The sequence below is a fragment of the Tenrec ecaudatus genome, chromosome 2 (assembly GCF_050624435.1).
Source record: "Tenrec ecaudatus isolate mTenEca1 chromosome 2, mTenEca1.hap1, whole genome shotgun sequence".
Taxonomy (NCBI): Eukaryota; Metazoa; Chordata; class Mammalia; order Afrosoricida; family Tenrecidae; genus Tenrec; species Tenrec ecaudatus.
Window position 1 is genome coordinate 2,951,406 of NC_134531.1, and position 59,429 is coordinate 3,010,834.

Genomic DNA, 59,429 nt, shown 5'->3' on the forward strand with positions numbered 1-59,429 from the left:
GGTCCTTCTGGCTGCAGGTTGGGCTTTATTGACGTCTGTTAACAAACTTTCTCTGAAATGCTTTTCAGCCTTCTCACCAAACTTAGCCAACAGCTTCTCCAGGCTGGGAAGCATCCAGCCGTCGGACACCAAAAGTCCAAGCAAAACAGGGAGACTGCTCAGGTTCCCAGGCCACTGTCTTGCCAGCATCCCCCCACCTCAACACTTACTTTCAGAAAGCAACCCAGAAAACGACTGTTGTTGAATTGTAGTCCCCTTATCTTCACATCAGAGGCATTAGCCATCAGGGGCATCTTATGGCCAGCAGAGACCAGGTCAGATACCAAAAACTAATGAACAGGAGCAGAACGTTGCCAGAGGCCGTGCGTGGAGCTGGTACCACCTTGTCTGCCAGTTTGTCGCACTGTGGGGACTTGCTGTGATGCTGGGAGCTGTGTCCTTGGTATGCCACAAACCAGCCAAGAACAACTAGGAAGGAGTAGGCTGGGCACTCCTGAAGGAAGACTCCTTGAAAACCTGATGAACAGAGACCGTGCCAGCAGGTGGGAAGGCATTTAAAATGTGGCTGAAGAAGAGCTGCCTTCTCAAAGTGGAGCCGGCCATAAAGGCAGGGATGGAGCAAAGCTTCTGCGCCCTTATTGCTGAGAGGGGGTGGGGGGGGGCATGCCTCCACATGAGAAGAAACAGCTGCAAAGAGCTATTAATACTTGGAACCTGGAATGTACGAAGTATGAATCTAGGAACATTGGAAGTTGTCAAGAATGGACTGGATGCATGAAGACTGACGTTCTGGGTGTGGACTCACTGCCATCAAGCCGATGGTGACTCATAGTGACCCTACAAGGACAGGGTGGAACTGGTCCTGTGACTTTCCTGATCGATAACTGCCTGCCAGAGTAGAAAGCCCCGTCTTTCTCCTGAGAAGCGGCTGGTGGGTTAGAACTGCAGAGCTTGTGGACCACAGCCCAACATGTAACCACCACACTACCAGGGCCCTTCACCAGTCTAGGTGTTAGGAACGTTTGAATCAGAAAGCATATGGTTTGTTATGCCAGGCATAACACCATTGAGAAGGACAGCCTTGCATTCATCACCAGAACGGACATTGCAAGCTCAGTCCTGAAGTATCATGCTGTCTGTGATAGGTTTACATTAGTCCCCATAGATAAGGAAATCCACTCCGTGTAACTATTTTCAAGTTTATGCACTAACCACTAAAGCTAGTCATGTGGAAGTTGAAGAATCCTAACTATCGTCTCCAGGCTGAAACTGATCAAACACACAGTCAAGATGCATTGATAATTGTCAGGTGGTGAGAATGCAAACGTTGGGGTCAAAGAAGAGGCCACAGTACTTGGAAATGTGGCCTTGGTGACAGACACAAAGCTGGGCATGGCATGGCAAACTTTGCCAGACCAACAACCTGTTCGTAGTGCATGCCTTTTTTCAACAACATGAGCAGTGACTGTACACGTGGACTCCTCAAAGGGAAAACACAGCAACCAGGTTGATTACATCAGTGGGAAGAGGTGCCGGCAAAGCTCAGTATAAGGCCAGGGCTGACTGTGAAACAGACCATCATTTGCTCATATGTAAGTTCAGCAGTTGAGAAAATTCAAACAAGTCCATGAAAGCCAAAATAAGACCTTGAATGTTGAGACCACGTCAAGCACACTAATGACAGAAGACCCGGTGAGCCGTGGGAGGACAGCAAGGGCATCATTCACAAAGAAAGCAAAAGGTCGTTCAAAAGAGAGGGAAAAAAGAAAAGATCAAAATTAATTTCAGAAGAGACTCTGAAACTTGCTCCTAGTCATAGCATAGCAAAAGCCAATGGAAGAAAGGATGAAGTCAAAGAGCTGAACAGAAAATATCAGAGGGCAGCTCAAGAAGACAAAGTAAAATATTATAAGGAGATGTGCAAAGAGCAAGAGTACGAAAACCCAAAGGGAAGGGCCACTCTCAGCATATCTGAAACGGAAACCACTCAAGAAAACATTCAAGGCTCGAGTTGCAATATTGAAAGATTCTCTGGACCAAACAGTGAGCGCTGCAGTGAGCTTCCAAAGAAGATGGAAAGATCACAAGTCACTTTACCAAAAATAAGGCGTCGGCGTTCAACCACTCAGCCATTTTTGGAGGCAGCATGTGATGAAGAGCCAGGAGCACCGAAAAAAGTCCAAGCTGCCTCGAAGGCATCAGCCAAAAACAAGGCTCCAGGAATTGATGGAACACCCATGGAAATGTTTCCACAAGCCGATGAAACAATGGAAGCACTCGTGCATGTATGCCAAGATATTTGGAAGACAGCTACCTGGACAATTTGGCTGGAAGAGACCCGGAGTTGTGCCCATTCCAAAGAAGAGTGACCCAGCAGAATACTCACACGAGAGAACAGGATCATTGCTATCCTAGGTGAATCAATCATCCAACAGGGTTGCAGCAGCACATTGACAGGGGATGCCCAGAAGTTCAGGTCGGATTCAGAAGAGGACGGGGGCCAAGGGATGTCACTGCTGATGTCACACGGGTCTTGGATGAAAGCAGAGAACACCAGAAAGACGTTTACTTGTGCTTTCGGTGATTACACAAAGGCCTTCAACTGTGTGGGCCATAACAAACTAGGGGAAACCATGAGAAGAACGGGGATTCTAGACCACTGAGTTGTACTCATGCAGAACCTGCGCCTGGAACTCAAGAAAGGTGTGCATCAGGGCTGTGTTTTCGCATCGTCCTACTGTAGTCTGTGTGCTGAGCACATCAGCAGAGAGATTAGACTAGTTGAAAAAGAATAGGACATTAGGGTGAAGGAAGGGCTGTGCTTGTGGTTGCTTGAGGAGGCCCTTCTGTCTGCACTCTGGCTCTGCACTTCTGCCAGGGCACAGCCGCCACCCCCCCTCACCCCCCCACATCCTCTCCATCGCTGGTTTTTGCCCGTGGTTTTGAATTTTCTGGTGGGAGCTGCTATCTCGCTTTTTAAATTTGTATTTCCCTTAAAGCTAAGGATGGTGAGCAATTTTTGATATGATGGAAGGCCACCGGGATGCATCGTTAGTAAATTGTCTATTCAGGTGTTGTGACCATTTTTTAATTGGGTTACTTGTAGCATCTTATTTAGGTGTTGTAGTAGTTTTCTCTAGATTTAAAAAGTTATCTTTCCCGATGGGATGCCTTCACGTGCCATAGGGCCCCGCATGCAGGGGCAGCCCAGAGAGTCCCCTCCTGGGGACCTGGGGGACCACGAGTGAGCCAGAAGTGCTGCGGGAGCAGCCAATCCACCGCCAGGCCCGAGTGAGGGACGCTGACCAGTGCCCCTGGCCATAGCCCCTCGTAGCTGCCATTTGGCCAGAGTCCTCCTGGTGCGCAGAGGCCAGCAGAGACAGAGAGAAGTTCGTGAGGCTGCGCCTCTTCGTGGCAGGGAGCTGTCTCTGATCTTTGGAGAGACGCAATGAAGGGCTGACGGGGTGGACGCTTCTCTGCGGTCATCGCCGGCAGATGTGTCCAGAGCAGTGGTTCTCAGCCTTCCTAATGTTGCGGCCCTTTCATGCAGTTCCTCATGTGGTGGTGACCCCTCTAACCATAAAATTGCTTTTGTTGCTACTTCATCACTGTCATTTTGCTGTTATGAATCAGGCGGCCCCTGTGAAAGGATATTTCGAACCCCAAAGGGGTTGCGACTTACAGGTTGAGAAGTGCTGTCCTAGGTGGTAGGTAACCTGGTGAGTAGATGGTGTGACTGCCTGTGCCTGAATATGGACTTCCACAGGAGGAAGAAGGCAGGTCAGGGCTGAGAGTCAGGCTCCAGGTCAAGGAAGAGCAAGTTGACACAGACCCTGACCACCACGGTGCACTGTGTCCAGTTATGGGGACAGCATGGAGGAGAGGTAGGCATTCAGAGTCTAGAAGGGAGCCTGGTGATTCCACTGGTGGACCTGGTCAGGAGTCCTTTCTGCTGGCCTCTCAGCAGCGCAGCAGTGAGCTCCTTCTTGGTGTCCTAACATGGGGATTCCCCCACTCAGGACAGACCCCAGGACAGAGACTGCTGGGGGCCAGGACAAGCATATTTAAAGTTCAGTTGGCCAGAGCCAGACCTTTCTCCAAAAGAGCTCAGCCAGTGACCAGGCCCCCAGCAGTCTGTGACGGTGGCCTCATGTCTCCACCTAGTGGGTGTTCTCCTTCCTGGATTTCTGCCAACCTGGCACCACAGTGTCCCTGTCACTTACAATTGGCCTCAAGATGCTGAGTCCCTGGGAGGGAAGGGGGTGTAGAAAGGGAGAACCAATCTCAGGGATCTACATGTAACCTCCTCTCTGGGGGATGGACAACAGGAAGGTGGGTGAGGGGAGACGCTGGGCAGTGTAAGATAAGATGAAATAATTTATAAATGATTAAGGGTTCATGAGGGAGGGGTGATCGGGGAGGGGAGGGATAAAGGAAAATGAGCTAATTCCAGGAACCCAAGTGGAAGGCAAATTTTGAGAATGATGAGGGCAACGAATGTATAAGGGTGCTTTACTCAATTGATGTATGTATGGATTGTATTAAGAGTTGTATGAGCCCAATAAAATGATTTATTAAAAAAAGAAAACAAAAGATGCTGAGTCTCTCATTCCCTCATTGACAACCATGGGGTCTGGCCCCTCTGGGTCCTGTGGGGTGTTTCTCCCTCCTGGGACCGCTATGTGTTCACTAACAGCTGGACCATGGAGCATCTCCTGGAAACCCCATTTAAGGCGAGGGAAGGAACATGCCTGTCTTGCTTTGCCATCAAATGAATGTTGGTGGGGTGGGGTGTCCCTGCTCTGTGCCCTTTCTTCATCACGGGAGGAAAGGAGCCTTCCCCTGACCCTTCCTCTCTGTGGGAGGGGCACCTCACAGCCCTGGGGGTGCCCGGTTTGGGCTATGACTGTGCGAAGCTGAGTAGAAGCCTGTCTTCTCAGCTCTAGATGAGGCCGTGCGGACCCCAGGAGGACTCTGCTCTTAACAAGGAGAAGCTGCTCCTCCTTGTTGTGGTCATTACATCATCTGTTGTCAACTTGAGACTAATGAGTGAAGGGGTGGAGTCTAGCCTGTCAATCAGGTCGCAGCTTGATGACCTCATTTGGAGCTGCTAAGTAGATAAAGAGTTCATGGGAGGCCAGACACACTCTGTCCCTGAAAGACACTTCTGTTGACAAGCCACATGGAACACACTGCTGGAGACAGAGTCCTGGAGCTGGAGGAGCCACCTGGAGACCCTCGACAGTACAGAGATGCTTCCACCCACCCCCCACTGGATCCACAAGATTTTCCACCCCTGTCTGTGATCTTCTTTCTTTCAGCGTCATTGCATGTGCAGCATGAGTCTGAAGAGGAATTTATAGATTGGTATTGGACATACGGGCTAATATCACACTTATGGACTTGATCTGGACTGGGCTGGGATGTTTTCTTGATATAAAGCTCTCGTATACACATGAGTCTATGAATTTGTTTCTCCAGTCAACCCTGAATAACACACTTGTTGAACAAAATGTCTTCAGCGTCCTGAGAAGCGGCAGCATAGCCCACCCCAGATTCTGCTCTGGAAGCTGAGAACCATGGGGTGCTGCCCCTGTGTGACAGCAGAGAGGTCCTTGGGGGGCTCCTCAGATGCCATCTGGCTAGAAGCAGGTTTCCACAGCTGTGTCCCAAGGGCTCAGTAGGTGGCCCCTCTGTCCAATCTTTGGTATTTCCAATAATATGTTCCCAGGGGGCTTCTTGATAAGCATGTACTTAAGAGATACTCACCCTCAGTGTGGACTTTTCTAAGAACCCACTGTCATGCCGGGAACACAGCCAGCAAATACCTGTCCTCCTGGGCCTGCAGTCTAGCCAAGCGTCAGACAGGAGCAGTGGACAGGGAAGTGGGCAGTGTCCAACCCACATGGCATGTGATGCCCACCTGCCTCCTCCTCCAGGTATGGCTGCATCCTCCCCTGGCAAAAGGGATAGAGTCCAGGACCAACTGAAAGAGTGGTGGGCTTCGGTGGAGAGGAAGGGGCTCTTGGGTCCATGGGAGGTGTGGGGCTGGGAGAGGGACAGTTGATTGGTGGGCAGGTCCAGTCCAAGCTTCCACACATGGAATCTCCCTGAGGAGGTAATTCAGGCCTCTTGGGGCAGGAACACAGAAGGCAGAGGGGGCTTGGATGGAGCCAGGATGACCTGGGAGCAGATGGGAGCTGGGGTTAAGAACCACCCCAGAGGGAGCCGTCCCCACAGAGGACCCTCCAGGTTCCCAGGTCCCAAATCGGCCTGATGAGACCCGTGGGCATTTCCCTGCCTGTGGGGCTGGGGTGACTGGGTCCTTCCCTTGAGAGAGCAGTGTCCTTGGGAAGAAGAGGCCCGCATGCCCTCAAAAACAAGGCTGCAGGCAGGGGCTCAAGGTCCCACCTGAGGAGCCCCGAAGGCAGAGCCAGGCTGGGCCAGGAGGACAGGGCCCGATTGTCTCAAGTTACAAGGTATCCACAGAGCACTCACTGTGCCAGCCCTGCTGTGAACACACACACAACCTGCCGCTGCCCCCGTCGGTTTTCTGCTCAGGCAGAGGGGAGGGGAGATAGGGAAGTCATGGCCTTCGGCAAACCATTGAAAGCAAGGTCTTTGGATTGAAGCTATCTGCCAGCCTGTGGCCAGGACAGCCAGAGAAAGGTGGGCTAGGTGAGTGGTAGCAATCTAGAGGTAAGGGGTGGGTGGTGAGGTCCTGCTTTGCAGGGATGCAGTGGGTGGGCATTGTGGAGGGAAGGCCAGACCCCTCATGCTGCTGGCTCTCTCCCACCTCAGCATCATCACCTACATCCTGACCCTCTGGTTAGAGAAGTACTGGGAGGATTTCCAGGAGCCTCCAGACTTCCTCCGCCTGAAAACGCTGACCACGTATGCTCAGCTGAACATGCCGGGCTCACACCTAGCAAGCCAAGCCCAGCAGCCCCTCTCCCAGCTGGAGAACCCAGAGCCCACGGCGCCAGACCCAGAGGGTGAGGAGGACAGGAGTGGGCACATGGGGGGCACGTCTGCGAGGCATGGGTCCGGGCTGCACAGGGACCATCCCAAAAAGCTGGTGTGGGGCCTGAGCTGGAGGAACTGCAGACAACACACACACACACACACACACACCACACACAGCGCACCCCCTCCACCCCCACCCCCACCCCCTGGTGGGCTGCAGTCTGGGGAAACATCCAGGAGAGAAGTGGTCGGGGCTGGGCTTCTTCATGGCAGAGAGTCACCAGGAAAGGCCCTTGTGTGAGTGGACTCTTCTTGCTTCCCCAGCCCAAACACCTCAGGACCCCTTTCCAGACCCCGCTGGAGACCTCCCTGCACAACCCACTCCTGATCCATGCTCAGACATGCGCCAACCAGCACATCTGGAATCCACCTGTGATCTCCGGCATCCCTCAGCTCAGGAAGAGGGCCCTACTCCTCCTTCAGGACCTTCTCCAGATCCACCTCCATCCTCCCCTGCAGAACCCCCTCTGGAGGCAGCACCGCCTTGCAGCTCCTCCCTCAGTAGGAGGGGCACAACGGCATCTCCCTGCCCCTCGTGGGGGAGGGAATCTGAAACCCTGGTCATTTCTTTCTTGTGCAACATTTACTTTCTTATGTACATACTTTTCAATGTTAGGTTTAACACGCAGTCCCATCTTCTAAGTTCTATTGAACCCGGATGTATCCTCTGCTCAGATCCTGCCTCCTGTGGCCCTTTGTCCACTGTTTGAGGTTCGTCCCAGGGGGCCCAGTTGGCAGTGTGAATTTCTTTTTAGGGCAGAAGCTGATCTCCTGGGAAGGGTGGACCACATCTGGGTATGCATGGCTTTGTGTGTGACATCTGGGTTGGTTCCACTGTGACTCGCAATGAAGGCCAGGTGTGGAAAGAGATGGCTGGAAGGGTAGATGTCCCAGGTGTGTTGAGTACAGGTTAGGTGAGATGGAGCGGCACCTGAGTCAGGGCAGAGGAGGACAGGGAGAGGCCCAGAGACCTCCGGGGGTGGGCTCCAAGCAGACAGCAGGGGTCGGGAGGCCGCACTTGGGTGGTGACTGAGGAGGAGTGAGTGAGTTGTAGACGGAGGGGACCATGAGCGTGGCCACACGCCCTCCCCAGGGCTGGGTAAGGTTGAGTTGCATGAACAGGATGTGGGGACGGAGGAGGACAGACCACAGGCAGGCCCAGGTGTGGGAGGGGCTAGAGGGGGGAGCATTCCAGTGAATCCACAAGGGGGGACCCAGGGGAGGAGCCAAGGCCCAGGAGGTTGCCCACATGAGAAAAATGGGGCAGCAGGTGGGTGCCAAAGCAGGCAGAGATGTAGACAGTCAGCAAAAAGGGAGGGCCAAGTGGCTCCCCCTGAGGGGGGAGGCGGTCGGATCCCTGTGGCAGGTCCCAGGGCTGCCCGTGGGACTCCTCTGATGTCTAGAGACTTGGACACAAGAATACCCAGGAGGCCGCCTGAAGAACTGGTGGCCCCATGGTTGTTCACTGTGCTGCTAACCACAGGGACAGCAGCTCAAAACCACCAGCTGCTTTGCAGGAGAAAGGTGATCCCACTCTTGTGGCAAAAAGGCTGATTAAGAACCAGAGCTTTGCGGATGATACCACCTTGCCTGCTGAAAGCAGGAGGACTTGAAGCCTTTGCTGATGGAGATTGGAGATTGCAGCCTTCGATGTGGATCTCAACTCAATGCAGAGGACCAACATCCTCACCACCGGACCGTTAGGAAACTGGGACTGAGGGAGAGAATGCCGGCGTTATCGAGGATTTCGTCTTGCTTGGATCCAGTCAACGCCTGTGGAATCGCAGTCAAGAGATGGAAAGATGTGTTGCCGTTAAGTAAATCTGCTGCAGAAGACCTCTTTAGGGCGTTGAAGAGCAAGAAAGATGTTAGCGGCCTCCCGCAGCAGATGTACCTAATGAAACAGGCTCTCGGTCATTTGGCTGCTCTTTCCTTGAGCACCGATTGTGGATCCGGACAAGAAAAACCCTTGACAATTTCAATCTTTCCTCCACTTATCGTGATGTTACCTTTCGGCCCAGTTGTGAGGGTTCTGGTCTCTCCGTTTTACAAAAAAAACGGTTCTAACTGTGGATGGGATGAGGTTTCGAATCACCGTTCCTCTGTGAGACTGTCAGGTGGTGAGACACCAGCGTCTGGGTAATGGCCAATCACAAACCACCCGCACCACCCAGAGACCGTGGATCACAGGCGTTGTCTCCACCTGAATGTGTGTCCTTTCTCTACCCATGGTCTCTACCCAGGACAGCCAGAATGCTCCTTAGAGAGAGTGGCGGGTCATGCTCTGCACTCATCCTCAGGAGGCTCTGGGGACTTTGTGAAGCAGAGGGACCGTGGCAGAGGAGACCCTCCCTGAGCTGGGTTACCGTATCAGCTGCACCCACGGGCTCAGACAAGACCCCGACTGATTGTGCGGATGCCTCAGGATTGGACCGCACTCTCTGTTTCCGGACAGACCCATCTCGCAGCAGCAGACCTACCCCCTTATAGTCCTCGTGCTCAGGAGTCAGAATGAACGTGATGGGCTCAAACGACATCACGAGGAAGAAGGGGGCTCTGCTTCCTCCCACGGGAGGAAGATTGACTTTTCATGGCCATGAGAAGACAGTCCTCTTAAGCCAACGGTCACTTCAGCATGCAAGCAGGAGCGCATCCCAGGTTTCAAGATCAGCGTGAATGGTCTTTCTGAGTATGACCAGAGTTGTTACGGTTGATAAATATCTTTTTTTTAAGGGGCTTGGATTTGGATTTCTGGGGTGATGCACAGGCAATCTGAACTTTTAACTTTGGCTAGTGGACCTCCACAAAGGTGTGTCCTGCTCCCCAGATCAACAGACCCTGTGGGTGAGCTGGCTGGCTCCTTGCACCCGGCTAGTTCAGCCTCCAGTTCTTTGCTGTCAGGCAGCAGCCTGCCACTGGTGTGCAGAGATTCTGAGAGTGCTCAGTGGTCTACCAACCTGTGTGACTCCCCAGCCTTGGGCCCCTCCCCCTCTGCTGGCACCGCCTGCTGTCTTGGGGCCGTGCTGGTCAGGAGAACCCTACAGGCTAGCGTGGGAACCACAGACTTGGAGCTTAACTCCTCCCAGTGGGCGAGTCCCTTCGAGAGCCATGTCCTCTCACCTCACAGAGAGCTAAGGGTCCGTGCCTTTGCTTCTCTGGAGAAGTCAGACCTTCCGCCCATGAGCTGACAGTGCCAGGTGGATCAGCAATGGATGTGCCAGTGATTGAAATGGGTAAAGAACGGTTTGCAGTGGAAAACACCAGTGGCCGTCACCTGCCTGCCTATCTGAGCCCAATTTTCTGAGAAACCCTAGACAACTGTGCTTGGGACAAAGAAATAAACTTCAAATGGAATATTATGTTTCCATCCTCCTTTCTCCTCGGGCAATATCAGGTCTCACACTATCAAAGGGCATTGAAATCGTGAAACAATACGTCATTCAATGCACACAATTTAATAATAATTCGTACTCTAAGTCCCCGTGAACCAGTCATCACAGAAGACTCCTGGGGCCTTCCCTGCTACTCATCAGACCACTCAGCTGCACCTGTCAGCTCTCCCCGGTGACAGTGAGCCTAGCCCGAGAGACAGCGAATGACCCCACGGTTCTTCAGTGCAAAGCTTCCAAAATAGATCCACACAACCATCATCCGACTACAACCCACCAACCGTCAACACTGAGAGCAACGTGGAAGTTTGCGGGCTCTTTCCCGAGCACCACATTGGCTTGTTCCTTGGAGTTTCCCACGGTGGCCAATCAGACCTCTTGGTCGCGGCTTCTCATCCTGGAGTAACACCACTTGTTTTTTCAGACAATGAGCCAGAGGGCGGGAGAGCCAAGAGAACCCAGCAGCGGTTAGTTTCACGGCTACCAAATCTACAGGAGGTCATTCGGGTACAAATCCTGCCAAGGGGAATAAAACACCAACAATAGGGTATTTCCAGCATAGCGTATTGTCTGTCCCCCACCCCCGGGGTCAGAGTGGCATCGCTCATGTTGCGGTCTCACTGACTTCCCGGAGAGCCTCACGGATAGACGACGGTCATGGGAGTGCCGAAGTCAGCCTCTCTTGGCTCCTCTGGACAGAAGAAGGCACACAAGGGCTCCTCGCCTGTGTGGATGTCCTCCTCGTGGTGGATGAGGGCTTTATGGGTGGCATCGAAGAAGACGACGCTTTCCTTGTTCACGTGCAGGAAAATGCCCACGCGGCGAAGGCCAGGCCAGGCAGGGATTTCCCGGTCTGGGAAGGAGCTGCTGTAGATGCCCCCTGACCTCATGCTGATGACCCAGAAGCCAACGTCCTCGGAAGTGCTGGTCCCATTTCTGTCCACAGACTCCATGCAGACACCCACAGACCACTCCCTGCTCTCTCCCACTTCCACCTCCCAGTAATGGGGGCCGTGAAGGAAGGGAGGGGTGCTGAGGACGCAGGGTATCTCGGTGAACCTTCCGGGATCGTCTGCGGGGTGGTTGAAGACCTTCCCGCAGCAGACGCTCATGAGGTCACGGGAGACGACCAGGAGGGAGTGGGCAGTGGCTGCATCCAGGGTCACACCCTCTCGGAACCTCATGGACTCCTCAAGGGCAAAAGGTCTTTCCTCCAGGGAAGGATCCTGGGGCAGGCCGGGAGCATCCACTGCCATCCCTTGTGAGCCCTGGAAAGGGTTTGTCTGGGTGACTGCTCTGCACACAGGGCAGACCCACACCAGTTCCCCTCTTGGGGACAGGGAAGTTTGAATGCAGCGCTGGCAGAAAGAGTGTAGGCAGGGCAGAAGGTAAGTGTTAGCGAAGAAGTCCAGGCACCTCGGACAGGTGGCCTCTGGCTGCAGGTTCATGGCCATCACTCTTGGGAGGTGAGCAGCCCACAGGGAACACGGATCACCCTGTGCCTGAAATCACATGGAATAAGACCTCTGGTGAGCTTAGAGCGGACAGGTGATGGTAGTGAGAACTTCCACAAAGGAAATGTGCCTTGGCAGCTGACCTGATCTGGACATCCAGGTGAGAGTCAGCGAGAGGAGCGGCTGGCAGGCTGGATCTGCACAAGGAGTCACGGTCTCCCTTTGCTGTCACCTGCAGACAGAGAATCAGGGGTATCCACGTCTGAAGCCGTCAATCCCAGGCTGCTCCCTACTTAAAAGTGACTCTATGGGACCTACAGACTCTGAAAAAAATCATCACCTGACAAGAACTAGCAAAACCCGCAGCAAGACCAATGAGCTTGGCCCCTATAGGATCATAGAATTTCTCAGGATGAAATATTGTTCTAAAGGATTGTTAGAGAGCCAAGCCAGGCTGGGGTTAGTGTGGATTAACTATCACGGGCATTCACGTCCTGAGGTGGTGTGTATTTAATGTCATTGGCCTGAACCCTCAAACCCGATGGGCGTGTCAGCTCGCCCAAAGCCAAAACGGTGGCCCACGACAGGGGTCGTGCAGGATATTCATGCCAGCTGCTTCTGGAGCCACTGTGTACTACCTGGGGGGGGGGGCGGGGGGGACTGCCTGACATGGGGCTCCGCAAGCCTGACAGGTCGAACACTGCTGTGTGACTCGGGGCAGCTCGAGATCCAGAGACCTTTCTGTAAGTCTGGTCAGGAACCACTAGTGGCATGAAACAGGCTTTTTCTTTTTTCCTAGAGAGAGAGAGAAAAAAGAACAATCCCTATCAACTAACTAAAGAAATACTAGAAAATGCTGTCTGTCAGTCCGTCCTACTGGGGTGCCTGCGTGTGGCTGTGATGCTGGGTCACCCAAAGAGAAAGGTTTCAGGCAGAGCTTCCAGACTAAGGACGGGCTGTCAAGAGGGAATCAGCTGGCTACCTTGGAGGTAGCCTTGTGCACAGCATGGGGCATTGCCAGTCCAGAGGGCTGATGATGGAGGCAGAGCCTTGTCAGAGAGAGTGCCAGAGATGGGGCCCCGGGGGCCCAGGGCACTGGGAATGTGACCGAGGAGGAGCCACCTGCTCCGGGTGGAGCCGACCAGACTCGCAGTGGAGGCTTCGAGGTGTTCACCTGCTGATGGGGCACAACTCGGGGTAAGAAGAAATGGCGGCCAAACGTGCTAATGATCAGAACTTGGCCCGGGTGACAGATGAGCCCATTGGATGTGGTTAAAATGCAACGAAGCCCTAGGCACTACGAGCTGACACGGCCTGGTGTGGCCATTTGGAGCCATACAACCACCTGACTGGCGATGCCGGAAGGATCCCATCTAGAGGCGTGGGGGTGCACTCAGGGCCAGCAAGGCCATTTCACGGACTATCTCGAAGCACAGTGCTGTGACTGCGTTCCCCTGAAGGCGATCGCTATCACCCTATCAGCGCAACCCTTAATCAAAAGCTAGTGCGGAAGAAAGGGCATTCCACCAATGTCGTCAATCTGAAATTGATTAAGCAATCAATTCAGATGCATTGGTCGTTCTCAGCGATTGGAATACCAAAGTTGGAAACACAAAGGAAGAACCGTGGTTGGAAAATACAGATTTGGTGACAGAAATGCAGCTGGAGATCCGGTGATGGAACAACGGCGTCCTTGCCAATGCTTTTCCTTCCTTCCTACGGCACGAAGGGGACTCTGCACCCGGCTCCTCCAGACGGAGTACGCAGGATCAGGTGGACGGCATCTGTGGGCGGACAATGGGGAAGCAGCTCGCGCCAGGCCTGGGCCCACTGTGGAACAGACCACCAGGGCTTGCCCGCAAGTTCAGGTTAAAGTTGAAGATGACTAAAAGCAGGGCATTTCCTCTCATGGGAGCCCAGGCTGTCGAGCTCTCTGTACCCCATTTTCTCAGCTTCATGCTTCATACTTCATTCGCTCCAAGATTCGATCCTTCGCAGCTGTTCCTTCTCACCGTGAGTCGTGCCCCATCGGCAAACGAAGAACCTGAAGAGCCCACGCCCACACACTCCCTTCACGTCACCTGCGTCTGCTCCACTTCAAGGAAGCAGACCCCTGGGTCACACGTGGAGGGCCCTCCACCCCGGGGCTCTGTCCTCCAGCACTCTCTCAGGCAAGGTTTCTTCCTCATCGGGCTTTCCGTCAGATTCCCAGCAGCTCCTTCCTCCGAAGTGGGCAGCCGACTCCTGTCTCGTCCGTTTCCTATCTGGGGGCTCCACCTAAGCCTGTTCACTGTGGGCAACCCTGCTGGCACGTAGAATCCCAGCGAGGAAGCTCCCAGCTCCCAGCACCCAGCACCCAGCCACGACCGACAGGCAGAGGACTGGAGCAGCGAGCCTCATCTTCTGGGTGGTTAGCTGCCCAAGCCATAGCCCGGGCCACCAGCTTGTGTTCAAATGCCAACCCCAAGGGGTTCGTCTAGAGTGGGGGTGAAGAAAGCTCCGCCCTAGGACAAGAGGGGCTCTCTTCCGACCTCCTCCGGGAGGGACCATGCGGCAAAGAGAGGTTGTCTTCAGAGACAGAGAGGGACGGGGAGCCCCCACTGCGGGGCCATCTTACCTTGACACGGAAGCCCACAGCAAGTGCGGCAGGGCAGGGGCTGGGCTGTCACCGACCAGGTCACCTACCTCAGGAGTGACTTCCAGTGCCGACACGGCCGCCTTTGCTAGCCTCTGGACCACAGAATCCGCCCTCCATCAGGCACGCAGGCTCTGACTCAAGGATACAATCATTCAGACCCCACCCTACTCCCACTGCAAAGAGGTCAAGGAGCAGGTGTCCCCACTGTAAGGGCAGCAAACCCTTAAAGGGGCTCTTCTAGCCAGTCTGCCACTCCCACCCAAGTACCTTTCCACGTGGGTCGGGGAAGAAGGTGTGTTTGGGGGCGGGAGATACTGATAGGATTCACCTGGGACTAACTGCCAACAGGAATCCCTGCAGTGCATCCTACTGGGTCTAAAGGAGCCCTGTGAGAAGCAGGAGGAGGGATCTCATGACCAGCAAGAGCCAGGAGGGGAGTACCTCCTTAGACAGAGACCCCTGCACAGTGGACCTCCTGGCCCTAGACGAGAGCTGTGCCAGCAGACGAGTGGCAGCAGAACCAGGGGCCAGAGCATGGAGCACAGTGAGGGACTTCCCAACACACAGCAAATGCAGTGTGGAGAGCAGGAGGCTGGTTTGTGGAGTGGGTGCCTCCGAGCACCTAATTGGAGAAGCTGGACTTGCTGACACCAGGAAGCGGCACTGAGCGCCTCCAGGCTGAGGCTTACTGGAGTGGGCCGCTCTGGGGTTTCCTGACCCTGTGGAGCTTGAGCCGCTTGGGCTATGGCCCTGCGAAGCTGAGTTGAAGTCTCTGTCTTCCGGGCTGCAGACGAGGGCGTGCGGACCGGGGGGTGGTCTGCTCTTCACAAGGAGAGGCTGTGACTCCTTGTTGAACGGAACATCGCCTTCAGCGTCCTGAGAAGCGGCAGCCTGGCCCGCCCCAGATTCTGCCCTGGAAGCTGAGAACCACGGGGTACTGCCCATGTGTGACAGCAGAGAAGTCCCCGGGGTTGGGGGGGGGGGGAGGCTCCCCAGCTGCCATCATGCTAGAAGCAGGTTTCCAGTCTGTGTCCCAAGGACTCACTAGGTGGCCCCTCTGTCTAATCCTTGGTGTTTCCAATAAAATGCTCCCATGAGGGCTGCTTGATAAACATGCACCTAAGGGATACATGTCCTCAGTGTGGACTTTTCTAAGAACCCACTGTCATGCCTGGAACACAGCAGGCAAGTCCCTGCCCTCCTGGGCCTGCAGTCTAGCCAAGCAGGCTGACAGGAGCAGCGGACAGGGCAGTGGACAGTGTCCACCCCGCATGGCATGTGATGCCCACCTGCCTCACAGCTCCCACATTCAGACGGGACCCAAAGCTGGTGAGTTCACAGCCTGAGTCTCCCTGCCCCTTATGAGAGAGGGAATCTCCTAGTAATCTTGGTCATTTCTCTCTTGTCCAACACCTATTTATGTACATAAGTTTGAATGTTAGCTTTAACGTGGCATAAGGTCCCATCTTCTAAGTTCTACTGAACCTGATGTGTCCTCTGCTCACATCCTACCTCCTGTGGCCCTTTGTCCTCTGTTTGAGGTTTGTCCCAGGTGGCCCAGGTGTCAGTGTGAACTCCTTTTTAGGGCTGAAGATGATCCCCTGGGAAGGGTGGACCACATCTGGGTATCCGTGGCTTCGTGTGTGACGTCTGGCTTGGTTCCACTGCGACTCATGTGAGCGGTGCTGTGGAGAGTGTGCATGTAAGTCTATGTTGGCCTCACAATGAAGGCCAGGTGTGGGTAGAGATGGGTGGAAGGGTAGATGTCCCAGGTGTGTTGAGTGCGGGTTAGGTGAGATGGAGCGGCACCTAAGTCAGGAAAGAGGAGGACAGAGAAAGGCCCAGAGACCTCCGGGGGTGGGTTCCAAGCAAACAGCAGGGGTCGGGAGGCCGCACTTGGGTGGTGACTGAGGAGGTGGGAGGAGTGAGTGAGTGTGTTGTAGACTGAGGGGACCATGAGAGTGGCCACACACACTCACCAGAGCTGGGTAAGAATGAGTTGCTTGAAGAGGATGTGGGGACGGAGGAGGACAGACCAAAGGCAGTCACAGGTGTGGGAGGGGCTAGAGGGGTGCGTTTCAGTGAATCCACAGGTGGGGATCAAGGGGAGGAGCCAAGGGCCAGGAGGTCTCCCACATGAGAAGACCGAGGCAGTAGGTGGGGGCCAAAGCAGGCAGAGATGTAGACAGTCAGCAAGGGGAGGGTCATGTGGCTGCCCAGAGTTGGGGAAGGAGGGACTGGGCCCAGTGGCTGCCACAGAGCTCCTGCTCTATCTATGGACAAAAGAAGACTCACCAGGAGGAGGAGCCACCTGGCCAGGGTAGTCAGAGCCGCTCTCAATAAAAATGTTTGCATTGGTGCAAAGACTTTTACAGCCTGTGGTCCAGAATCCCATCTGAGAAAAGCAAACAATTGCTGTCATCGCAGGCAGACTGACAAAAAGACACACACACAAACACACACACAGAGCACCCCCACCACAGTGGGTTCTGTTCCACCCTGGGAGGATGCTGCCAGGGTACCACTCCCTCCAGACCAGAGTGGTGCATGCAGAACACAGGATCATGCTCCTGCCCCTGATCAACTGCTCTCTGAGCAATACTGGTGAGAGGTTGAGTGGGATGCATGGGCCCTGAGTAGTAGCTCACTGCGTATTATCCTGGTTGGAGAGACGGGAGTCTCCACTAGCTCCCTGCCTCTGACTGGACTTTTTCTTGGGGGGATTATGGCAGAGTGTCTCTGGGTCATTAGGAGGTCTGACCACCTCCAAAGTTGGCACAGAATCAAGAGGGCACATATTAGGCAGCAGTAGTGAGTGAATGCTTCTCCTCAGGGCCAGGACTCAAAGTGCTGACACCTGCCCGCCCACCTGCCCAGCCCTCTTAGTAGCTGGATTCAGCACCGACACACAGGCCCCTCCTGAGGGGCTTTGTGAAAACGGTGCTTGTTAGCCCTTCTCTCCCTCACTGCACTGGCTTGATCAGCAACGGCCAGGTATCACCTGGGGACTTGGGAACCAGCTTCGCACCAGGACTTGGATGGAGACTATATTTAATTGTCTGCTGACTTTGACCCTGTTCTCGGTCTAGGCTGGCGCGGAGTTCCCTGGCGACGCTTGACTAACCAGGTTCCACAGCGGTGTGTCAGGATACCTCTGTACTCAGAGTGAAACATTAAAAACAACAACAACAACAACAAAAACCACACCTTAATTAATGATAAAACTCTGTCTGAGAAGAGCAGTCTGTCTCTGCACATTGCAGAAACAGAAGAAAGCAGCATAAGCAGCAGCCCCTCCCCCACACACACAGGTGGACCAGGAGGAGCTTCTGCAGGAGCAGATAGCAGCGATGGTGTCCGGGTAAGTTAAGCAATGTCAGGAAACTTGGACTGAGAGAGAAGCTGTAATCCAAGAACCCAGGAGTGCCCAGTGGGAATAAGCTGACAAAGACGAATGGAAAGTTAGAAAAGACACAACAACTTCCAACACAGACAAGAGGCAAACAGCAGAACCTCAGAGCTGGGCAACACTGTGAAAGAGCGAAACAGAAAGATAGAAACACTGAAGCAAGCATCGGAGATCTGGAAGATGAATCTCTTAAGGACAAAATACAAGGAGACCGGGCTATAAAAACCACCGTAGAAGTGGAGATAGGAGGGGTACCTAAGAGCAAATCAAAACAAAAAACAGGAACATTTTCTTCAAACTATGTTTTTTAAAAAAACAAAACAAAACAAAACAACTGTATCACCTTCAAAGTACTCTTCATTACACCTAATACATTTGTTGAATCTGCGATGCCATTCTTGGAAACATTTTTCAAACTCATTTGTTTGGGTGGCTGACAGCACCTCCCTCATTTTTCTCTTCACCTCCTCTATTTGTCAAATCACCGTCCTTTCACATCCCTCTTCATTCATGGAAACAAGTGATATATTCAAAATTCCAAAAGGAAAAAAAATGACAACCAAGAATCTTATATCCAGCAAAGTTATCCTTCAAATAAGAGGGAGAAATAAAAACTCAGATAAGGAAAAATTAAAGGAACTTACACAAACACAACCACCTTTACAAAGAATATTAAAAGGAATTCTATAGACAGAATCTATAAGAACAACAGACAGACACCAATTTTTAAAAAAATAAATCACTATGAAGAAACCATTCTACTTACACAATGCTCAAAGTGAAATGGAACTAAGTAAATCACAGCAAGAAATCATAGAGAACACGAGGAAGACAAAAACAAAGAAGCACACAGGAGGAGAGGGGACAGAACAGACAATAACTACTTGAATGGAGGAGATCGCAAACTGCTCACACAATTTTTGAAATTGCAAAGAACAAAGACAACCTATAAAGAAAAAAAATGGAACTTCAAGAAAATAAACAGGATGAAAACCTTACAGAAAAGACAAAATATGAACAAGAAAAGCAAAGAGGGTGTCCAGATGATAAGCAAGAAAAAAGAGGAATAACGTGAAAAACCATCATGAAAATTGAAAGCCGTAAAACCATTAAAAATTAAAAATGGTATTAATGAAACCAGATTTTCGAATAACAAAACAGAATGTAAATAGTGAATAAAAGACAGTGAAAAGACAAAAACTAGCAGAATGGATAAAAATACACGAGTCTTTAATATACTGCTTATAAGAAATGCATCTTTGGTATAAAGATAAACAAACAAAATCAAAGGGTGGAAAAATATATAAAATTAACAGCAGTCAAAAGAAAGCTAAAGTAGCCATATTAATCGCCTGGAAACGTAGACATCAAAGTTAATGACATAATGAGAGACAAAAGGATCACTATATAATTATGAAACATTTAATTGAACAAAGAACAATCATAGATACACATCAAATTAAAGAACACCAAAATGCATAACTCAAATTATTACATAAATGAACAAATAGGTCACACTATGATAATAGTAGACTTTAATCTTTTAACTAAAGATTGATCAATTAGATAGAAAATCAACAAAGATATAAAAAAATTAAATAAGACAACTTAATCTAACAAATACACATAGAGCACTTCATCCAACAAACATTGTTTCACTTTTTTCTGTAGTGTTCATGGTAGCTATTCCAGAATAGATTGTATTTTAGGTCATGAAGCATTCATCAATAAATTTAAAACCATTGAGATAATACAATTTTTCAGGTCATAATGTTGTACAATTAGAAATAAACCCTTGAGCTATCAACTAAAAAAAATCAAATACGTAGAAATTGAACAAGACGTAGAACTACTGTGTAACTGAAGAAACAAAGAACACAATCAAAAGATTCTTGAAACATATGAGAACAACAAAACATATAAAACTTTTGGGACACAGCAAAAGTAGTACTTGGAGGGCAGTTTATACCAATAACTCTGCACAGATCAATAAGACAGAAAGAATTATAATAAACACCTTAACAGATCAACTACAGCAACTAGGAAAAATGCAGCAAAACAAATAATAAACAGATACTAGAGGAAAATAAATAAGGATTGGGCAGAAATAAATTAACTAGAAAAATTAAAAAAACTATAAAATAATCAATAAGTTGGATCTTCAAAAAGATTCACAAAATTGCTAAATAACTGGCAAACCTAACAAAATAAAAGAATGAGGAAAAGTATTCTACAATAAGAAATGAAACGGATGATATTACAATAGAACCAAATGGTTTTAAAAAGCCATACAGGATTATGAAAAATTGCACTCCAACAAATGTGAAGATTTAGAAGTTGGATACATTTCTAGAAATACATTATTTACCTAAATTGTCACAGAGCAGCATAGAAAATCTCACTAAGCCTGTAACCCGAGAAGGAATCAACCTAGCTGTAAAAAACTTCAACATCAAAAAGCCCCAGTCCGATGGTCTCAATGGGGAATTCTCTCGACCACTCAGAGAAGACTTCACACCAATTTTACACAAACTATTCCATTTGGGAAACCTTGTCTTGTCCCCTGAGAGGCGTGTTGGATGCAGAGACGGAGTAAGCCTTGAGTGAGTAACGGTTTGCGTGTTCCAGGAACTTGCTACAAACACCGAGTGATCAGGAAATTCCTTGACACAGGTAAAAAGGACTCCATTGGGCCAACGTGTGCTTGTGTGCCAGAATGTTTGCTAATTACGAATCATGAAAACATCTTGAGCCTGAAGCCCTTGCGCCCTAGAATTGCCCCTGCATTTGCACTTTTGTAACCTGTCCTCTGTGCTGTGCCAATAACCCGGGGAGTGGAGAAGCCCGGAGCACTGCTCTCTCCTGAGTCCCTCTCCATTTCCCTCATGACTCAATCTTGAGTCTCGAGTAGTTATTCCATGCATCTCAGGTCGCTCCAGCTGGCTGCAACTCCACAATATACAAATAGATAAGAGACTACCCGACTAATTTCATGAGGCAACTATAACTTTGATACCTAAACCAGGCAAAGCCATCACCAGAATTGGAAAGTCTAGACCAACCTCTGTAATGAACATAGGCACCTAGCTCTTCAGTAAAATCCTAGCCAACAGACTTCAACAAAGCATTAAAAAAACGAATACGTCATGGTCAAGTGGGATTTATAGCAAACATGCAAAGATGGTTTGATATTAGAAAAGCCATCAGTGTAATTCACCGCAGTAAAAAAATAAAAGAACTCACCCCCTACCCTTACTGCAATACTACATACAATATTATTATAGTTTCACAGGTGGGAAAACTGAATTCTGAAGAAGGTGTCAACTGGGGACAGAGAGTTTAAAGTTCAAAGGATTTCGTTTCCCCCCACGCTGTTTAACTAGATACTCTTTGGTTCAATCCCAGGTCTTCTGGGCTCAAGTTCCCCCTTCCCTTTTCTATTTTGAAACGTTGTTGTGGTTCAGGTGAAAGCTTACAAAACAAACTCATTTCCCATTCAAAAACAAAACCGAAAAGAGTCATATGATACAAAAGAAAGAAAAAGAGTCAAATGATTATATCAATTGATGCAGAAAAGTCATCTTCTAAAATTTAGCATTGATTCCTGAGAAAAACACTCAATAAAATAGATAAAGAAGGGACATTTATCAACATAATAAAAACCAGATATTAAAAACTAATGACCTGCATCTCACTTAATGGAGGGAAGTTGAAAACATTCCCTCTTCAAAAGGGAACTAGACAAGACTGCCCTTGATCATGACTTACCATATATACTCGATTATAAGCCGACCCGAGTATAAGCTGAGGTACCTAATTATTACCTGGGAAACCAGAAAAACTGATTGACTCGAGTGTAAGCCTAGGGTGGGAAATGCAGGATGTGAATTAACACAGAGACCAGAGGGGAGAGACTGAGCACAGCCACAGACACATCCTTACTAGTTCAGCTGCCGGCGTAAGTGAATCACTGTGGGTGCTTCTGCGAATTGGAGCCGTCCACGTCATAGGACGGCTCTGATTGGTTAGATGTGAGTAAACAAACATTCAAAGCAATGCAGTGTCAGCGGGGCTTTGAATGAACAGTGGAGGAACGGCAATCACCCTCGAGATGTTACACCTCGCTGGGGTACCACTGACACGTGTATAAGCTGAACCCCAGTTTTTCAGCACATTTTTTGCCTGAAAAACTCGGCTTATACACGAGTATATACGGTCTTTAATATAGTCCTAGAAATCTTAGCTAGTGCCATGAGACATCAAAAAGATGTTAAAGGTATCCACATAGGTACAGAAGAAATAAAAATATCTTGATTTGGAGGTGAGATAATTTTATATATATATAGAGAAAAATTCCAAAGATTTGATTAATTATTACTCAAACTAATAAAAAGAATTGGCATCATGGCAAACTATAAGCTCAAAATACAGAAATCATTGGGTTGAATAGTAAATCTGATGATACCAGAAAAAATATTAAGAGAACAATAGCATTTCCAATAACAATACAAAAATAGTTGTGAATAAATCTGATCACAGAAATAAAAGACTTAAGACGAAGGAAACTACAAAACACTCCTACAAGAAACTGGAAGGACCTTCCACAAAAGGAAGAACCTACCATGTGCGTGGACAGGCAAACTAAACCTTGTAAAAACGTCAATATCACCAAAAATGCTGTTCAGATACAATGCACTGCCAATCCAAATCCCACCACAATTCTTCAAAGACAGGGAAAAATTAACCACCAACTTCACATGGAAAGGAAAAATCCCAGGATAAATAAAACACAAAAGTGGGTGAACAAGTAAATGTGGTGAAGAAAGCTGATGGTGCCCGGCTATCAAAAGAGATAGTGACTGGGGTCTTAAAGGCTTGAAGATAAACAAGCGGCCATCTAGCTCAGAAGCAACAAAGTCCACATGGAAGAACACACCAGCCTGTGTGATCGAGTGGTCCCAAAGGGATCAGTTACCAGGCATCAAAGAACAAAAAATCATATCATTGACTGCACACCTCCATGATAGGATCGCTGAAGACAAATGGGTGCAAAAGCAAATGTGGTGAAGAAAGCTGATGGTGCCCGGCTATCAAAAGAGATAGTGTCTGGGGTCTTAAAGGCTTGAAGGTGAACAAGCGGCCATCTAGCTCAGAAGCAAATAAGCCCACATGGAAGAAGCACACCGGCCAGTGCGATCACGAGGTGCCCAAGGGACCAGGTATAAGGCATCATGCAAAAAAAAAAAAGATATAAGTGTGTGTATGTATGTGCATATATGTGTATATGTATATATGTATGTGTATATATATATATATCATATTAAATGAAGGGGGAAGTGCAGAGTGGAGACCCAAGGCCCAAGTGTCGGCCAATGGAGATCCCCTCATAGAGGGGTTTAGGAGAGGAGATGGGTTAATTAGGGTGTGAGGTAGTATCGATGAAGAACACAGCTTTCACCCAGATCCTGGATGCTTCCTCCCCCCCACTACCATGATCCGAATTCTACCTTGCAGGGCTGGATAGGACAGAGGCTGTACACTGGTACATATGAGGGTTGGAGATACAGGGAATCCAGGGCGGATGATACCTTCAGGACCAAGGGTGTGAGGGACGATGCTGGGAGAGTGGAGGGTGAGTGGGTTGGAAAGGGGGAACTGATTACAAGGATCCACATGTGACCTCTTCCCTGGGAGAGGGACAGCAGAGAAGGGGGGAAGGGAGACTCCGGATAGGGCAAGATATGACAAAATAACGATGTATAAATTACCAAGGGCATATGAGGGAGGAGGGAATGGGGAGGGAGGGGGGAAAAAAAAAAGAGGACCTGATGCAAGGGGCTTAAGTGGAGAGCAAAAGCCTTGAGAATGATTGGGGCAGGGAATGTATGGATGTGCTTTATACAATTGATGTATGTATATGTATGGATTGTGGTAAGAGTTGTTGGAGTCCCTAATAAAATGTAAAAGAAGAAAAGAGAAAAAAATGATTAGGGCAAAGACTGTACAGATGTGCTTTATACAATTGATGTATGTATATGTATGAACTGTGAAAAGAATTGTATCAGCCCCAATAAATTGTTAAAATAAAGAAATTAATTAAAAAAATAAAAAAAATAAAAGCGAAGTAGGATGCCTATCACTCTCAGACAACAATAATCAAAACAGCTTGGTACGGTACAGCCATAGATATGAAGACCAATGGATTATAACTGAGATCCCAGCAATGCAACTAAGTACCTACGACACCTGATCTTTGACAGAAAACTAAAACACATCACACAGGGAAGACAGAGGACCAGGAGGTCTCCCACGCGAGAAGAGCAGGGCAGTAGTTGGGGGACAAAGAAGGCAGAGATATAGACCAGTAGTTCTCAACCTATGGGTTGTGACCCCCTATGGGGGTCCCACGACTCTTTCACCAGGGTCACCCGATTCATAACAGTAACAACTTACATGATGAAGTAGCAACAAATATAATTTTATGGTTGGGGGTCCCCACAACATGAGGAACGGTATTAAAGGGTCGCAGCATTAGGAAGGTTCAGAACCACTGGGAGCCAAGTGGCTGCCCCTGAGGGGGGAGGAGTCCGATTCCTGTAACAGGTCCCAGGGCTGCCCGTGGGCTCCTGTTACATCAGACAGTTGGACACCGGAATCTCCAGGAAGCTGTCCAGGGCCACTGCAGCCAGCCTCGGCTGCCATTGTCCTTCCAGCCCTGGGTCTGGTCCGTGCTCCCGTGGAGAAAACAGACAACCCAAGAGCTTGGTGTTGCTGCAGACGTAGTCACAGCGTGGTCAGGACAGAGTTGGAGAGGCCTGTGCCTGCTTCCAACTGCCACCGAAGCCCGTGTCCAGGGCACTTTTCCTGGGCTCCACCCACTGGGCAGAAATCGCTCCGATGGCCAATCACTGCTTTTTATGACACTTTCAGGTTCAGGTGGGGCCTGTGTGGGTGGTTACACCGTGGGCCACGATCCGCATGGTGGGCAGTTCGAAACCACCAGCAGCTCTGAGGGAGGAAGACTGGGCCTTGAGATCATCCTTTCCTGGGAGATCCCCATCCCATCGTGAGGATCCAGACCAAGCAGAGGGTGACCCGGACAGAGAGCAGAAAATGCTGTGCCCGTCCAACTGCCACCTGTGTCCTGTGTACAGGGGACCTCAGGCCCCTTCTCTGGGCCTCCTTGACCTTGACAGAAGTCCTTGTTGCGATGAGTGCACGCATCCTGGGGCACTCTCAGGTTGAGGGGGGGCTGGAGCTCCAGGTGAGGGTGAGATCGTCTGTATTTGAGAACATTCTGCTCCCAGGATATACCCATTCCACAGAGCAGACCACTGACCCCTCTGCCCTCACCTTGAACTCTCTCCGCACGGCCCTGATTCTTCACCTCCCTCTGCTCCAAGTCATTGTCTCCCCGCCTCTCAACCTTAAAACAAGGGCTGAGTGCCGCCAAGAGCTTCATCCTTCCACAAGCAATAGGAGAGGGAACCGCCCTCGTTCTACGTCATAAACACAGACACTGAAGCTCAGAAACGTGCTCACTAGGTCAAGGTCCCCAAGACAGACGGCGATTACGGCCAGGATATGAATTTGTGATTGTTAGACTCATAGCGACCCCGTGCCCAACAGAACTAAACACTGCACGGTCCTGCACCATCTTCACCACTGTTCCCATGCCTGAGGCCTTCCTCTCTCTCAACGCCCTTCCAATGTACCAAACATGATGTCCTTCTCCAGGGGACTCGTCCCTCCCCACAATATGTCCAAAGGATGTGAGACAAATTCTCACCATCTGGCCTCTAAGGAGGACGCTGGCCTTACTTCTTTCAACACAGATGGGTTTGTCCTTTGAGCAGTCCATGGTACTTTCAGTAGTCTTCTCCCGCCCCACAGTTCACATGCATCGAATCTTCTTCTGTCTCCCTTAGTCAATGTCCAACTCTTACATGCGGATGACAATGGAGAACACCCTGGCTCGAGTCAAGAGCACTTTAGTCCGCCACGTAACATCCTTGCTCTTCAGTACTCTAAAGAGGTCTTGTACAGCAGGTGTACCCAATGCAGTGCGTCATTTGATCTCTTGACTGCTGCTTCCATGAACATTGGTTGTGGCTCCAAGTAAGACAAATCCTTGATGATTCCCACCCTGTCTCCATTGATTGTGAGGATGTTGGTCTTCTGTACACTGAGTTGTAATGCACACTGAAGGCTGCAATCCCTGATCTCCATCAGTCAGTAAGTGCGTTAAGTCCTCCTCACATTCGGTGAACAAGGTGGTGGCATCTGCAGACTGCAGGTTGTTAATAAGCCTTCCTCCCATCCTGATGCCGCACTCTTCTTCATATCGTCCAGAGTCTTGGATGATGTGCTCAGTACACCAATTGAACTAGTGATAGGTTACACTCCTGACACACACATTTCCTGATTTTAATCAACATAGCATTCCCTTGTTCTGTTCACAAAACTGCCTTTGGATCCACGTCCAAGTTGCTCAGGAGCACAGGGAAGTGCTCCAGAATTCCCATGACCCACAGTTTGCTATGGTTCCCACGGCGGCATGCCTTTGCACCGTCCACGAGACACCAGTAACCATCCTCCTGGGGTTCCTGGCTCTGAGCCCAGCTCCACCAGCGATGACAGCCCTTGCCCCACGCCCTCTTCTGGAGCGGGCTGACTACATCAATGTGCAGCCGTGACTGTTGCTTCCAGTTCACAGCAACACACAGGCCACCACAGGGCGACAAAGCAGCAGACAGTGTTTAGCTCTTTACAGAGTAGAGGGCCCTTTTGTTCTTGCTTGGAGCTTGGGTAAGGAGGGGAACAGGAGACCGGCAGACGCCATCACGGGGGGGGAGGGGCAGGTCATTGTGAGTGTAGAGGTTGTTGGGATGGGGCAGGAGGGCAGATCACAGGGAGGCACAGGTCGGGGCAGAACTAGAAGGGAGTGTCTGTGAATACCATTTAGGGAAGAGAGGAGAGGCCATGGACCAGAAAGTTCCCCCATGAGAAGAGTGAGGCACTAGGTGGGAGCTAAGCAAGGCACAGGTGTAGGGAGTCAGGAAGTGGGAGAGTCACGTGGCTGCCCATAGGTGGGGAGGGTGTGTGCTTCTGTGACTGGTACCCAGGATGCCATGGGGATCCTTTTGTATCTAGAAACCTGGACACAAGAATATCTACGAGGCCTGAAGACCTGGTGGCACCGTGGTTTTGCGCTGGGCTGCCAATCACAAGGTCAGCAGTTCAAAATCACCAGCTGCTTAGCAGGCGAAAGAAAAGGCTTTTCTATTCCCATAATGAGAGGGCTTATTTATTAACAACCTGTGGTACGCAGATGGCACAACCTTGCTGGCTGAAAGTGAGGAGGACTTGAAGCCCTTGCCAACGACGATCAAGGGCTGCAGCCGTCAGTGTGGATTATGCCTCAATGTAAGGATGACCAAGATCCCCACGACTGGACAATAGGAACATCGTGATCAGTGGAGAAAAAGTTGAAGTTGTCAAGGATTTTGCTTGCTTGAATCCACAATCAATGCTCGTGGAAGCAACGGTGAAGAGCTCAAAAGACAGGCTGCATTGGGTGATTCTGTCACACAAGACCTCTTTGGAGCATTGAAAACCAAGGACGTGGCTTTGAAGAGTAAGGTGCACCTGACCTGAGCGATGGCGTTTTCAATCACTTCCTATGTGTGTGAAAGTTGGAGATTGAATAAGGATGACCATAGAAGAATGGATGCACCTGGATTGTGGTGCTGGAGAAGAACATTGAAAGTCCCATGGACTGCAGAAAGGACACACCAACCTATCTTGGAAGAAGTAAGGCCAGAGTGTTCCTTAGAGGCAAGGATGGAGAAACTTCAAGACTTCGTCTTACACACTTTGGACATAAAGGAGAGACCAGTCCCTGGAGAAGGACATTGTGTTTGCGGGGGGAAAAAGAGGAAGGTCCTTTTGGCGGTTACATAATCTGTTGTCAGTTTGAAATTTAAGAGTGGAAGGGTGGAGTTTAGCTTGCGAATCAGGTCGCAGTTTGATGACCTCATTTGGAGCTGCTAAGGAGATAAATAGCACTCATTCACTCCCAGCAAGACATTCCTGTTGACAAGCCACATGGAGACAGGCTGATGGCAGCCAGAGCCTCGGAGCTGGAGGAGCCACATGGAGACCCATGCCAGTGCTGAGATGCTTTCACCACCACTGGGTCCACAAGACTTTCCACCACTGGGCTGTGATCTTCCGGCATTCGGTGTCATTGCCTGGCTGTGTGAGTCTGACGAGGAATTTATGGACTAGTATGGACATATGGGGTAATATCAGACTTAGGGACTTGATCTGGACTGGGCTGGAGTGTTTTCTCAATATTCAATTGCTCTCGTATACAAAGCTCTTTCTTACACACACGAGTCTCCCTGGCTTTGTTTCTCCAAACCACCTGGACTAACACAGTCCTCTAGGAGATGGGCGGACACAGTGGCTGCAGCACTGGGTGCAGGCACAGGAACCATTGTGAACCCCGTGCAGGGAAGGGCACTGTTTCATTCTATTGGGCCCGGGGTTGCTGTGGGTGGGAGCCGACCCCACAGCACCTACTTAGAGAACCTATGTAGGGTCAGCATCGACCTGATGGCAGTGGGTTTGGTTTCTGGGTTTTCCCCCTTAGTGAACTGTGAAAACAGCCCAGTGGGTGGGACCGCCAGCATTCCATGTAAGTGAATTCCTGCAGGAGGGAAGAGCATTATATAGATCGTCTAGGGGAGAGAACCCATTCAGTTACATGCACCGGCAGGCTCTCGCCACGAGGGGAGAAGGTTGAAGCCCTAGACTGTCATACTCAGCAGTGTCCAGGCACATTCAACCCAACAGGTTCAGAATCGGACCTGGAGTCAGACTTCCACGTCTTCCCGGAGACGCAGCTCGCAGACCTTCACATGGGCCAGAATCAGTGGTAGCCTCTGCACAGCCCGTCTGGGACCCACTGGAAGAGCCGTTACCAGAACCCAGGGATGGGAAGGCCTCGAGGGGGCTGTGCTGAGGACGTGGGGAGCAGATGCCACTGGGCTCCGGGCCGGAGCTGGCCTTCTCCAGGCCTCGGGGCGGTCCTGGCTGAGGGGCGTGCACCACAGTCGGCACTACCCTGGGTAAGGGTGGATTTGAGGGCGAGCTCTCTCTACCAGTGCTTAGTCCAAGAACACATAGTGTGGGCTTTTTACGAACACATCTCCAGGGTTTGTTCCCGCTTTTATGTCTCTAGGAACTGATTTTTTAAAATTGGGGGCTCTTACAACTCTTATAACTCAAACATCAATTGTATCAGGCATATTTGTACATACATTGCCATCATGTTTTCTAAACATTTCCTTTTTACTTGAGCCCTTGGTGTCAGCTCTTCTTCCTTCCCTAACTCCCCCCTCGCCACCCCTTGACAAATTATAAATTATTTTCATATCTTAACACTATCCACTGTCTCCCCCCCCCAGTTTCTGTTGTTTGTCCCTGTGTGTGTGTGTGTGTGTGTGTGTGCAAAATGTATTGATCATTGCAATTGGTTCCCCCTTCCTCCTCTTCCCCCTACCGTCTCCCTACTCTCCTGGTATTGCTACTCCCATTTATGTTCTGGAGGGGTTTACCTGATGTGGATTCTGTGTGTCGTGAGCTCTTATCTCTTACCTGTACCCGTGCACATGCTCCAATCTAGCCAGAACTGAAAGGAAGGACTGGGGTCATGACAGTGGGGGGTGAAGAAGCCTCAAGGAACCAGAGGAATATTGCATTTCATCAGTGCTGTACTGCCCCCTGGACTCATCCCTTCCTTGTGACCCTTCTGTGAGGGGATGTCCTACTGTCTACAGATGGGCTTAGGGTCTCTGCTCCGACCCACCTCGTTCTCAACCATAGGGTTTTGCTTATTAAGGGTCTTTTGATGCCTTTTACCTGGTACTGATGACACCTTCTACTTGCTTTACCACCACTGGGATCGCTATGTCCTCCTCGTTTTTAATTTCTAGGATCTGAACATAAATGTTGCATAAATGTTGGTGTATGACTGATGGGAAATTTAAAGCATCAATGAGCCATTTGCACAGACCATCTGAGAAGACTGCGTGCAGAGAAGGGGGAAAAAAGCCAGTCCGTGACAGCCTCCAGGGGAAGCCCCTGAACCCTGGGCTGGCCCCAGGTGAGCAGAGGCCGCCCTGGGCAGGTTGGCTGTTCTGTCTTTCAGCTTCAGCTCTGAGGACTCAAGACGAAGTGTAGACTCTCGGATGCACTGGTGACAGCCGCCCATCTGGACACAGGGGCTGAGGCAGAGATCACTGAGTGGCCTGGGCCTGCACTGGGTGGATCAGGGAGATGCAAAAGCACAGGCCTAGGGTGGAGCTGTGTGTGCACATGTGCATGCATGTGTAAGGGTGTGCGTATGTGAGGGAATGCATGTAGTATGCAAACATGCGTGGGGTATGGTATGCATGAGCTGTGCATGGTGTGGCCTGTGTACGGTGCATGTGCATATATGTGTGGTATGCGCAATGTTTACCCATGTGTGCGCAGTGTGTGGATGTGGATGCCTGTGTTGAGTGGTGTGGGTGCAGCGTGTGTTCATGTGTGTATGGGGGCAGGGTCCATACACGCGTCATGTGTGGATGTGGATACACGTGGCTTGAGTATGTGTGTACTGTCATTCTTGTGAGCTCCCTCTGGCCATCTATGTTACCCAAGGGCGGGCACTGTGAACCAGTGTCCCCTTGGTCCCCCTGAGAAGACACAAGCTGTCCTCACGGAGGGGCCCCTAGCCACTGACCTCAGAACCTCTTGTCCCTGCCAGGGCTGAGGCAGGCTCCACTTGGGGCCGGCAGGGGACACCCTGCAGGCATGGGCAATTCCAGTCTTGGGGTGTCAGAGGCATAGCCCTGCTCCTGGGGTGGGCCAGTTGGCGACATCTGTTCCTGTCACAGGTCTTCCTGTCCTCCTGTGACCCACCTCAGTCCGCTGCAGCATTCCTAGAGAGGGGTGCCCAGCGCTCTGCTAACCATTAGCCTCCCCGGCTAAGCTTGGTATCACTGTCCTGGCTGTCATCACATCTTCTGCTCTTGCACCTGCATCTGTACCCACAGCGCTTGCAGGGCCCACGAGGAGGCACCACTGCACCATCTATCTGCCTCGTTCTGGACCAGGTCCGGGGCCATGTGTTTGCCTGGCATTGGTGACACATGGGCCAGGCCCCTCCAGGTGTGTGGTGGCACTGACAGGACAGCCTCCCACACACTGAATGGATGGGCGGGCGGGCACCACAGCTCTGCAGTGTCTGCCAGGGTGTCATCCAGCTGGGGTCTGCCGTCTGGTCCCCCCGTCCGTTCTCACCCTGAGCAGCTTGGAGGCTCAGTGTAGAAGTCAGGACAGCATTTCCTGGGGTCAAGTACACGGCATCTCGTGTTGGTGAGATGGTCGGAATGGCAATTCCCACTCAAGAGCATCCGTGTCCTCAGGGCAGGCACACCAATACTGACACCAAACCCACCCACTGCCACCGAGCCAGTTCGATCACCCCTCCAGACTGATGCACAGCAGGAGTGCGGGGCCGGCAGGTGTCTTCCCTCGTCCTGCACCTGGAGCCTCAGCCTGGGGACAAACCAGGCCTCCCTCCCCAGTCCCCCGCACGGCGGCCACACCACCCATGCAGGCCAGAATGTGACCTCGTTTAGAAAACCGATCCACAGGGGTCAGAAGCTCCCTGGGGAAGGAATGCTTTCCTTCAAGCAGAGACTTGAGGTTGGTTTCCAAAGTTTATTAAAAATCAAAGAATAGAAAACCTTTACATAAAAATATCTTCATTTTCATGCCCATATGTCGTGTCCCCCCCCCCCCAATGGAAACATGATCTCTCAAGCTAAGCCTGCAGCACATGCCCAGTGTTGGCCACCCCCTAGTGCACGGGCCCTGGGTGGCCTCCGGCTGTGGCTGCAGACACGCACCGAGGAGGACAGGCTGACAGTCAGTGTGAATAAACACGTCTGTACCGACAGGCTTGCCAGATAAATACTTCAAATGCCCCAAGGCTGCAGCAGAAGGCGCACCTGACCCCGCCTACCTGTATTTCCAGCACCTGGAACCCTTAGCCTGCGAGAAGTGACCGGCCCCGGGAGCTCGGTGCGTTCCAGGAACACGCTCGTCAGAGGGGCACGAGGACCTGGTGGCCATGGCAGCACAGGCCTGCGGAGTCTGCCAGCACGCGCCCGCTGACCACGGGCCTCGGCCGCCGTATGGTTGCTCTTAACAGAACAGATGCACACTGCTAACCGATTCCTCAAGGAATCAATGTAACTCCTTCCTCCACATTCCTAAAACTGGGCACTGACTTCCAAAATGGCCTTCGCCAGCCCCACCCTGGAGCCTTTGGCTGGCTTCCTGGTGGCAGTCTCTCCGGGTAGAGGGCCCACAGCTCTTCAGACGCTGGGCTGGCTGTCCACTGACAAGTCGTCTGAGGCGTGTGCGTGCTGCCAGCACAGGCTTGGAGGCCCCTGCACCTGGTCCCGGTGAATGGCCACAAGGAGGCCCTGTCCCCCCCACCCCGGGGGGTGAGGGGGGTGGGTGACGCTGCTCCTCAGACCACCAGTGACATGATGAACCCAACTTAGAAAATGTAGCTGGGAAAGGACCCAGGCTTGTTTAAAATCCCCTCTCCCTTAGATATAACTTACGTGAAAATATGAAATTAAATAAAAATATCTGAGTTATTGCACAAATCATAAGTGTTCGATATTTACATAGAAAAGCAGTCCTGGAATCTCAAACGAAACACGAGGGCAGTAAGACAAAGGCGGCCCCGCCTCGTCCCGTCCACGGAGGAGCCCCCTCCCACTGCAGCGCCGCTGGGAACGGGAACGGGAACGAGGCTGAACCGCAAACCGTGCCGCGGTCCACCGTGGGGACAGGCGCTATCTGCTGAGGCTGACGGGCAGGCTGTCGCGTGTGTGTGTGTGCTTCCTCCTCCTCCAGCCGGGCCGGTTGTACTGCTGGGGGCCTCGGTTTCCCACGGGGGGCCGGACGCCGGTGCCGGCACCGCCCACCGAGCTGTGACCACTGCCCTGGCCGTGTGTACCCTTCACCGACAGCTTCGCGGCCCCATGCTGCTGGGGCAGAGGGAGGTCAGCGTGGTGTCCCCAGGGTGTCCCCCAAGCCCCCCTACCCACCCTAGCCCTGTGGATGGGGCTGGTGGCGACCAGGCCCAGACATACCTTGTGGTACAAGTGTGGACTGGGCAGCACGTGGGGTGTGGCCGGGGGCAGTGGGGACGACACATGGTGGGCGGCTTTCAGGGACGGGGTGCCTTCCAGGCCCACCTGTCTGCAGGGAAGAGGGGCCACGCCCAGGGTTGGGGGAGGTATCGTGAACCTGGTCTGGAGAGAAACAGAGGGGCCATGAGGCAGCTGGACACCCATACCACGGGACACGTGCCTAGCTTTGCCCCAGGAGGCGTCCGCAGAGGTGGCCCAAGGAGCTGTGCTACATTGGCCTGCATTGCATGTGGAGGTGGGAGCATTCGTGGCCCGGAGACACTGACCCACCTCAAGTCACCGAAACCACAGCCACCAGAGTATAAACTGTGGGCACGTGGCCTGAGATGCCCTTCTGTTGGTCTCCCTGTCTGAATGCACTCGTCCGCTGAGGTTGACCCTGCCTATCTGGCTGTGTCCCCCACAGCCTCTGGGAGTGGACATGGCCCTCAAGGGGTGGGACATGCTGTCTCCAAAGACATCTCTGCAGGGGGCACACACCCACACCACTGTGGGGCCTACCGGGCTGAACGCTGAGCCTGCACCAGGGCCTAGGGCCTTGGGCCTCCTGGGCCCGGCCAGACAACAGGATATGCAGCTTCCAGGGACCTGCAGAGCTGCCAGCCTCGTGGACTGCTGCAAGAATGACATGAGCCCTTGGCCAGTGGTGGGATTTGGGCGGGGATGGAAACAAAGGCCAGGCTACAGGCCCCATTTCTACCTGAGGTCAGGGGTCTAGGATGGGATTGTCAGGGCACCCCCAGAGCAAGTCAGGGGGGTTAGACCTAACTTTGGTAGAACCACCCTCCATATCCCTGGGGACCCCAGTTTCAGTGTGGGAGCCCTCGTACCTGCCCTCCACTACAGGGCACCTTAGCTTCAGGTGGTGGGTCTGAGATCCACAATCTCCCTTGGTGGACCTCAGGCTCAGGGTAAGCCCCCCTAAAACCTGCTTTGTCCCAGTGAACCTGGGTCTCAGGGAAGGCCCCCCGCAGCACACACCTGGTTGTTTGCCGTCATGATCAACGTTCGAGAGGCGGTGGTCTGGGGTTTGCTGCTGGGCACTGGCAGGGCAGTGGGCAGAGCAGCCATCAGTGGTGGGGCCTGGAGGCTGAGCTGGTAAACGCTGGGTGTGGTGCAGGGTGGTGTGTCTGAGTCCTGTGCCCACAAACAGGGAGCGGGTCACGGGGTGGGTTAAGGGCGCCCCCCTCTCCTGGCTGGACAAGGACAGGGCCTTGGTGGCAGGCACTCACGATGTCGCTGCCTGAGAGTGAGGACACAGAGGAGGCGGAGGAGCCGGAGGAGAGGAGCCGCGGGCTGGACAGGGACAGGGTCAGTCGCTGGCTGTAGGGGGAGCCCAGGTCTCGCTCCTGGCCCTGCTCCCCACTGTACACGACCAGCCGCTCCTTCATCTTCAGCCTGTTGTCTGTGGGGAAAGGCACCGCTCTGACACCGTGGAAGGGAGCATATGCGTGTGCATGGCCACACGGACCCGGCCCTTAACCAAATGCAAACCCACGGCCAGCACGTTGTTTCCGACTCACGGTGACCCTACAGGACAGGGTAGAACTGCCCTGTGGGTCTCCGGGAGAAGACAGCCTCCTCTTTCCCCTGAAGAGGGGCTGGTGGGTGTGCACTGAAGGCCCTGTGGTGAGCAGTGGCACAGCCTAAACCCACCACGTTTGACCTGAAGACGACGGGGAGCGTCAGCGTGCTGGGAGCAACCCACTGAGCACGCACAGACTTTGCGCCACAACGAAGCTGTATACGCTCTCAGTGGGAGCTTCTCTCGGTGACGCGTGTCCACAGGCTGCTCTGCACTTGCCAGGGGAACTCGGCAGGTGATAACATGCACCTCACCTGTTCGCCGTTCCTGTTTTACACAGAGCAGTGATGATGTCCAAGTGTCTCCCCATGGAATGAAAAGACACGGGCCCCCTGGAAGCCTCAGGAGCTCCTCCTGGACCATGCCGGGGACTGAAATCGGGTCTCTGCCTGCACTTTGCCTCACCCGGGAACCGCGTAGCCGGAGTGCTCACCGAGCTCGGGTGTCGGGCTGGCTCTGCCCCACTTCTCCTTGATCCAGCGCCTGTAGTCGATAACCTCCTGTGTGACCTTGATGATGCGTCCTAGCGTGCTGCGGGGCAGGGGACATGAGCAGTCAGCTATGGCACAGGGGACACGATTGCCTGGCCAACAGCCGGTCATGCCTGACCACACAACCCTGCGGCTACAGCCCTAGGCTTCCGAGCCTCATCTTGCCACCTGTCTAATTGCATCCCCAACGTGAGGAAAGAGCTGCTGGTCCGAGGGTTATCCAGGTCCGCCCCCACTCCCCCCAGGATACAACGCCCCATCACCCCAGACAGTCCCCAGGGCTGGGCCAGAACGACTCTGATCAGCCCATCCTCGGAAAGCCCTCCTCTCCTGAGGCCCTTGGAGACCACAGATGCAGTAAGACCAGGAGCGAGCAGAGCTGCCACTGCAGGGTGGGTGTCCACGCCGGACGAGGCCATGGGCCTCAGAGCAGGGCTGGGCCCCAGAAGGTCCTGGCCGAGTCACACGCAGTACGTGGCAGCCTGCGCACTCACCTCTCGGCGTGTCTGTTGGGGTAGGAGCTGGCGAGTGGCGACACCGCGTGGCTCAGCACGATGTAGGCGTAGTCGAACACCTGTTTCACCTGCATGGCCCCATAAGAGCTCCGGCCCACGTCGTTGCCTGCAGCAGGGCGGCCACATTGGCCAATGTCTCAGAGCCCCCAAAGCCACCCCCAGGCCTGCCAGCAGGGCCCCTCCCCTGCAACCACAGTCAAGAGGGGCTTCTGTGGGGGTGTGTCCCCAAGGCCTGAGGACATTCACTGGGGGCCACCCACCCTTCAGACAGGCCCCCGCGCCACCCCACACAGCCTGTGCTCCCCCGCACCAGGCAGCAGGGGGTCCTCGATGCACAGCATAGACGGCCGGTAGCCACTGGGCATGGCTTTCATGATCTCTTCTTTGGCAATATAGGCGCCACCTTCCTTTATCCGGATGCCCGTCTTCAAGTAGTTAAAATTCCTGCCGTAGAGCTCAAAAAACTCCACCAGCAGCATCCCCAGGTTCTCGTCCGCCCTCCGAGCATCGATCCGTGGATGCAGCTGCAAGAGCAATCCGGGTGTGGGCATGGGCTCAGGGTCCCCAGCCCCCACCGCCTGCCCTCTCCTGCTGCACCCCACCTGCAGGAAGCTGATGGCCATCAGAATGAGGCTGTAAGAGCTGATGCCGCCCGTGAAGACCTCGTTCAGGTCCCGCTGGAGGAGGAACTGCTTCAGCACGAGGATCAGGTAGGGCAGCAGCGAGTACCTCTGCAGACCCAGGAGAGGGTGGTGACCAGGGCTCCGGCCGTGGGCAAGGGGAGGCTGGCCATCAGTCTCGCCCGCCATTTGAGAAGCAAAGGAGGGGGCGGGGCAAGCAGGCGTGCAGACACTGAGGTGTGGGGAGCTCCCAGGGAGGCACCAGGTCGGCGGAGGCTGGAGGTGGTGGCCTCGCCCCGACTCTTGCAGGGATACCCCCCGTGCACGGAGCAAGGCTGACTGCACGGCAGTGTTTCGCTGTCATTCCTAGGCTGGGCACCTCCCCCAGGGTCTGCCACCAGGCAGTCACACAGGAGCAGGGCTGGAAACGTCGGTGGGAACAAGATGCCTACCCTGCACCCATCACTCCCATTGCCAACTGGCCGACTCTGACGCAGCAGCCCCTGATGGAGCAGACAGCCTCACCGTCCTCCCGGGGAGCTTCCAGGGGGCTCGGACTGACCACTGGCCATGTGTCCTGTCGGCAGCCTAGTGCTGCTCCTAGGGCCCGTGGCAGCAGCAGGGGAAGGGACACACCTTCACGTAGCTCTTGACGAGTTCGGCGGCCCGGACCCCGGTCTCCACATTGAAGCTGATGTCCACTTTCACCTCCGTCTCCTGGTCGGTGAGCTTGATTATCGGGACCTGCAAGGACGGCCGGAGAGGGAGGGTCAGCCGGCAAAGGGTCTGTGATCACGCCCAGCCCAATGGCGGATCCTGACCCCCAGCTATGCTTGGGCCAACTCCGGTCCAGAGGCACCAGGCAGGGTGAGGGTGGGGGGGTGTCAGGCTCTGGGAAGTTTCTGACAACAGGCTTAACCTTACGGCCCCGTAAAACGTCCTGCACTGAAACTGTGTGGCCAAACAACTCTGCTGCGGTCTCCTCCACTTACAGCCACCCATCCAAAGGGACTCACAAAATGTTCTCTGACACCCAGAAACTACCAGGAGAACCCTCCAACGGCCAAGAATCACCCCCCAAGGGCACCCACGGAGGCTGCTCAGACACGCACGTGCACAGGGTCACTGCGCCGCGCCCCACGTCCCAGCCACGTGCTCCCGGGGAAAAGCAGGGGGCCTTTCGGTCCAGACTCGGACAGCAGGGGGCATCCCTCCCCAACACTGCCAAGTCAGCGCTTCTGGAGCCCAGGAGCCTGAGGCAGTGGGCTGGGATGTGAGCCAGGGGTGCCCTGCCAAGGCACAGGCTGTGGGCTCTGCAGCCCATGGGACGGTCCTCGCCCAGCCACACACTAGTGGCCGGCCTCCTGGGATGCGGGCGTGGGCCCTGGGGAGCCCATTTCACACTTTCCCGAGATGCCACTGCTGCGAGTGGGGTCAGCAGTGTGTGCCCTCCTCAGTAGCTCTCAACTGAACCCTCCTTGCCACCAAGCGGGCTCGGCCCCGGGCCTGTAAGGCAGGGCAGCACTGCCCCTATGGGTTGCCTGAGACGGAAGCGCTTCACGGGGATAGAATGCCCCGTCTCTCCCGAGGAGCAGCTGGGTTCAAACCGGAGACACGTCATCACTATGCCCACACGGCTCTGGATGATCCAAGCCCCACGGAGCTGTGGTGGGTTTGCGTTTCACAGTCCCATGCCTCACCCACAGGCCCCCAGCGCTGCCCGAGGACACCATCCACTGGTGGCTGTCTGAACCACACACGAAGCTCCCCCTGCTGCGGTGCAGGGCCGTGCTGAGGAGCCACTGGGGCGGGCAGTGGTCCTGGGCTCTTCAGCTGAGGGAGCTGCTGGAGGGGCTTGGAGTCTGAGCAGGGCCAGCGGGCACAACTGCCACCCCCAGGCTTCCTGGGGTGAAGCTCCTGAAGGAGCAGGGGCTGGTCTCTCGGGATGCCACACAGGGCCTTGGTGGCTCGGGCTGTGTCGAGATGGGAGGCCATGGTGGGTACAGGACTGGTAAGCTAGGCTGTAAGCTGTGTTGGGTGTGCGGCTGTGGTGTGAGACTGTGGTGGATGTGAGGCTGCGGTGGGCGCAGGCCCGTGATAGGCGGGAGGAAGGTGGTGGTCAGCGGGGCTCTGGGCGCTATGATGGGCAGAGACTTGGGGTTCCTTCTGGCGGGCGCGGGTGCACTCACCGTGGCCTTGTCCAGGACTTTGATGGAGCACGGCTCGGCCACGCTGTGCTTCCGCAGTGCCTGCTCCAGCAGCTGCAGAGGCGGCCGCTCCCACTTTCCAAAGACCACCAGGTCTATGTCGCTGGAGAGAAGGTGGAGGGTCCTGAGTCCCTGCCCCTCCCCTGCTGCAGGGACCCCCACCCCCACTGCTTGGCCTCTCTCGGAGGCGATCTGCTCACCTGGTTGGGAGATAAAGGCCTGTACTGAAGCTGCCGAAGATCCGCACCTGCAAGAGGGAGCCTGGCTCAGTCCACCGCCACTATTGGCTGGCTGGCCCCTAGCCCTGAAGACCCACCCCCGAGCCCAGTGTTCCCACTCAACGCCCACAGCCTGGTGTGACTGGTGCCTGGTGTCCCCAGTGAGTAGAGTGACGGTCTCTGCTGTGCCTGGGGTGCTGGGCAACGGGGGCCGAGGGAGGCTCTGTGAGCCTGCACCAGTGGCCTCAGCTCAGTGCGCATGGCTCGGGAGAGGGAGGGGACTGTGTCCAGGAACATGGGCCACACCACTGCACTACACTGTCGTGGGGAGGGGCCAGCACTGTGGGGAGCCAACACCCAGAGCAGGGTGGCTCTGGGACTGCTGCCTCAGCTGGACGCAGCCTTCCAGCATGGTCCAGGACAGAGCTGCTACCCAGGCCACCCTCAGGGTCACGCGGGCTGTGTGTGTGATGGTAACACTCCCGGGCGGGAGAGACAGAGACTCTTGGGAGATACCCACGTCGGCACTCGGCCATAGGTCTTTGATGACGGTTTCGATCCGTTTAACGACTTCTCTGCGCATTGCTGCTTCCTCCGGGCACGGGGACATGAAGTTATAGAAGTCGACAATCTCCTCATGCAGGCTAGTGGGCGAGAGAGAGCAGCCCACAGTGACCATCTCAGCGAGCACCCCAGGCCTGGCCTCGTGCAGCATGAGGTCACCCCCGTGGGCACTTCTTGTATGCTCTGTGGGGGCACCAGATACTGCAGTGGAAGCCGTGGCCATCCCGAGAGTATCGTCCCCACAAATGCCCAGTGTGGGCTCTGATTTATGTGATCGGCCGACCCCTAGGGAGTCCCAGAGCCCACGTCACCAGGGAGGAGACCGTCCCCCAGGATGAGGGCGCTCGGACAAGGCTGTCCACATGCAACCACAGAGAACTGTGGACCTCACTTGTGTCCTCCACCTCTGAACAGAAAGATGACTGCACCTGCAGGCTGACCCCAGGAAAGCCGCTCCCAACCTCTATCGCCGGCCCACCTGATGGCCAGGGTGACCAGGACGTGGCCGGCTCTGCAAGGGGCCGGGAAGGAAGGGACGCATGTCCTGGCCTGTGCACTCAGGCGGATCTGACACCAGTCACCTGACACCGAGAGGGTGAGCCACTGGGCGCCTCTCTGTAGAACCCACAGGTAGGGAGAGGACCTGCCTGCCCTCAGGAGCCCCTGGGACTGTGGTGTGTGCCCCAGTCCACCAGAACCCACCTCTGGGAAGAGTCCCCAGAGCCCCTAAAATGTGTGGTTTAAAGGAGACACGGCATTCAAGAGTAGCGGGGGGCCCCCGCAAGAGTGGGGGGACTAAGTCCCACCCAAGTACCCTGTGATGGCCAGCCCCCACCTGTCACGACAGCCCCCACAGGTTGGTGAGCCCCCGACCTGGCTGGCACACTTACTGCTGGGCCTTAGTTTTATGTGGTTGTGATTTACATCAAATACATGAAAGCATCCCCTCTCCCGACATGGCCTCCCTCTGACGACAAGCCACGACTGTGTGGCCGCAAACGGGTGAGACCATGCCCCAACGCTGAAACGCCCAGCTGAGCCCCGGCAAGGTGGGCAGGTGCCGAGCTCCAGCCTCGCTTGGGCAGCGCCTGCTGGGCCCAGACATGGTGGCTCTGGATGAGGCGTCACCTACCATCTTTCACGGTATGAGTTTGGACGTGTCGTCAGGAGGGGCCAGACCTTGGAGAAGGACATCACGCTTGGTGACAGAGAGGGGCAACGGGCAGGAGGAAGGCCTGAGATGAGGTGCCCAACAGATGCTGCGGCTGCAGCAATGGGCTCAAGCATGGCAGAGCAGGCAGGCGGGTAGGCGAGAGGGTCTCTGCGTGTGAGGAAGTGCGTGTGTGCGTGCGTGCAGCACAACAGCGGCTCATGCCAGCATAGGCCTGCAGGGCTGAGGCTTGTCTCAGGCGGGGCACACTGCACCATGTGACAAGGTGCCACCTGCTTCTGTCAAGCCAACGGCCTGGGGACAGGTATGTGAGGGAGAGTGGTGGCGTGCCCCCGGGAATGCATAGGCTTGACAGAGGATATCTGCGGGTCTTTAGTTCTGGACGGCTCACTGCAAGGTCAGCGGTTCAAATGCAGCAGCAGCTCTAAAGGAGAAAGACGAGGCGTCTGCTCCTGTAAAGATTACAGCCTGAGACCCTGCCTAGGGTGGCTGTGAGTTCACAAGTACTCTTGCTGCAAGTCTGTCACGGACTGTGGTAAAACACAGGAGGGACAAAGTGATGAAAACTTCCCAGACATAACCCAACACCCCGAGAATGAGCCACTGGACTTGGGGGCCCAGGGCCCAGGTCTCGGGGTCACTGAGGTCCTCCACTGGTCTAACAGTTCACCCAGACAAGGTTTCACAACCTACTTGGGTGGTTTGCAACTGGCCCCCTGAAAGCTCACGAGCAGTCAGCTCTGGTGCAGTTCAGGGCTGTCCCCATCCAGGAGAGGGACGAGACTCGAAAGACTAATTCCCCACCCCCACCCCACCGCCGTCCCCACACCCTGAGACCAGAAGAACCAGATGGGTGCCCGGCCACCACCACCAACTACTCAGGGAGGGACCGCTCAGAAGGTCCCGAACAGAGGGAGAAACACGTGGAACAGAGCTCAGGATCATCCAAGAGACCAGGTCCTCCAGACCAGGGCCCTCGGTCACCCTTTATGGGAAACTAACACAAGAGGGAAATATGATGAGGGTCTATTCCCTAACCTATCACAGAGGGAATCTGGAAAGCTGGTACTCCGTGGCAGAAAAGCCTCCGCTTTGGTAAGTGAGAGATAAAGTTCAAGTAAAGGGAGCACTAGGCTGTGGTCTGAGTTGCGGGGGTGGGGTGTGCGAGCTCCCCACCACTAATCACGGGTTCAGTAAGCATAATTGTACGGTTGAGATATATAAGTATTATACTAAAGTCATAGAGAGCATGAGAGATAGAAGAGATATTACAATAATGCAGTCAGACACATTTCATGGTAGCATTGCTCACCTCAGCCTGGCTTGGTGGTCCACGTGGAGAGAGGGGGAAGGGAAGGAGGACAAGGGAAAGGGAAACGGAGGACGACGGGAGAGGAGAGAAAGAGAGAGAGGGAGGAGAGGTCTCTATTGCTAACCCAGGCCTATATACCTTTTGGGGGCATGCAAGCCCACTAATTACAGGTAAAGATATGTCACAGGAAGGGGTTGTACTACAGGTTATACAGCAATGAGAGGGGGTGGTCTAGAGACATACACGCAATAAGAAGAGGAGGGATTGGGGGTTTACATGTGACAAGATGGGCGGATCCTAGATTTAGGATGGCAGCTTAACTTTGGATGTCATAGCTGGTTTGGCCTGTCCCCTGGCTCAACTGATAGAGACCATTATCAGTAGGGTGTGACCTCCACCTACAGGAACCAAATAGATGACTGCAGGCCTGTCCATGGTCCTTAACAGCAGGGAGTGGGGCCCACTGCAGTCTGGCACCCTCAGAGGATGCCTGAGCATCTGACCTCCCCCCACACTAGGTTGACTTTATCTCCCCGCAGAAGCAGACATCCCTCTCTGCTCTCTTGTCCCTCATGTCACCCAACCCCTCATGCCTTCCCCCAATAGTGGATGGGCTGGGGAAAACTTTACCCCCAAGCCTGGCTTCAAAATATTGGTCATAGCTAAAATTATTGGCTTGGTCACATTAACATTGTCATTGATTTTGCCTTGACAGATTTCAATGTATAGAAAACTATGTTGCCCCTGTGGCTCTTTTGAATTTAATACATAAAACAGAAGGGGAATTGTGGAATACAGAAAGGTTTCCCCCAGGTTGTTCCCCAAATATATGCCAAACCTAGAATGCTGCTTGCAACACAGGGTACATGACCGCACACTTGGAAGGAAGTTGCTGACAAATTTTCTCCCTGAGGGTATCAGCCATTTAGAGCAACCAGACCCTATTGTCTGTCCCATAATAGGTGGGGCTGCTCCCTGCTCGTAAGGATAGTAAATTGTTTCCCTGAAGGAGAGCTCAGAGACAAGGTCAAGCCAACTCAAGGATGACCAAAGTTAGGCTGCCATCTTGAATCTAGGATCTGCCCATCTTGTCACATGCATATCCCTAGTCCCTCCCCTTCCTATTTTGTGTATACCCTTAGCTCATCCCCTTCCTGTCTGGTGTATGCCTATTGTACAGCCCCTTCCCATTGTGGTTACCTGTAAACTGGGCGGCTTGCATGCCCCTAAGCGTATACGAGCCTTGGTTAGAATTACACTCTCTCTGCGTGGACCTGACTGCTGAGATCATGGCCATTCTAGAGGTGAGCATGCTACCATGAAATGGGTCTAACTCCTTTATTTTATCTCTCTCCTATCTTCTATGACTTCACAATGATTATTTATTTTATTTAATGATCTTTATACATTATAACTGTACAATTGTGCCTACAGACCCCTTGGTTGTCAGAGGTTGGTTTACTCTGACAAAGTTGGACACGGTAGGAAAAGAACTCTTTTGAGTTATACCCTGTGTAACCATTGTAAGGCCCCACCCCACTGTATAGTAGAGTGAATCCATTTGTTAAGTGAGGATCCCCTTGGGGGATTAGCACATAAGTAGGAATAAGAACAGTAGTATTTAAAGAGAACAATGGGGCAAGCCGGAAGTAAACCTAAGACTTACTCTATTACTCTCACACATTGACTGAGAAAACAGAAGGTAGCAGTAACAAAGATGCAAGGTTTTCTATAAGTAGTAGAAAGAAATCCATGGTTCCCAGAAGAAGGAACATTAGATCTAGGAACTTGGGAGGAAGTAGGTATGAACGTAAAAGAAAGCACACAGAGAGGGGCACAGAATCCCCCTGGAGACATGGTCTCTGTGGGCACAACTTAAAGATGGTTTTAGAACCTCTGCAGGAGAGGAAAGAGGAACATCATTGTAAGGCAAGACCTGAAATAAACTATCGAATATTACGGAAGCAGGCAAAAGTGATCTAAAAGGAGTATCAGGTAGATGAGAAGCTTTTAGATAGAGCTGAGGAAACTAAGCCTGAGTCAGAGGGGGGCATGAGAGCAGAAACATCTGCTCCCTGCTGGCATTTAGTGTCCCAAAGTGTGGGAAACAGTTTTCTCCCAAGTCGTCACCCCCAAATATGTTAGATTTAGGACACTGCTTGCAGCTAATGATAAAAATTATTTCCCTAGGCAATCGCTGCCAGACTGCTGTCTCCTCCCACCACAGGGGTGGGCCTGCTCCCTGTTGCTGGGGACAATGGACTACTTCTCCCTGAGGCTTGCAACCATTAGCTTGGTTCCTGTAGGTGGGGTTTACACCCTACTGATAATGGTTCTTATGGAGATCCAGAGAGCAGATCAAACTCACTCCAGGACATCCAAATTAGGCTGCCATATGACTCTAGGATCCGCCCATCTTGTCACATGTGTACCCCCAATCCCTCCTCTTCCTATTGCATGTATGTCCCTAGACCAACCTCTCTCATTGTGGTATTACCTATAGCACAAGCCCTTCCTATGACGTATGTCTTCACCTGTAATTAAGGGGCTTGCATGTCCCCAGAGAGTATAAAAGCCTTGGTCAGCATTAAAGATCTCTCTCTCTCTCCACGTAGACCACCAAGAGGGGCTGAGGTGAGCATGCTACTATGAAATGTGTCTGACTCCATTATTTCAGTCTCTCTCTCTTTTATCTCTCATGCTTTCTATGACTTTACTATAATCTTTACTTATTATAGCTGTGCAATTGAGCCTACCAGACTGTGATGATGTGTTAGGGGATGGCTTCCCCTGGCAGAAAAGACTGGAGATCGTGAAACAATAAAGCAAGCCAGGGCAAGATGCAAAGATGAGGAGATTAGCCCCAAGGAAATGCAACCTGAGCGAGCCCACACGAAAGATGAGGTTTGGGAAGTGGAGTTTAGCAATCTGTCAGTCGAGAAAAACAGCGCAGAAAATAGAAGCAAAGAGGCAAAGTGTTGAAAAGCACCTTTACTTTCAAAGGTAGAAAGAGGGACTGCCGAAGGAGATTTAGAAATTAGGACAGCTTTTCCAGTTTGCATTATTAACAGAGCCTGCTGGGCAATGGCACCTTCCCTTGAGTTGCTAAAAGATCTCAAGCAAGCAGTGGCCCAGAGTCTCCTTTTGTCAGGAGCATGATAGAGTCTTTGGCAGAGTCTGACCGCTGGATCCCTGCTGACTGAGGAGCTTTGACTACAGCATGCCTCTCTCCTTCAGAATGTTTGCAATATCGAATCTGGTGGAATGATGTCACTCACACACAAGCTTGTAGAAATACTGAGGATGGAATAGATATAGGAACTCACCAGTTGCTAGGAGATGAGTTATATCACAGTTGATTCACAACTACAGGTTACTGAACTGGCATCCCCACTGGTACGTGAGGTTTGCATACGGGCCTGGGAAAAATACCACCAGGAGAGAGACGGCCCAGTTACACTGCTGTATATGCTGCAGCGAATGATGAGTTGTACACGGACTGTGTACTGATGAGAGGAAGTCATGGGTAAAAGTTTCAGAAATGCGCAGACAGTGGAAGGTCTAGCTCACAGACGATCTTATGATTTTTCTAATGAGGACTGTAAAAATGCCTTGCGGCCCTATGTGGAACAGGGCATGCTTCTAGATGACCTTAGAATATGCAGGAATGTAGGAACAGAAGAAGACAAGGCGAACTGACTAGCCGCTACTTTGGCCAACTACACCAGCCTTAAAGGAAAATGTGCTAGGTGCAGGAAGATCGGTCATTTTCAAAGGGGATGCAGGCAGCATAGGCCAGGTCCACCAGGGTCGGGTTTAAAAGAACCTAGGCTTTGCCCCTGCTGCAGGAAGGGACCTCACTGGGCGAATCAATGTTGCTCAAGATTCAACAGCAAGAGATTTCCATTAGCAAACGCATCTCAGCAGGGAGACAGAGAAGGAGCTTGATCCAGGCACAGCAGAGCACAGAAGGCAAGGCTTCTTCTGCCTAACCCAGCAAAAGAATCTTTAAATGACAATTGCAGGAATCACCTAGCCTCACAGCAAGAGACCACACCTAACCAACCTCGCACAAGGCCAGCCCCTGTTCTGCTGCAGTAAATGTGACTAATCAGAGAAGGATCAGAAGCCATGCAGCAGTCTGTTGATGCCAAAAAGCAGGGCCCTGCTTGAAAGAGTAATACAGCTCTTATCAGGGAAATTCAACCTAAGTACTCAAGGAATTCAAACGGATATTGGAGTTATTCAGAGGTGTGAAGAAAAGCCCCAAACAGTAATTAAACCAAACTAAGAGTAGTGCGTGGGGTCTGATACCTAAGAAACCATAGGGCTTTTATTTGGAAAAAACCAACCTAAATTCTCAAGGTGCTCAGGTTGTTAGTGGACTTATTGATCAGGATGATGAAAGAGAAATTAGGACAGTGATTAATTCTGATATACCACGGTTTATAAAGAAGGAACATCGCTTATGCCAATAATTTTCTCTTCCTTGCATTTCTAGAGTTAAAATTTATACTATCAGGAAAGAGTACTTGAGAAGTCTGACCACCCAATAAATCAAGGGGTTTTTGGAACGCTGTTGTAGGGAAACAACAGTGGACCCACATGGAATTAGAAATTGAAGAAAAATGGTTTTTCAATTCTGGGTATGGGGTCACTTCCTCAGGACATCCACAAGGGCCTAAGACCCGCCCACTAACTCCGCCTAAATCCAGCATGGAGGGAATAAGAGAAGTTAACCAAGACAAAATATTGCAAGATGGCCAAATCCTGCAGTGTACAAAGCCTGAAGGGCAGCCTCATCGGCACACTCAGGGGAAAATGTCTGTCTGTCTGGTTCATTCAAAAACAGCTGGACAAATTTATTAGGAATTTTTTCAGCCTTTCAGATTATCCTGAGTGTGTTAAGTTCTCATTACAGCTAGTGGGTTCCCCTGATTCTCTGAGAGCAAAGAGCCAGAGATTACGTAACAATGAAGTCTATCTAACAAGGCTTACTGTTCAAAACCAAACAAGTTAACTGAGATTACTTGCAGTGTCTGAAATCTCCATTGTTAAAAGAGGGGGAGAAGAGAAATCTTATGTGTGACAAACTTTATTTAGTATTTTTAACTGAAAAAATTATCTCCTGACTAAAAGCTGTAACAACATTAGGGCAGATAAACATTTTCACTTTTATAGAAAAAGCTGAGCCTAAGAAGTCCCAGGAAGATGAAAATTGCGTTTGGGATCCAGGTTCATCTATCACCTGGAGGAAGGGCTAACTGCATTCATGTTTTGCAGAAGAAAGCTGATGAACTCCCCTTAGAAGGACGGGATGCAATCATGTTTGGAGAAAGATGAAGGGCAAGGAAAAAATGAAGGAACCATTCAGTCTTGACCATGATTCTGTTTCCAGGTTGCCAACAGCTCAAAGGGAGGGGCTATTTATGTTTTCACAGGCAAAGAAGATAGGTAGAGTTCTCTTCAGGCAGCAAGGCCCAGAGGAAAGGACGCTGATGCCGTGACTTGAGAGTTGAGAAAACAGCCCAGAGACCCCTGTCCTGTTGCTGAAGTTTCCCAAAACTTCAAGAAGACCTTGCAGACTCGTGAGACTCGCAATTGCCACCATCCTGATACTCATAATCATTTCCACCATTGCCGACATTACCAGAAACACTAAAACTCTTATCGTGCAGGAACATTCTACACAACAGTGACTGGACTATCCCAATAGACTGTGATGACTAGAAGATCAAACTATGGACTTTCAATATCATTTGATGTTAAACTGTATTAGAATGTTGCAGATTTTAATATGTGTGTAACCTTAGGTGATTGGGCTTTGATTAGAAAATATTTGCAAGGGTTTAAGGGAAACATTTTGTTAAGACTGTTAATTCAGCTAAAAAAAGGATACTTTGTATACATTCAAAGATAGACTTAAGGCTTCCCCTAGCTCTGACGTGATTAAACCATTGGTGGATGGCACAGAAGTGTTGGACCCACGCACCTGGGTTCGCAGTATTTCGCATAGCCTAAGTTCCTGTCTGACTGTGCTGTTCGTCATTTAGTTTTGATGCTCACAGTCTGGTGCTGCTTCTACGACGCTATTAAATTTTAAACATAATACAGAAGGGGGAAATGTGGGGAGCTAACACTGAGGGAAATATGACCAGGACTATATTTCCCTAACTTATAACAGAGGGAATCTGGAAAGCTAGTATTCCATGGTAGGAAAGCCACCACTCTGGTAAGTCCAAGTACATGGTCCTGCTTTAAATATCACTCCCACAGATTCTCCCCTCACGCTATGCTGCCTTAAAGTGACACATGGTTGATTCTGTCTCCCTGTAGAAGCAGACATTCTTGTTATCTCCTCCTGCCGTAGCATCAATCTCCTCTCACGCCTTTCCCCAATGCAGGTATTAGGTTTCCTCACCTTTGAGCTCAGGACTTACTGTGGTTACCACCCACCTTGTGACACATGTAACTGCTGAATTTGCATGTCTTATGGCTACCTACAAATATCCCAAGACAGTAGCATGGACCTGGCTGCTGAGATCATGGCCGTCCCGGAGGTGAGCATGCTACTATAAAATATGTCTGACTTCTTTATCTTCTCTCCCATCTTCTATGACTTTACTATGATCTTTACATAGTATAGCCGTACAGTTGTGCCCATGGACCCCTTGGTTGTTAGCGGCTGACTCTAACAAGCTTCAGTCTGGAGTGGCTTCAGCGGGAGAAGGGCGAGGGTGGGAGGTGACAGGAAGCACAGCGAGGACGCGGGTCTGTGATGGTCCAGGGAGGGAGCGCCGAGGGAGCTGAGTGGGCGTGTGTGTGAGCTGTGTGGATGTGGATCAATCCACTCCTCCTTCCCAAGGAAGAGTAAAAAACAAAGCCCCTGCCGCCATGTGGACACAGAGGCAGCCCGAGGCCAGTTTAGACACGACACCAAACTCACTGTGTGTAAAAGGGCTTGAAGATGGTGTCTGCCCTCTGCATGGCCAGGGTCAGCTCCAACTCCACCTTACTTTACCCAGTCTCACACCAATGATCCCTCCCACAGACTCAAAGGCTCCCAGGGGCTGGACAACGTGTTGCAATGGCCCCGTGGAAGTGACACACAGCACTCGTGGTGAAGGGGAGGGAACGAGCTGTTTATTACAGCATTGCCAGGTTATCCCAAGTGAGGGGTCAGTAAATGGTAAGGATACTGGACCCTGTAGGTGCCTCTCCGTAGCCAGCAGCCATTTCTCTCTCTGGTCCTCAGCCTCTCAGTCCCATGAAACCCTGGCCTCTACCCCCATGGCCGGAAACCTTGCTGCTCAGCCTCACGGTCCCATGGTCTCAGTGCTGCTCCCTGCTCTGTCCCTGGTCTCGGTGCTGCAGCCTCTGGGCCGGGCCTTCCTCACTTCACACAGAGATCTTGAACATGCTCCACTGGTGTGGGATTATCAAGAGACTTTCCCCCAGCTTTGTCTCCCCCCAAAACATGCCAAACATGAGGGGCTTTTTGCCAGCATATGGTGGGAGGTCAGATGCTTAGAGACATCCTCCCTGAAGGCAGTCAGTTGCCAGACAATGTAGGGCCTGTCCCTGCTGTTAAGGACAATGAGCTACTTCTCCCTAAAGGTTTGCTACCATTAGCTTGGTTCCTTTAGGTGGGGTTTATACCCTACTGATAATGGTTTCTATGGAGATCCAGAGAACAGGTCAAACCTGCTCAGTGACATCCATAATTAGGCTGCCATCCTGAATCTAGGATCTGCCCTTCTTGTCACATGTGTACCCCAATCCCTCCTCTTCTTATTGTGTGTATATCCCTAGATTATCTCCCTTCTCATTGCTGTATAACCTATAGTGCAACCCCTTCCTGTGACGATGTCTTTACCTGCAATTAGTGGGCTTGCACTCCCCGCAAAGGTATATAGGCCTGGGTTAGCAAGAAAGAGCTCTCTCGGGCTCCCCTCTTGGCCTCCTGTCGGTTCCCCTTCTCCTCTCCTGTCCTCACTCCCCTGTTCCCTTTCCCCTTGTCCTCCTTCTCTTTCCACGTGGACCACTGAGTGAGGTTGAGGTGAGCATGCTACTATGAAATGTGTCTGACTCCATTATTCCCATCTCTACTATCTCTCATGCTCTTTATGACTTTACTATGATCTTTACTTATTATCGCTGTACAATTGCGCCTACCGGACCCGTGATGATGTGTTAGGGGCTGGATCACCCTCACATACTGCACATACTGGTAGTTCTTCTTCTGGTGGTTCTGGGACTTCCCTCTGCTTCCGAGATGGCTTTCCTACACAGGAATGCCTTAATGGTTATGGTGCTTCCGTACTGGGCTGCGACTCCATGGTCAGTCCCAAACCACCACCAGCTCTGAGGGAGAGCGGCTAGGTTTTTTATCCTGTAAACGGTTACAGCCTCGGAAGCCCACAGGGGTTGCCTAGAGTCAGCGTTGACTTGATGGCAGTGAGTTTGGGGTGGTCATGAGGGAAGTGTGCTGCTAGCTGGCCATACCCCTGTGGAAACAAAGGTGATAGCAACTCACTTGCCCTTCTGGTGAGGTGGAGACTGAATCCCACCCTTAGCACACGAGAGACCTCCCTCCAAATGACACCAGAGCTACAGGCACAGAGACCGGCATGCGCTCCACCTTACAGAAGGGACTGGCTAAAAGGCCACGTCCCATGACCACAGAGTCAAATCTCACTCAGTGATCCCATTAGACAGGGCAGAACACCCCCCGCCCCCAGCCCTGCGGGCTCCCGAGACTGTAAATCTCTTGGGTCCTTCAAGTTGCTTCTGACTCTGAAATGCCGTGCACAACAGGAGGAAACCATGCCTAGTCCTGCGCCTTCCTCACAGCTGTTCCTCTGCCTGAGCCCAGTGCTGCAGCCACCGCGTCCATCCAGCTCGTCCAGGGGCTCTTTTTCACTGTGCGGCAGTTACAATCAGAGAGGGGAGTGAAGGGGTGGAGCCTGGCCTGTCAATCAAGATATAACTAATGAGACCTCTTTGGGCATGGCCTTCTCCTGAGAATTATGGGAATTCCTCTATTTCCTTCTTTGAGGCAGGAGACACGTCTCTCTGCTCACTCTCTTAGAGACTCTCCACTGACAAGGCTGACTCCCTGGGAGACATCCCTGAGGAGAAGTCACATGGGCCTACCCTGATGCAGCCCTGGGCGCAGGAGCCACGTGGAGACCCCTGCCAACGCTGAGATGTTTACAACACCACTGGATCCACAAGACTTCCAACCCACTGGCCTGTGATCTTGCATTCGGCATCATTGTATGTGTCGCATGAGTTTGCAGAGGACTTTATAGGTTGGTACCTGATATATGCGCTAACATTGGACTTATGGACTTGATCTGGAGTGGGCTGGGATGTGTTCTCAATATTCAATTGCTCTTGTATATAAAGCTCTTATTCACACGAGTCTATGAATTTGTTTCTCTAGTCTATCCAGACCAACACACTGATGTACACTCTACTTTATCAAGCATCATGTCCTTCTGCAGGGACTGGTCTCTCCCGACCAGACGTCCCAAGTATCTGAGATGAAGTCGCGCCATCCTTGACTCTAAGGGGCCCTGTGAGTATACTTCCTCCAACATAGACCAGTCTGTCCTTTCAGCAGTCCCGCCGTGGTCCTCCAGCACCACAATACAAATGTATCCATTCTCCTTCAGCCTTCCTGATTCAAAATCTCTAAATACCATAAATCTTATTGGCAGCAGAAACTCCAGTTTTCTCTGGATGTGCAGTTCACGGGTTCAAACTGCTAACCTTGTGGCACATCACCAGGACTCATACACACAAGTGTGGTTTCAACATCTACTACAAGACAGAGCTCTATCACACTGCCATCTTGATGGCCAGGGCTTCCCCCAGTCCGCCAGAGGGCCACACCTCACCCGGGTTATGCAGGACGCACCTGGGCAGCACGGGGTGCACCTGCCCCCCCCCCCCGCCAGCATCCTCCTTTTGCCAAGCAGGAAGCAGCTGGGCCTCAAGTTCTGGGCCCTGACTGGTGGCACTAGCTTTCCAGGAGAGTTCCCTTCAGCTGCACAAACCCTTGGGTGGGGCCTGGCATCCCAGCCCATGCTCCCCATGACTGCAGAACACTCTGTAAGCCAAGGACACTTCATTTCATGCTGTATCTCCCAGTCCCCTCCTTAGCACAGCCCTCCTACCCCCGGTCGTCTGCACGAGGACCACGCTGGGCAGGACCAGAGTCACGTCCCACCCCAGGCCCTGGGCCTTGGGCCTCCCATCCAGGAGCACGGAGGGAGCCTCCTTTCACCCTGGGAACACCGAGAGGCCCCCATCCCAGACCACAAAATGAGTGCTGATAGGGAGAAAGGTCAGGTAGCCTAGGCGGGTGGGGTAATGAGCTGGGATGAGAGCAGAGCCTACTCAGCCAGGTGCCCAGGGGGACAGATCACCTACCAAGGACAGTAGGGGACAGATCACCAACAGAAAGACAGTGGTGGATGGGTCACAGAGGACCAGCAGGGGAAAGGTCGCCCAACTGCAGAGGCACAGCAGGGGACAGGTCAGCGGGGAGTGGGTCACCTAGAGGGGTAACAAGGGTCAGGCCACCCAACTAGAGGGACAGCAGGGGACAGGTCACCTATAGCAAAAATTACCTCTGGAAAGGCAGCAGTAGCTAGAGGTCAGCTGTGTACCACCCCCACCCCCACCCCCCGACTCCCACCCCTGCACAAGAGTAGTCGGAGCAAGTCCCCAGCTCCTTTCCTGCTTGCTCTTGTGTCCTTGGGGGGGTGCGTGTGTGCATGTGTGTGTGCTTTGGACAAGCTGCTGCTCCAAGTCCCAGAGGGGCAGAGGGGAATCTGGCCTCACTGCAGACTGCTGGCCCTCAGGAGGGAACCCATCACCCAGTCCAGAGCTCCACGGCCCTGACAGGGGTCCTGCAGGAACAAGAAGGAGTTCGCAGGAGGGAATGGGCTCCAGGTCACTTGGAGCTCTGCCCAGGGAGGGGAGGCCTGAGCAGGGCCCTCAGAAGTCCCCTGCTCCTCACCTTGACGCTGTGGGACCCCAGCAGCCCCTGCCCCCTTTTTGTTTTGGCCGTAGGGGCAGTGGGTGTCACGTCCATGCCTAGGAGAAGGAAACGCCGCTGTCCAGCCCCGGCCCACAGCTGTGCCCGAGCCCATCAGTGCTGAACCCTCCTTTCTGACCCTAAGATCCAAGTCTGAAGCAAGAGAACCGACTGCCCAAGGAGACCCCGTGGCCACGTCCACACACTCATGACAACTACCCACAGCTGCGGGGTCCTTGCTGATCAGAGAGATTGGTTTTGAACTGCTGACCTTGCTGTTTGTAGCCCGGCTCCTGGCCCGCTGCACCTCCTGGGGTCGTGCCCATGGGGGGTGAGGCTGCAGGGTCACACTGGGCTGGGGAGCAAAACCTCCATGATCTTCCCATGGGGGGTGAGGCTGCAGGGTCACACTGGGCTGGGGAGCAAACCTCCATGATCTTTTCATTGCATTTCCACCCAGCGTTTGGAAGCCTCCTCCCTCACTGCTCATTGCAGCTTTACCTAGAAAGACACCCTAGACGTCGAAGCGGGAGGGGTCTGCACCCTTGAAAAGCAGCCGGCTGGATCTGGGCACTACTCCCATATGGGGTGAGCCAGGGAGGAGGCCATCCCTGCAGACTCCTGGGCTTCCACCTCCTCTCTGGCTAGGAGCAGCCCCTCGCCCGCCTCCTGGGCACCCCCCCCCCACACACACACACACAGGACAGGCGTCTCCACAGTCCTGTCACCAAGCTCACTCTACTTTACGGGCCAGAGGGAGACAGAGTCCTTCCCAGGTGCGTGACTGCTGACCCGCTGTCCTGCCTTCAGGGGTAGGGTCACATCCAGGAAGACTAGCCTGCCCCCACCGACCCTCTGGACCACTCTCTGCTCAAAACCTGCACCTGGGAGGTGAAGGCCCGAGGCCAGGCAGCACCTGGACCGGCTCTGTCTAGTAAGAGAGGTGCTGGAGGGGGAAATGACGGACAGGGGCATGATGGACGTACTGCCAAATCCCTTAGGAGAAGCGCTCCCGGGGTGGGGTGTGGGGGTAGGAACAAAGGCAGCACAATGCTGTGTGTGTGTCACCCGTAGGTCTCTAACTGCCCCCCCACCCCCCGCCTGCTTCTAAACCAGCACATCAGGTAGGACACACAACCAGGGTCCAAACCTACAGACCAGTGTCATGTCCAGCGCTGGACATGCTAGTGGTGCTCAATTTACAAAGAGGCCTGCTAACCCTGACAGGCAACCAGGAATCTACTCTTTAAAACCTGACCTTTCCACTGGTGAGCAGCCCCTTCAGAAGAACAGGTATGTTAGAGCAGTGTTTTTATTTCCCTTGAAAACTACAGCCTAGCTCCAAATATTGCCAAAGACAATTTAAAATTAATTTCAGAACAAAACTAAAACAAAGAATACTTCACCCCACTGAAAAAATGAATCATTTCGACATTTACCTTGGTTACATTGTATAGATATAAAACATTTAGTCACCAAGTCTTCAGGGGCGCTTTTTTAAAAGCAGTAACTGTTTCCAACTGATTCATAAGAACTCCCTTGGATCTAAGTCCCATGAGATTTCATGCCTATGGGCACCTGCTTTCACAAGATCTTGGGCTGGGGAAGAGCCCTGCACAACAGGGGTGCTCAGCGGGCCCCAACCCCCACCATTGATCTCACATCTGAGCCCATCACTCGTTTATGAAGAGTTTAACATGTTTAGGAGCTTGAGTTGAATGTAGTTGAGGCCTTGACCTTAAAATAACATCCTTTCTAGAAATGGGATGAGGGTGGCAGAAGGTGGTGGGGTGATCCCTCCCTTGTGTCCAGAACTCAGATCTCTGATGCCCACCAGCAAAGATGTGGTCCTGTAGCCTCTACCTTAAGGTGACCAGACGTCCCGCTTTTGGCAGGACAGTCCCTATTTTTAACAATTTTCCCTGAGTCCTGCGGTGTTTTTAAAAAGTCCCGATTTTTGGAAAGAATGCAACGACAAGCTGGGGTTCACAATTTTCGGCTGCTATGTGGCTATTTTGCCAGGATATGAGTTTAATCAATGGTGTCCCGCTTTACCAATGTTAAAATCTGGTCACCTTACACCCCTCAGGATGATGCCCCACAACACCACCTCCTGACTCCAGAATCCACACTACCTCTGGTGACCTACAAGGCAGGCATGTGCACCCCTGATGGACACCCCAGCAGCTTCACCTCTCTTATGGCTCCCACCCCTCTAGCTCTCCCACTCTCCATGATGTCTCCCCTAGATGATACCCCTACCCCGCACGCCTGTCAATACCAGGCCAGGCCTCACTCACTTCTAGACAACCCCTCCCTCCATCCCAGGGAGACACCCCTGCCAGGCTGCACTCACCTCTGGGATGAGCGCCCCCATTCCTGCACACCATGACTTCTCCCCCCATGGCCCCTGCTCCTTCCCAGGGATGATGTCCCCACCCCATGTCAATGACTGGCCACACCCACTCACGGAGAAGGTTCCCCATGACAGTCTCCTCCCCCCACTGGCCTCAAGGACGATGCTGCCCCCATTTACCTCTGGATGACACTGCCCCTCAAGATAAGCCCCTTGAAGGGATGATGCCCCAGCCGAACTCCCTCAGAATGTCCCCTAAGAGGCCCTATCTCAGTACTCAACTCCACCCATTAACCTCACTTAGGCCACACTAGGCCAGCAACATGCCTCCCCCCATATGATGCCCCTTCAGGACACACCCAGAGATGACCTTCCTCTGCTGGGGATTCTCTCTAGAAAACCCCCTTTTCTGACACCCCTCACTCACCCTAGGATGACCCCCTAATGCCATCACTGCCACTCATGCATGGATACCCCCCCCCCCATATGACCCCTGGCTGCATTCAGCTCTGGGGCTGAATGATGACGATGACGTTCCCTCCCCAGGGATGACGACCCTATGACACCCCAGCTCCTCATCCCTGGACGCCCCTCTCCCTGGGGATGACCCCCCCCATGAGAACTCCGGTCTCACTCACCCCTGATGCCCCCCCTCCACGACATGCCGTCCCTCAGGATGACACCCTCTGCCCGCCGAGTGAAGTCCCCCCGTGACACTCCGCTTGGCCATACTCACTCTGGGGTGCCCCGCTCCCACGAAGATATCCCCCCCACGACAGTTCTTTCACACTCAACCTAGACTCTAGGACCTAGAGGTCCCTCTGCCCCCTTGACGCCCCCCATGACAGGTCGTTGCCCGAGGAAGACGCGCCTCTAACCCCTTGGTAGGACACCCTAGGCGCCCCCTACCCCGGGATGGCGCCCCCCAACGCTGACACCCGGCAGCATCCGCCCCTGGGAGCCCCCTCCTCCGGGCTTACGCCTCCCCTCGGTATGACACCCCTGGGCGGGCGCCCGCACGCGGTGGCACTCACCCCTGGATGCCCGGGCCGTAGGTGCGGCTCTTCCACGGGGTGCCGGGCCGCGGCGCGGCGCAGTCGGGCCCCGAGGTGCCCGGCGCCGGCGAGCGGCTGGCCGACAGCAGGTAGTTGAGGCCGTAGGTGCTGGCCTTGTTGTCGCGTTTCCGGCGGCCCGGGTGGAAGTGGTGCGGCGGCGAGCCGGGCGCCGCGGGGCCGGCGGGCGCGGGCGCGTCGGCGGGGGGCGCGCGGCGCGGCGCGGCCGAGCCCCTCGGAGCCCCCGGAGCGCCCCGGCCGGCGCCCGGGGCCCGCGCCGGCGAGTCCAGGCAGAGGAGCGGCGCGCAGCCGCCGCGGCCGCCGCCCTGCGCCGTCTCCCAGATCTGCATCCAGAGCGCGTTGGCCGGGCCCTTCTGCTCGGGCTGGATCCAGGCCACGCGCGGATCCATCCGCGCGCCGCCCGCCGCGCCCGCAAGCAGGCGGGCGGACGGACGGACAGACGGCGCCGCGGCACTCCGCGGCCTCAGGCGGCCTCGGGCGGCGCGCGGCGGGCGGGCGCGGCGGCGGCCATGGGGGCGGCGGCTGGGACTCCGGCGACGGCCTCGGCGGGGGCGGGGCGGGGCGGAGGCAGGGCGGCTCGGTCGGCCAGTGCGCACGCGCTGCCCATTTCAAACCTCACCCGGCGTCGCCGCCGCGGTTATCGCGCCTGCGCTCTGCGCCGGCCGACGCCAAGGGCGGGGCCACGGGACGGCGGAGGCGGAGGGGGCGGAGCGACAGCGGCGGCTCCAGACGACACCTGGAGGGGGACAGCGCCCGCCGAGGCCGCACTGCCCGTAGCCAGACGCCTCATTGGACCCGGCGCAGGCCGGGCGCACATGCGCATTGAGGGTCGGCCGGCGGCGCGTGCGTACCGCCGGGCCCGCGAGTGGGCGTGTCCCCGGGGCCTGGGCCCGCCGTCGCCGGAAGCGGAGAGCTTTCTCGGGACTCGAGTGCCGCGGGTAGCGCGGCCGCTGTGGGGCTGAACTGTCCACAGAAGGGCGGCTGTGCGCGCCCCGCAGCCGCTCTGGGGGAAGCGAGCCACCCTTGGAATCGCCGGAGGGGTGGGCCCCTCCTGCCCGGCCGGGTGGCTGTGGATCCGAGTGGACCTCAGGGCTGTGGGTTCGGGGGTCGTCATCAAATGGACATTTAGGTTCAAACCTGAACGAACGCTTGTGTATGGTGGGAATTTTAACCAAGAGATAGACTATATACGAGTATGTATTACTAAATTACAGACGAGCATCTCCAAAGGATTCCTTTTCAGGCATTCTGCCCCTCTGATCAGGAGGCCTGATCATAAAACTGCTCACATCCTGTGCTTTGTCTTGTCTGGAGTCCCCGGGGCAGAGTGGCCACCCATCTGACCGCATCCACCAGCCTGCCCACAGGAGAAAGAAGTGCCCCTTTGCTTCCGTGAGGATCATAGCTTTGGGATCAGGTGGGGGAGGGGGGACAGTTCTCTGCCCTATAGCGTTGCCTAGGGGTCAACTCAACAGATCTTGAGTTGGGCCTGCGTCCCCCTACTCTACTAGGTCAGCCCGAGAAGGGGGCAGCTTATAGCCTGCCCTTGATACTGAGCCCTGTACCCAAAGGTTCCAACCCACCATCTGCTCTGCAGAGGAAGATGAGACTGTCTGCTGATGTAAGGTCTCAGAAACCAATAGGGACCGCTCTACCCCGTCCTGTTGCGTGGGTAAGAGTTGGGATCAACTTGATGGCTGTCGGGGTTTTGTCACTGATGTATCCAGCTTAAGAATCAAGGGACATCAGTGGTCATGTGTGGAACAGTCCTCTTTAACGTGATGTAAGGAATGTCACAAGAATAAATACAGGCGGCTTTGTTTCAAGGGTTTCGAAGCTGTACATAAAGTTTTCAGCAGCTACTTCTCCGAAGTGGGCTGAACCCCTCTTTGTTGCCTGTTCTTAGTTCAGAAGGTCTGCTGAAACCCACTCACTTTGGGTGACCCTGCTGGCCTTTGAAGTACCAGTGACACAGCTTCAAATATCACAGCAACACACAAACCACCACAGTATGACAGACCTGGTTAGTACCGGAGCGAGATCAATTAGTCCACATGCAATGTTAATTACAGTTAATAAACCTTTATTAGCTAGCAGTCAAGGGGCACTTAGAGCCTAATTCTCCTTTCGATACTGAGTGCTTAAAGAAGGGAGTTTTTATACTTTGAGATAAACAAGACACAAGGGCAGGTGGCTACATGCTATATGAAAAATAGGAATGTAGAAAAAGAAACGGTGAGTTTACAGGTAACATCAGCAATTTCCGTCACAGAAGTTGCAAAAGGAATGACGAAGTCGTTACAAAGTGTCCACATTTGGGTCAGTACAAAATGGCTACACTCAGGTTAATTAGTACGGCATGGTTACATTGTTAAAATGGCTACATCTACGTTAACTATGACTACATTATAGTTACATTGGGGTTCATGGTGTGGGTTACTACACTAGAGGGGGGCATCAAAGCAGGCTGACGGCAGCCGAGTGGAGCATTGGAATGGTGGTGCTGGAGAAGAATATTGAAAGTACCCAGAGTGCCAGCAGGACAGTCTGTCTAGGAAGAAGCGCGGCCAGAGTGCTCCTTAGAGGCGAGGATGGTGAGACTTCATCCCATGTCCTTTGGGCATGTCACCAGGTGAGGGACATCATGCTTGGTAAAATAGAGGGGCAGTGCCAAGGAGGAAGGCCTTCGATGAGAGGGATGGACACAGTGGCTGCCCCTAGGGGCTCGGGCACGGGAGCTGTGATGACGAGGTGCAGGACCCGGCAGTGTTTCGCTCTGCCGTCCAGGGGCATGGCGCTGTGGGTTGGAACCTGATTTGATGTCTCCCAGCAGCAGCAGCAGCAGCAGCCCTGGACTGACCTTTGAGGCCTCCCCTCCAGACGTACTTCTCAGCATGTGAAGCTGTCCGTTTTATTCGCTTTCCTTGTGGCCCCTTGCTCCTCACCTCAGTGTTCCCTGAGAAACAAAAGCACAAGCAGATGGAAACTACCTGGGGGGGTCCTTGACCGCTGACTTCGTGAGGCCACTGGACACTCCCACATGGTGTGGGAGGACCCTCGCCAA

General features: G+C 53.0%; 2 protein-coding genes across 2 annotated transcripts; both read right to left on the reverse strand.

Moving 5' to 3' along the window:
* Nucleotides 1-11,053: 11,053 nt before the first annotated feature.
* LOC142439291 (ret finger protein-like 4B) lies at nt 11,054-11,671 on the reverse strand. Its single transcript, XM_075541546.1, has one exon. The coding sequence runs from the start codon at nt 11,669-11,671 to the stop codon at nt 11,054-11,056; it is 618 nt and encodes a 205-aa protein (XP_075397661.1).
* Nucleotides 11,672-32,693: 21,022 nt separating this feature from the next.
* TENT4A (terminal nucleotidyltransferase 4A) lies at nt 32,694-56,521 on the reverse strand. Its single transcript, XM_075540850.1, has 13 exons — nt 56,327-56,521; nt 39,360-39,483; nt 38,822-38,868; nt 38,604-38,724; nt 37,051-37,158; nt 36,397-36,525; nt 36,105-36,318; nt 35,774-35,900; nt 35,222-35,319; nt 34,436-34,608; nt 34,185-34,340; nt 33,144-33,305; nt 32,694-33,035 (listed from the first exon to the last, which is right to left on the reverse strand). Exons 2-13 carry the CDS (start codon nt 39,447-39,449, stop codon nt 32,844-32,846), a joined length of 1,617 nt encoding a protein of 538 aa, XP_075396965.1. The 5' UTR covers nt 39,450-39,483; nt 56,327-56,521; the 3' UTR covers nt 32,694-32,843.
* Between the last annotated feature and the right edge of the window lie 2,908 nt (nt 56,522-59,429).

What these genes read in the sequence shown, in the direction of transcription:
- LOC142439291 (XM_075541546.1), bottom strand. Translation starts at nt 11,671, where the DNA reads ATGGCAGTGGATGCTCCCGGCCTGCCCCAGGATCCTTCCCTGGAGGAA.
- TENT4A (XM_075540850.1), bottom strand. Translation starts at nt 39,449, where the DNA reads ATGTCCCCGTGCCCGGAGGAAGCAGCAATGCGCAGAGAAGTCGTTAAA. An exon ending in GGCCTTTATCTCCCAACCAG is followed by an intron (nt 38,725 to 38,821) that starts GTGAGCAGATCG and finishes CCTTCTCTCCAG; the next exon opens with CGACATAGACCTGGTGGTCT. An exon ending in CGAGGACCCCCTGCTGCCTG is followed by an intron (nt 35,901 to 36,104) that starts GTGCGGGGGAGC and finishes GCCCTGCTGCAG; the next exon opens with GCAACGACGTGGGCCGGAGC.